General features: G+C 40.8%; 1 protein-coding gene across 1 annotated transcript; it reads right to left on the bottom strand.

Moving 5' to 3' along the window:
- Positions 1–8203: 8203 nt before the first annotated feature.
- Positions 8204–54397, bottom strand: STK38L (serine/threonine kinase 38 like). Its single transcript, XM_042835015.1, has 14 exons — positions 54299–54397; positions 27206–27350; positions 25749–25800; positions 24402–24524; positions 23750–23833; positions 20261–20384; positions 19575–19729; positions 18571–18673; positions 17756–17817; positions 16912–17029; positions 16640–16763; positions 15122–15217; positions 13975–14066; positions 8204–12322 (listed from the first exon to the last, which is right to left on the bottom strand). Exons 2-14 carry the CDS (start codon positions 27337–27339, stop codon positions 12195–12197), a joined length of 1395 nt encoding a protein of 464 aa, XP_042690949.1. The 5' UTR covers positions 27340–27350; positions 54299–54397; the 3' UTR covers positions 8204–12194.
- Between the last annotated feature and the right edge of the window lie 11634 nt (positions 54398–66031).

Raw genomic sequence — 66031 nt, 5'->3', positions numbered from 1 at the left:
TAGAACCGGTCCTGCTGTGCTGCCCCTCTCATTAGCGGTGATATTGCCTCTGCTTGCTCAGTTCCAGCTCTAAGTGTGGTAGAACAAGCTCCTTACCCGAGCCACAAGACTACTCTGTACAGTAGAAACGTTCTTGGCTAAAAGTGAAAAAAATATATATGGCTCAATACACACACAAAAAAAGACCATCTTGGTTTCAATAATAGCAAAAGCGTTGTTTTCATAGGTATTTTTCATAATCGATTGCATTATGCTCAAGGAAAATAAGTATAAATGAATGCTAGTTATCTGTCCTGGTCAGAAGTTGCAAGCATGCCAAGGAGTAAGACAAACCTGTGAGTACTAATAATATTGCTTTTGCAGAAGTAAATTGCTTGAAGGGTAGTTTCCTGAACTTCTATTTTCTTCAAACAAAATAGTCACATGCAGCCAAACAATGAGTCTAGATCTGCAGCAACAGTGCAGAGGGACTCTCATGGTAGTAAATACTTCACCACTCATGGTAAAACTACAGGTTGTTTGGTTATTTATCAAATCACAGGAGACTGTTCACTGCTGACTTGCTTAAAATGTATGTATTTTTCAAAATAAGAAATGGTGAAGCCTTACAAATATTCTTATTAAAGCTTGGCATACCTGGCTAGACAAAAACACACATATGTACAACAGCTCCTTCTATGTTTGTTTTATCTGTGCAGGAAAGTTGACATTTTATCTTGGCGAAGCCAGTACCTTGAAACAGAAGTCTCATCAGATCTTTGCTTCTCTGCTTCCCTCATCCCATCCAAAACAGCAGATCAGTACTTACTTGCATTGTGTATAAACATGTTTGCCAAAATACTTTCAAAAATTTGAGAAAGAAGATCCTCACAGTGTTGTGAGCTAAGTACATTTGACCACACCTATGAATTTAATGCGACGTGATTGAAGATTACTAATTTTCATAGGTAATGATAAAGCTGGTTAAAAACAAATAAACAACAAAACAAACAAAAGAAAAACCACCAGAAAACAAACATATTTTTAATTTATTGTTTTCTGAGATTTATGCATAATTTAGTGGTCTAAACTCCAAACTATGATCTTGACAAGTACTTGGTTACAATCCTGAGCTCTGTCCTATCCTTTGCAGTCTGAAGATCCCAAGATACTTTAGATGCTATGGTGGCTACTCTGAAAGTAATTCCTCCTGTTTTATAATGTTTGCCCAGAATATCAGAGGCAGATGTTTGGTGGTATGGCAGTTAGGGTTGAACCTTCTCACTAATATTCCGTTACATTTTGTTGCTGCACTCATAGCTAAGCCCAAGGTGTGTTACAAATGAGTTTTCTTCTGCCTTGGTCTCCTGAAGCTCTTAGGTTCCAAGTTCATCAATATCTGACTTGTATCTGCAGGCTGTCATGTCAAAGAGTATACAATTACACAACTGTGATTCTGACAGAAATCATCCAGCCCAAACAGCGTGATGCTTACCAGCTTACTGGCTGATGTCAACTTCTGCAGGAGATATCATTCTGCAGGAGATACCATATGTAATCCAGTGTGAAGTTAGGATGGGATAACTGGTCAGCATTTTCTGGCATAATAGCGGCCAGGAAAAAAGTTTATTTTTGCTGTAATCATACTCCTACTAAACAGGCTGGCCTTCATGCCTCTGTATTGCATGTGCATCTTGTACAAGTTGCTCTGTAACAAGATCTGCTGTCATTTGGCTTTACTACTCTAGGTGTCTGCACAATATGCTTGCTAGATGAGGCGTGTGGAAGAGCAGAGAGGGTGAACTGCTCTAACAGAATATGCTTACCTGGCTGGGGAGCAGTGGCTTCCAGCTGGGGATGTTGATGAGCAAATGCAATTGCACTACTAGGACATTCTCCATGTATGCTTTTGCCTAAGGTATTTTTCTCCCCTTTAAGTAGTACGTAATCCTGCAGTCACTATTGCAGTGCTGTATATATTCCCCCATGCTGGTTCAGTTGGTTTTACAGAATTTGGACCAGAGAAAGCAATTACAAACCTATTCTATCCTACATGAAAGAAAAGGCAGTGGAAAGAGCTAAAAGACAGGAGTTAGTAATACAATGCCGTCATCTTTCAGAAAATCAGTACAATTTATTCACATATTTATTCAATATACAACTGATACTGGGGAAAAAAAAAAATCCAAGGATTTGTTCACAGGAAGCTTGAATTTCATGTGTGGCACCGCCAAAATACTTTTGCCCCCTATTTGAAGCTAGGAGCTTCTTCTTCTGGGTTTGCATCATTGATGGACAGCAAAATGTTAAGATTTCAGAAGAGTGAGTCAACCGCATTGACTGAAAATGCTTCACAGGGAATGGAAAACGGCCAGTGCTACAAAGCAAAATGAGATAAAGATTTAAATGGTTCCAGAAAAGTGTTCGTTAGGCTATTAAAAACAAACTCTCTCCATAGGGGAACATTCAATGAGGACATCCAGAATGCATTACACTGTTGTTGTTGTATTTAAGTGACTCACTAGAAACAGAGCGAATGTATCTTATTTGCATGTTATTTAGTGTTTTTAGTGCAAGAGTAGAAATACTTGTAATTTAATGAATGCAGACTTTTTTCTTTTTTCTTTTTTTTTCAGTTTATGATATATCTGGGCCAGAAGATCAGAAAAATCCTTCAGCAATATTTCTGCCTGTCATGCTTTCATAGTACCTTTACAACCTGTGTATTTCCCCTTCTTGGTCAATGTCTGATTTCCTAGCGCTCAGAAAGCTTTTATAAACGTAATACACTGCCAATTAAGCATTACTGATTTTAAACATCATTTCTTAGATTGTTTCTTATTCAGAGGTGCTGGGTGGGCTTCTCATTGCATATTTCATACGTTTCATACATGACAGTAACTGATGTTTTTAGCAGATAGCCTGGAGTCTTGCCAGAGTAGGATCCAAGTTTACGTAAGGTCACACTTCATACATTTGCCCCTTTTTAGGTGAGCAGTCTCCCTTGAGTAGCTTCTAGCTATACAATAGAGAACAGAATGCTTTATGTAAGCAACAGATAACCTCTTTTTTTCCAAACAACTTATACAACGACTTGCTGGGGGGGTTGGGGGGGTTAATATAACAATCAAACTGTTAAATAATAGCCTGTGACAGAGCACTGAGGGAGCAGCTAAAGAGAGGTGTCTGCAGTATCCTTCCTTTAGAGAGGTGTCTGCAGTATCCTTCCTTTTTCATGTTCTGTAAATGGTTAATAGCATCTGATGAAGCATAATGTGTCTTTAGGATGTGAAGAGCATCCATCAAATCAACATTTCTCTGAGATACCATCCCAAAGAGCTGATTTCTTGGTGGATTTGTTGGGGCTAACCTTGTCCCATGCACACTGCTCTTAGGAGACCTGTTTCAGAGACAAGATGGAAAAAAATACTCTTTTGAGGGACCACCAATAGCTGGGCCATGTAGTACCATGGTGATTTAGAATGCTGCACATAAAAGATTATTAGGTGAAAGCTACCTAGTTAACATTTTTTTCCCTCAGAATTTAAAACCAATACATTGAAATTGCTCAGCACACCTTTAAATACAATCACAGATTTTTCATACACTTCTCTTCTGGAGCTTGGGTGTTCATGGTTTCCTCTTAGACCAGAGTACTCTGTGGCTCAGAGTAATGTAAAGAGCAATGCTCGAGTCCTGAAACAAGCAATTTTTTAGAGCATTTGTGAAGAGGATAACTAATTAGAAGAATAAGAATTAAAACTATTTAAAAACAGTATCTTTTCTAGTCTGTGGTTTATGCTTGGTAGTGATTGGTGGTCTTGGAGGTCATTGGGTTACTTTTTAAGGCATCACAAACAATCTGTTGATTTTGCTATACAGTCTATGCATTAGTAAAATGTGCCGTCGTGTTAAAGAAAAGTTCTTCCCCACATCAGGGGAGACTTTTGCTTCAAAAATTCTGTAAGTGGCATAGTCACACTGTAATCAGCCTATTTAAGAAAACATATTTTAAAATGCCCTTTAAGTTATTTCCACTCGGTAACTGTTACAAAAGCCCTTCAGAGAAGCAAAAATGCAGCACAAAAGAATGCAAGCTGTGCTAACACAGTACAGTGAGTGAAGTGTAAGATTTATGGTATGCAGTGTGTCAGATTAGATTGTGATAGTGATATATTCTGGCTTTAAAGATCTGTAAATCCCTGACAAATTCCTTGCATGAAGAAACAAGATTCACTTGAGAACAGCTTCCAGCTATTGTGCTCTCTTGTAATCTAAGCATTGGAGCAAGTAGAATGATCAATTTATTTTGAGGTTCCCTAGCGAAATTAAATCAAGTCAAACAGATGAGCATTTTCAAAAGTGACTGTGTTATTTCGGAGTCCTGTCTGGCAAGGTTTGTACAATGTAATATACTTGCTTGTAAATCTCTTGCCTAGAAGTCTCTCAACCTGATGGCACCACTTTCAATTTAAAGACAAAATAAACTTCACATCTTAAGGAATCTTTTCATTCGTGGCAGAAGTTGGTGTTTTTGGAACATCTAGTAAGAACCTGATGTCTAGTGTATCTGAAAAACAGTATTACTGTTACAAATCTCTATAAAAGGACAAATAAAGCTGCTTAGGGAGCCCATTGAAAACAAAATTAAAATGTGCCCATAGTGTACAAGTGGCAGCCCCAATCCAGTTCTGGTTCAATAGGATCCCTGAGTTCCAGCAGTGTTTTTGCTATGGCTAGAAGAAATAAAATCCAGCCGTGAGAGCAGCATATGGCTTGTGTATCAATCAGTCTTTGAGCATTTGAGCTGCATCATCTCATCCATCTTTGCCTATAGAGAAGGTTCGGATGATTTATCACAGCACTGTCTGAAAGTCATCTCCTTGGTTAAAGCAGGTTTGTCATCTGTGGTACAGATTCCTGGGCTCTTCTAGAGTTAACAGCCTTTTTGGGTCTGGAACACAAGTCTTATGAGGAATGGCTGAAGGAACTGGGATTGTTTAGTCTGGAGAAGAGGAGGCTTAGGGGAGACCTTATTGTTCTCTACAACTGGTAAGAGAGCAATGCAAATAATTGAAAATGCAAGCCCCCTTAAATCTGGGCAACTAAGAGAGAATTAACTGAAAGCAGAGCTTGTCGACTGTTGAATGCTGTTGGCCCTGTTTGTCCAGTGTTACTGAGCTGAAGTATCTGGCTGAATGGAACACATCCATCATTCACTGACTGATCTTGACAAAGCAAGGAGTTGTGCTGAACTGTGCTTCCTAAGACGTGCACAGCCAGTGCTTGGGCTCAGCCTAGGTCAAATCCAACAGTGATCCACTCTGCTTTCTCAGGAAAATGCTTTTAAAGAGATTGTACATTTTGTGAAGCTTCCTTGAGGCATCAGATTAATACTGCTTATCAAACAACATAGGTAATATTTTCTTCTTTAATTATGGAAGTACCATGCAAGTCTCTCAAGTTTGTGTTTGAGCCAAAAGGCATCTTCTTGATATACTGGTTTTCAACAGATTGAAATCTATACAGAGCAAAATCTTTTTGTCTCTTTTCTAAAGCATGGCATCAGCAAACAGCTTGCTTTTGAAACCATACTTATCCCCTGATTTCTCTGTGCTTCAGATAGGGATCTTTTGCTGACATCAGTGGGAACTGGTTAGGAGCTCAAAGGCAGCCTACTGGACTGAAAACCTTGAGACGCGTTGTCTAGTTTAATGGTGACTCACTCTGACCTGACCAAACAGTCATGGGGTGTTTTATCTGATCCTTTATTATTATAAAGACCAGCACAGGGAAATCAGCACCCAAGATGAGCAGAGCCACTGCAGCCTTTGGGTAAGGCACTGGAGAAGTTGTGTTCATACTGCTGTCACCTTTTCAGCCCTTGGCTTTGCAGGTGGCCACATGTGTGTGGCTGCTCCATGAGGGGGGAGAGGGGGCCAAGGCAGCAGCAAGGCACCTGCCTCCCCTTTGAGCTCTATGAGTCTCAGCTCCTACATCCATAAAGGGATGCAGATTGTGCCTAAATCCCTGGAAAGAAACAACGTATTAGGCACTCTTGGTGTGTATGCAACACTTGCTGTCCGTAATTGCTGTTTCTTTTTCCCAAACATGGATACAGAGGCGGTGGTTACACCCTGCGTTTACACAACAGCCTCAACATTATAGCTCATCTGCGACGAGTTCCCCTTTCAACATCATCTGGTTTCAGGGGAGGTGCAGAAGCAATGGCAAAGATTTGGTCTTTGCCAGAAGGAAGGCAGGGAAGGTGGTGTGGAGAAGAAAGGGCTGCTACCAGTGGAAGGAGGGCTACCTGGGGACAATGCAGATGCCGCACACATGTCCCTGCAGGAGAACAAAGCCGCAGCAGATGGTGGTTAACTAGAAACAGATTAAAGCAGCTGATAAAGAAAGGAGACGGGCTTCCAGAGTTGCTTGCAATCAGAGACAAGCTGTCCCTAGGTGAGCTCTGACTCAACTGTGAAACGAGAAACCTGGATTAATTTCCCTGAGCACGAGAAATTTCAAACCTATGTACCCCATTTCCCTGGAAAACAGCAACCTCTGTGCTATCAGCTCATCTGGAGAAGTGATGGGAGGAGGAGGTAGTGGCGAGATGAATATAGATTCAATTGCCCTCACAGTAACTGCAGTAGTGTTCTGTGCAACAAAGCATACAAATCCCAGGGCCAAGAGCAGTAGCAGCAAGTAGGAGGCAATGGGGCTGTTTTGCTTCATGTTGGAGGTACTCAGTTCCAGCATTGGGTCCTGTGTACCAGGCCCTGCTCTGTGGAATAGTTCTCCACTTGGGACAGTCACTAAAACTACAGTAACTGGAGATAATAACTATATTTTTAAAAAATTCTGAAGACAAAATGAGAGGAAAAAAAATACCAGGCTAAAAGCACAAGGGAGGAGAAAATTAAACTGGTAATTTAGAATATAATGAATTCTTTAAAATCTACTTAGACTTCAGGCCCATTACCACTGACAAAGACTGTGCTCATTCTATTAAGTTAATGTGCCCTTCTCCAGCACTGAACTGCCTCAGTAGCTGATGGAGCAGGTATCTCTCAGACATAAGCTCTTTAAACAGACTCGTTCTTAGCAGAGCCCACCACAACTGACAGTTACAGTGCATTGGCATGCACATTTCAAACCATCTTCCATTTGTGAAATTCAGGTATTGGATATACACCTTAGAACCTCTGAGATAACCAAAGGTTACATCCAGAATAAATAAAAAAAAAAGCCTTAAATAAGTACATTAAGCACTGCCTGACTAGTGAATCCTTTTTAATCCAGAGCTGGTAACCACTGCTGCCATCACACCCCACAGCAACACAAACTGTCAGGATATTCCTACTTTCTCTCTTCATAGGAAGGTTGTCAGAAAGACATTTTATTGTCTAAATCATAAATGTTTTGCTCACAAGGCACACTGTATTCAAGATGAAGTGAAATATGAACATCAGATATTTGCAGTATTGTTTTGTAAACGCTATATAGTATTTTCTTAAGTAGTTAATTTTGGAAGTGTTTTTGCACATGCTAAGGCATAGCCTTTTAATTTGTTATTGAAGTGCTGTATTTTTCAGAAATAGTGGATTTGGTAATGCAAGAAGAGAAAGAATGCAGCCTCAGTGCAAGATAACAGTTAATACAAGAAGACTGTAATCCCATTAAACAGAATTTGTAAGATTCTGTTTGAATTACATTAACTTGGTGAGAGCAGCATTCTTCAAGTGGAGGGCACTCAATGGAGGGCTGCAGAGAAGGCCACTCATCAGGTGTCAGCTCCAATTTGCTTTCAGCTGCTCAGCCCCGTAAGTGTTTTACGTGATCGTGTCACAACAGCACGTGCTGTCATTGCTCTAAACTCAGGAAGGAATTGGGAGCAGTAGGACGAGAATGTTTCTGTAGTACAACTGTCTGTGGAAGCCTTTCTTGGCTAAATTACAGTCCTTAGGGAAGGAGATAAGAAGCCTCTAGGGAAGAACAATAACCTTTTTAGAAGCAGCTTCGTGTGGCTGCAGTTGGTAGAAGTCGAGTACTTTTTGCTGCTCGAACATCTGACTGAGAATGGTGACATGGGGTTTTTGTGGGAAAATCCAGTGGGATTCAAGATGAGAATACACAAAGCAGTGTCTCCACTCCTTAAGAAGTCTCCTGTTCTGGAAGAGAAACAATTCCAGCACTTTTGTAAAAAAATAAAAACTGCAACTCTACAAAAAGAATGCTACTTTTATTTTCAAATGCTGTAAAAAGCCTCATATAAATTTTTATAATGCTTCTATGTAACTTTCCCAACCACAACTAATGAAATAGTCTAGGAAAAATATAGCAGTTGCCATTTTGACTCCAAGAACAAGCTGCTGTAATATATCAACATTAAAATGACAAAGTACAGTATGTTACAATGCTTGTAATTGCTCGTGTTATTGAAAAAGTGAGAGCACTTCCTAAGCATTACAGTATAACTGGGCTAAACAGCAGTATTCCCTACTTGCTGCCGCAGAGGAAAGTCACCTCGTTACAAGGAGCCAACACAACGCCCTTGTACTGCTTATGCCCATTCCTCTTGGTAGAGTGGAGAGCTTTCAGCAAGCCCCTTTGCACTTAGGTGAATTCACCCACATCATGCTGTTATTCCATACTGTATCCCACGACTCAGGTGTTTGACAATTGACCTATAAAAATAACACTTACATAACTCTCCAGCAAGGCAAATTTAACAGTGCAAATGCAGTATCAACAATATTTGATTTGTGAATGCTGGCAATGTTTTTTAAAAACTCCTTTTGTACGTGAAACAACCGGCGCTGCCGTTCTGTACCCAAGGCCGCGCTCACGCCGATTGGAGATGGAACATAGCGCAAAAGCTCAGCTGTGTTTTCCGATCCAAACTTCCTCCTCTGTTTTGGCGTATTCAGATCCAGAACTTGGATTCAGGCCCACTACTTCCACTGACGCACTCGAGTTTTCCCTGCTGCAATCTCCCCAGCAAACCTCTGACAACAATTTGCATACAGAAATCCACATTTAAACAAAGTTAACAACGCTCGCTTCCAGAAAATAAATTTTGACATGGTTGCAATCATCAAGCCATTTCAGGATCTTTGGTACTCCAAGAATACAAAAAATAAATGGCACAGTGACAAACATCACCAAAGGAAGAAAATAAAAACAACCATCCAAACAAACAAGACAGAAAGAACAAAGCAAGAGATATGTCGCACTTCCATTTTTTGAAAGCCAGTGTAAATTAACCTTCTGTTCTCTTCAATCTATTACAGTGTCACAGTTTTATCTTTAAAAAAATTCTATATTCCTAAAAGCAGTAGTTAATATTTTGTTTAACTCGATTTATTGATTAAAATAACGCTATGTATTCAAAAAAATAAATTCAACTACCACGATACAGGAGTTTATGCTAAATAGGCTGCAGGCTTTTTCCCGGAGGATGTAACTCCTATGTGAGCACTGATATGATTAACCATCCTCCATTTTAAATGCTTATTATCTTTAGTGTTACAAGGATTGAGCTTTTTCCCAAGTTTGTAAACCAGTGAATATGTACAGATAGTTGTATCATAGATAGCTTTAAATTATATGTGTATTTATTTGCCCTCCCTCAAACCTGCACAGGAAAATAAAAATCACCAGTATTACTGAGCATTTGTAGTTCCCATGAAATTTATCTTGTCTTAGCAAGCTCAAGCAAAGGCTTCTTTTTATGTTATGCAAATAGGGTAACTGTGGTCTTTTGAAATGCAGTGCTCACAGGAATTCCACTTCTGGTGCCTAGTGCCCCACGCATGAGGCTGAAAATGAAAATGGAGAAAAATTCTCATTGGAATAGCAGTATCCTTTGGGGCCAAGTCTGTGCCTTGTATATGTTCCGCCCAAGATCCTCTTGGTAGAACAGATCAAATGTCAGACAAATGATTTCCTTTTCTGAGATGCCTCAGAAGCTACAAGAGCACTGGCAGAAAGGCATCCCAAAGTACAGAGGTGGGTTTAAGCGAGCTGCTGATTTTGGACAGCCTCTGAATGGATTCAAGTTGACTCTCACTACCTTAACATGGCTAAGAACAACACTGCAGAATTCCAGAAGGATCTTGTCCCAGTAGCAGTAAAGTGATGTTAATTATTCTAAGTTTTGGGAAGCAAAGAAATGGGAGATGGCTAAAATTGAACATTTAGACAAAGTTTAGCTTAGCCATAACATAACACAATACTTTGCAAATTGGGTGGACTTTAACACACTGTTCCTCTTCCATGAACTGCAGACTAAATTTTTTTGTAGAAAATCAGCATAAGTGAAAATGCCTGACAGAAGATAAAATATCAGAGTACAGATCACTGAAGCCCTTGAAGAATATTAACTGTTGGAATGGGGAAGAGTACACACAGGTCAGTAAGCCACTGATGCACAGAAACCTTTCTTGCAAATTGAATTTTATGCAACAGATAAGCACTACACAGTAAGATTTTGAAGCATACAAATAATTTGGAACAGCTGACACCTTGGTGCCAAACAGCAATAAATATTTCTGTGATAGCTTTATAAATAGTCACTTCCATTTTGCTGTGAATGTCAGTCTGCTGGAGTCCTCCCTACCATATGCCAAAACATCCTGTGCTTCATTCTGATGGGCGTTGTGAGGCCTCCAGAGTGCTTTACATTGCATCCAGGGGAAGAATGCAGCAATAGTGACTCTGCTTGTTCAATCACTGGTCAATTGTTTATCGCTGTAAGCCTTTTGTAACCAGAAAATGACATCAAAGATCTCTACTGTATTGAGACAGATTAGAAGCACTACAGATAATATGCCAGTATAGGCAGAGATGTAAAATTTGCCAGCAATTAGATACCAGCAAGCTGTTAAAGGAATGCTGTTTGGCTCTGAATGATGTCTAAGTAGATGAGCAAAATCTCAGCCAGCACCCAGGAGGCTCTGCTTCCATTTCCTTGACTCATCTCTGCTGTCAGTTTGTCACCAGCTTGCAGACTGAGAGTAATGGTAGTATATGCGCCACCTGATTCAGTCATGGTTGGTTATGTTTTCTGGTAACTGGGCTTCAAACCCAGCTGATCCCTTGCAACCTCATGGTTCACTTTAGGGAGAGACACGAGAAGACAACAGAGCCTACAGGACAGAGAGTCCAACGAGGCACTCCACTTCCTCTGACTTGGCAAAGGCTGCTACAGGTATTCCAGAAAGAGAAGGGTACAGCAATATCCCTTCTGCCTGGAACTTCTTATGGAGATGAAAAAGAAAAAGCAGCAATTTCATCACAGGGTAAGTTTTCTCAGACAGAAAAGGATGTTTAAATTCTCAGCAGCAAAAAGATGACCTGTCTCAAAAATGAGGCAAGAACACAATCCTGGAAATGGCTGCCATTTCAGAACTTGATGTCTGAAAAAAGTTCGTTAGGAGTTTTTATTGTTGTTTCTTTTTCTCTTGAATTTGCCAACACATACAATCATCATAAACAGTAACATCATTTTCAATAACAGGGCCCACCAACTATCATTTCAAGCAGATCAAAGGGGCCGTCTCCCTGCCCACATCCCACAGAACAAGGGATGATCTGATCATGAAACCCTCCAGCAGGGAGGAGGATTGACACTGGAGAGTGTACCAGTAGGCCCCACAGGACACTGCTATTTAAAATACGCCACACTCATGGGACAACTGCAAATCACAAACTGGAATAACCTTAGAGCCACTGCTCAGAGAATTGTGAAAACGTGGGCAATGGTTTTTTATACTGCATACCTAAAACCCACCAGGTGAGCAGTGTAACAACAACGCTGCATAAAATGATATGTTTTACTCCTGGGTGGATTAAATGGGTTACAGTACAAGCAAAGCCACAGTACAGAGGCATAATTAATTGTTATACACACATAGGCAGTGCAGTTACAAAGGGATGTATGGTTCCTTTTATTCCAGTACCTTTGTATAATAAAGTTAACAAAAATATTCAAATATTTAAAAAAAAAAAAAAAAAAAGAGCCAGCTGGCACTGCCAACTAATTCCTGTAGTAGTAGTAGTAGTAGTCTTAGAAATCCTAATCCTGTAGAATTTCCTTGTGAAACTGATGCGCACCAGAGTCAATATATTGATAACTAATGCCAAGCAGGTCTGGTGATGCAGCTACCTGAGGTTTGTAATTTTTGTTTTTTGTGGGTTTGTGTTTAGTTTCACAACTTCCCAGCTTTCATGTAGGTAGGGATCGAGCCACGCTGAGTGAGCCCTTCAAACCTCTTGTAGGTATAATTGAGGAAAACCCAGTCTTTGGATTTGTAGTCAGGTTCCGTTGTGTTTGGCACTAGAATTCAGACACAAAAATAAAAACAAAACAAAATTAAGAAGTGTTGCTTCCAAGAAGTCATAGAATGGCTTGAGTTGGAAGGAACCTTAAGGATCACCAAGCTCCAAACCTCCTGCCACAGTGTTGCCACCCCCTAAACCAGGCTGCCCAGGGCCCCATCCAACTTGGCCTTGAACACCTCCAGTGATGAGCATCCACAACCTCTCCAGGCAACCTGCTCCAGCACCTCACCTCACTTTCAGTGAAAACCTTCCCTTGACAAGTAATCTAAATCTCCCCTCCTTTAGTTGAAAACCATTTCCCCTTGTCCTATTACTATCTACCTGTGTAAAAAGTTGATTTCCCTTCTGTTTACAATCTCCCTTTAAATACTGGAAAGTTGTAACAAGAAAGAGAGCCTGCCAAGCACAGCAGTTCTTGCAGGAGAAGCAAGGCGGCTTCATCAACAGGCTTCCCTGTGCAGACCAAATGCAGGTATACACATAGTGTTATCCCCCCTGGAAACATAAGAAAAAAAACGTATCCAAATTCTCCTGAAAGAACAATGCACATGGAGCACATGTTCCTATTTTAGGACGTCTGCCCTGCTTACAGCTCCTACAAGGTTCAGCCAGCAGGCGATCTGGTCACGTTCTGTCTATGAACAGCACACACAGCTGGTGTGCTGATCACTGGCATTCACTGCAGTGGGCTCCTATATTAAGCGCTCAGATTGCTGCTCTTGGAGTTCTACAACAGCATGTTCAGCATGGGTGCCAAAAACGCTGATACTCAAGTGAGCATTTGGGCATCTGGATCCACAGGAACGTTTTCAGTAACACAATGTGCCTGAGATGCCAAAACCAATACAAATATACTTTGCATTACCTAAATATGGACTTCAGTAGCTAACAGGAACTGGAGATCAACCGTTTTTGCATTGAAAAGACAAATTTCTATGCCATTAAATAAAAGCCATCTCAGAAAAAAATAGCCTTTGATAATTCTTAAGAATGTTAGCACATCTGCACCTATTTGACAGAAATTAACCATTGTTATATATCTGTCTATCTTTAACCTATTAATAATTATTGAAAACAGTAGGAACTAGAGAACTAGGCACGTCAGCCAATCAGGCCTTTCATATATAACAATTTTCTACTACTCCACAATAGAAATTAACAATTAAAAAAATACCTAAAAGATCTGTAGAGCCACTCAGGCTTATACATCATTATGTTAAGTAATCATCTGCCTGAATTTCTTTGCCAAAAAATACGTTTGCCTTTATGTTTGGCATAAAATTAAGAAAAAAAAAAAGTTGAAGTAAAAAAAATCTGTACTGATCTGCTCTTGGTCAGACTTTGTTTATATCACATGGTTGACAACTGTACAGTTTTCAATGCTCACTATATATGCAAACCATTTACTAATAAATGTTGTTAAAATAAATGTCTTGTTAAACTCTTTTTTTTTTCCCCCAAAATTTTAAGGAAGTAGAAGCTATGACACATCATAGGTTAACATCTATTTTTGAAAGAAAATCTCTAGACCAAGCCTGTATATTGGTTAGGTTATCAGAAAAATGAACGTTAAGAAGAACAAATGAACCCAAGGAGTATTCTGGCATGCTGTAGACAGAAGTTTGGAATTTACAATGGTAGCCTCACCTGGCTGTAAAATATCAGATTCAGGAAATTCATCGAAGTTGGATGTATCGTCAATACTTTTGATTTCTATTGGAATTGCAGCTGGTCTTTCCCTGTAAGCAAACAAATGGCAGAATAGTGAACGTTAGGAAAAATATGCAAAGTTCCACCTTCGTTTAATTTAGATTTTTACAGTTGCAACATCCTTTCAATTTAAAAAGCAAAGGTTCCATTGAGTCCTTGAAAGATGCCTATTTTCTGACATCACAAGAAGGTTTCCTGGTTTCCTAGCATCAGCACGCTCTTGGCAAATGTGAGGAAAACACGCTTTTCCATTAGCTGAAACTGCATTCCACCCTCATGTGCCATGCAGCTATCGGTGTGATCTTTGATGTCACCAAGAACCACGGTGGTTACCTTCGTTCCATGGACCCAGCCTACCCAGCTGAGCAGGATTTTACTTGCATTTGAAGCCATTAGACACGTTGCTTTACAATTCCATGGAACTCATCCAAATATCTTTCAGCTGTAGCTCTTACTTCTGATGCCAGCATCTCAGATCCAAAATGAGTTGACTGACACGCTGCTGCTTTATTAGCTTGACACTCAGAACTCTTAAGGTAGCTTTTAAAGCTACTGAAATGATCTACCCCACAAAAACATTAACACTGGAAAACGGCACTGTGGGAGAGTTATTAATTTATAAGTGTAAACTTATTATAGCCATAATTATTACAATTACCCTTACATCCACTTCTGGGTGGAATGAGGAAACTTTTTTTTGCCAGATTGCCAAATGTGACTTGAACAAATACGTCACTGCTTTTGCTGCTTATTAATGTCTCCCACACTGAAAAGATAAATGAAGCTTTCCACACCAGAGGAAATGAGAAGAGCTGGACAACCACATTCTTACTGTATGGATTGTCATGCACAAAAACACAGCATTACTGGAAGAGCCATCCCAGGAAATCTGGGCATTTCTGAGGCTGCTCGCAACAGTAAAAATCTGATGAGATCTATGAATGCCAGCACAGCCTAAAAACCTTGAGCGTCAGTAGGTGCAGTTCAAAATGAGAGAGAATTTGCTATCATAGTGCATGAAATTCCTGCTGTCATGACTTCTATGTTTTCTATAAAAGGTGTGTATATATATACACATGTGTACCTGATATGCCCCCAGTCCACTCCTTCAAAAAACGGATGACTTTTAATTTCCTCCACTCCATTACTACCAATTCTGTTCTCTGAATCGGTACAAAACCTGAAAAAGTAGAAAAAAATAAAGAGAACATTACAATAAAAGCTGACTGTTGCAAAAGAAAATAAAAGCATCATGGTATCAAGGAGTCTTAGCAAACTGCTTAAAACTGTTGCATCTCCTGGTTAATGTAAAAGCAACCCATTGCCTCTAGGACAAACTTTGCAGTAACAGTCAGATTAGTCTCAAGCTTCATCAGATCTTATTTGGTTTGGTTTTATCTCTATCAATACAGGAATTTTGCTTTGTCTAAAACTTAATTTAAGCTCAAAAAACCTCTGTCTAATGCATCCAAGATGTACTGAACAAAGTATACATTGAGGTCTCTGGTGCCACACCTACTGTTTTGACCTTGTTGTAGTAAATTGCCCATTAACTAAAGATGTTTTTAAATTCAGCTTTGCATAGCTTCTTGAAATTGTGTGATTTTACACTTCATTAGCTCCTTCCACATAAAGAAAAAAAAAGCCTAAATGTAAATAGTCTTGGCATAACTAAATCCAGAAGCCAGTCTGCTAACAGATAGGCTTCCTATAATATCTCAAACTGTCCTGAATACAGCCAGAGAACAAGGGAGAAATCCCCAGCAGTAATACTCTGTGCTCTTCATAGCATAGAACTCAGGATGCTGACAGCATCAAGGAGCAGTTAAACAAAAACAACAGAGAAACAGATACAAAAAACATAATAAAATTGTTACATACAAAGTTATGAATAAAGATTAGCAATAATTAAATAATTTGAACTATGCTAGCATCAGCAACTGGATTAAGAATAACTATTGGCTGTATATGTTATGTTAGTTACATGCAATTGGAGCACTGTTTGGACTAATAACAAATTCTAGTTCTTGGCTCTACCTACAAAAGTGCATTCCTCTTTTTGCCAGTAATAAAACTGTGTAAGCTTGTATTATTTTATTTGAAAAAATAAAATAAACCAAGGCCATAAAGCATCTGCCCCTCCAAATCTGCCAGGTCTAGAACATTTCTGCCTGACCTTAATGACACTTCAAAACCTCTCCCAGAAATTCAGCACAAGCTGCACGGATGAAAACCTAGCATTTTGGAAAGCAACAAGTCGATTCAAAACATTCAGAAATTTCTTTCAGTGCCTTCAGTGTTGGTGAGTGGCTGTTTTTCTTAGTCCCTGAGAAGACAAAAATATTGTTTGATAATCACTATTTTTTTTCCCCCAGCTCTGTTTCTCCTGATACAGTGGTGCAAATCAAGATTGTTGTACCGTATTCCTTCATGTTACCCAAACGGCAAAAAGGAAAACACTGAAAAAATCCGTCAAGAAAGGTGACAGAGAAGAAACCAACTTTCCCTCCAAGCTACAGCTTCCTTTGTACAGGACAAAATTAACCTAATGGAAGATGATTAGGTGTGGGTGAATGGTCAGAAGTGAGCTCTTGATACTGACCTTAGAATTAAATCCTTTGCTTTCTCTGAAATGGGCACCTCTGGAGGAAATACCAAAGTTTCTTTCCAGTTCATAACTTTCCTGTAAGTTTCTTGTGGTGTTTCTGAGCAGAAAGGTGGATACCCTGCCAAAATGGGACATTAAAAAAAACAAACCAAAATAAACAGGCTCCACACACCTGCATTGCAATGGGAGATCAGATTGGGTGAACTGATGGACCCGGTCACCTCTGAACCCTCTGAATGATTCTTAGGTTGTGTTCTTTAACTTACCTATTAGCATTTCATACATAATCACTCCCAAAGACCACCAGTCACATAGTTTGTTGTACCCAGTCTGCATAAATACTTCTGGTGCAATGTAATCTGGGGTTCCAACAGTAGAATATGCCTGGAAGACAGAATAAACTGTTAAATAAATGAATGCTATATTTTTGCACTTTGCAAAAATCTCTTCCTGCAGATTCACATATAGCATCTTACTATGTGTGTGACAAGAGCGCTGAATTTGGCAATTCAAGATATGTACAGTCCCAAGAGCATTATTCTACATGAGTAAGCACAGATGCAGAGTTATTGTTGAACCTTGGAAGTAAATGGAAGTCATCCTTCTGAATATGAAGAAAAATAAGAGTTCCAAAACTTGAAAACGGAGGTTTTTGAGACTTTTGCAAACTGCTGTTCTGTAAAAATCACAAGGATAGCTGAAACTCTGAAAATCCCATGGCTGAGAGATGCTTCAGTCTGATTTAATTAATTCTGGAATGCCCTTTATTACCTGGCCATCCCCTGTACTGTAAACACAATTTGCACCACTCCAGTGTACCACTCTCCACTGCCTTTCTGTAACATTGCCTGAAACAGTCACAGCTCTGGAAACAAGCACATGAACCAATCCAGCTGGTGCTCATCCTACTCTTTGCTGGTCTACAACCTGAACCACTAGAGCACCTTGATTTAAACAGAATTTTGAGAGCTTGAAGAGAGCTATGTCTATAAGAGATGAAGGCTTTCCAGATTTAAAAAACATGAAACAGTAGAGCCTGTTTATTATTTATTGTTTATTGTTTTCTATAACTAGTTTAAAAGAAAAATATCATGATTTTTATGAACTTACCAGCTGTCGCCTGTTTTTCTTCCATGTTTCTGCTTTTCTCTTTGAGTTCATATTCTGAAATGCTAGTTCAGAAAACAGATATTAGATATTAAATGCATTTGTAAAGTAAAAGACCGATAGCAGTTCATATTTGAAAACGGACTATTTTCTATCTTTAGAATGCTTTTTTCTAGAATTAAAACTTCATTGTCACTGGAGACAGGAAAAGAACCACAAATAACTATCACCCAATTTGTGGCTGAAAACCACGTGAAAAGGACACGTGAACAGAAATTCTACATTAGCATTTGCTAAGAATTTTACAGACTGATCTGAGATCAGCCACCCTTATTGCTGCAGTTGGTAGAGTGCATTAAGATATGGTAACAGAAACTGGCCATGTTTTGTCAACAACATTTTGTAGACAACAAGAGAGAATCCAAGAAGTACTGCCAAAGCATTTTATGATTGTTGTCATGGCAAACAGATGAACACTTCACTCTTCTAAGGTTTGATGTGACTGCTGCTGACCTCAGTAAGCCAGCACACGAAACCCATGTCCAGTCTGAGAATTCAGATTGCATTACAATACAGATATGTTACTTTATGCCCATATGCATTTATACACAAATGTACAAAAACATACTAGCACTGCAGAAAGCATAATTTCTTATCTATGAAATGCTTCCATATCCTGGGAAACATGCATTTCCAGACTTCCAACTCCATGCTATCAGCATGACTAATCACACTTAACACAGCAGAAATAAAAGATGATGTGGTATAGCTGCAGCCCAAAATCATTTAAATGTTCACCTGGGACACCTTATACTTACAGAAGTCACTTGGTGGGTTGTGTGTAAGGTTCCTGTAGAACTCAGTTCTGTGAGCTTTTTTTAAACCCGTGCATAGCCCAAAATCAGAGAGTTTTACATGACCCTAAAAAACACCAAAGATGATTAAAAAAATAATTTAGAATAATTATATTAATTATTTATAATTGTTTTTTTCTCAAAACAAAAACAAAAATAACAAGCTGTTTTCTTAACTGCACTTGCCTTCTTCTTAAGCAATGAACAATGGACTTATACAGCACAAACTTAATCCAGGACAAACAGTGAAACAGTGACTGAATCTTGATGTACTGTGAGAGTGTTTTCTCTAAAAAGGGTATCGCTCCCGAGAATGAGAATGATATCATCTGCAACAGCCAAGGACAGCTACTTTGCCTGGCTTTGTTTTGAACCAAGTTCTACTGAGACTGGGAAAGCTTCCAAGATACAATTCTGCTTTTTTATTTTGATGGCAATCTGGTTTTAAGCAGGTTGCCAGAGATCAACTCTGGATAATCTCTAGACCCATGTGCAATGCTTAGTGGAACCATTTCATGGCTCACTACAGTCAGCCAAGCAGACAGACTGGTCCTGCTTGGGAGTGGATAATAAAACAAATGAGACAACTGCAGGAACTGAACTGATTATTTAGTGCTGTCTGAATGTTTCATGCTTTCATTCTTCTTGAAGCAACTAAGTAGATCAGTTTTCTATGTACATGAATATGAGCATCTGGACACCCTAGGTGGATCTCCTAAGAGGCTTACCGAATACAAAAACAATCAATCAGCCAATCAAACAAAACCAACACAAGGATAGCTTTGCTTTGCTTAGGTATATTAGAATTCAAGAAGAGGAAAAACACAGTGGCCATATTCTGCCATTACAGTGGCTAGCTTAGATCAGGTATGGCACTACTGGCACCCAGTGATCAGCACTGCTGCACGTGGCATTATCTGCAGACTGAGATGTTTAAAGCAGAGGCAGTCTGCATGCACGTTACATGCCTTGGCATCCAGCAAAAGGTTATCTGGTTTAATATCTCTGTGGATGAATCCCAGCTGGTGAATAGCATCTATGGCCAACACAGTTTCAGAAATGTAGAACTGCGTCTCCTCTTCTGATAAGGTGTCTTTCTTCATTAACAAGGTCATCATGTCACCTAATCAAAGGATAGAAAACAGTGTATGAATGAGGCTGATTCTACGTGAAACCCACTAGATTCCAAATTTAATCTCGTAACCAGCCTCATAGCTACTAATTATAAAACTGTTAATGCAAGGACCTACAAACTCAACATACTTTTTCAGTAAACTGGAAGTAGAATTGTTGCAAATCCTAAATAGGAATTTTAATGGATAGCCCGGAAAGATACAGCAAATTTTAACGCATAATACACATATAGCACAAAAATTGTTTGAACAAGAGTTATTTTTTACTGTTTCTAGCTTTGCCAGTAAAAAGCAGAACGTATGATTAGAATTATTATTCAATCCAAGCCTATCTGACATCTTGTAACTCTTTCCCTTTCCCCACAGATCAGCAAAGGTTACACTACTGGGACCCTGTTTAGAACAGCATTAAAATTCACATCATCTCAAGTGACAGCATGCTTGTTTCTATATTTTTAGAAAGCTCACAACAAAAGATAAGGAAGTCTTTATATCACTTTTCAACACAACACATAGCTTACCTCCAGGTAAAAACTCCATGATCAAGTAAAGGTTTCTTTTATCCTGAAAACTGTAAAACATTTTCACTACCCATGCTCCATCTGCTTCAACCAATATATCTCTTTCTGCTCGGATATGGGCCACCTGGAATTAAAAAACAAACTTTAATAAAAGAATAATTTAAATATTTAAACACCAAATGCCATACTATGCATATTCCTAGTCATAGAATCATAGAATGGCTTGGGTTGGAAGGGACCTCAGGGATCATCAAGTCCACTACTACACATTTTCATTATCTTCAAAAAAATCAGTTATTTTTCATACTTTTTCTACTCCCATTTTTCATAGTTTTTGCTAGATTCTAGGAAGTCCTTGCAAAATATCAGCTTTCCATAACTTCTCAGAAGTAATCTCTGGAAATACAACACATGGCTTGTTAAGCATTCTGTTTGTTGGGTAGAACTGCAAAAGCTGATAGAAAACTGCTATTCCATTTTTATTATATCCTATAGCATTCATAATAATAACAATAACAACAACAACAACAACAATTTTTAAAAAAGCTCCACAACGATCAGCTCTGCAAAACAGTAGCTCTACTGCTAGCACAGTTAAAAATTCAGTGTGCAACTCAGTGTGCAAATACTGGTAAAACTATTGGAAAAAAAAACCAAACATTTTGCATTAAAGAATGCAAGAGCTAGCAGATAAAATAGAAGATGCTTAATGATTCCTGTCAGAAGGTACCAGTTTTCTCCTATACGTATACAAATAAAAGGTAAATAACTGTTTCTACACAGATAGCTCACTGTTTACACTCAGCAAAGTAAGCCTACAAAATCCCTTTGCAACAGTGATAAGAATGGCTAAACTAATTACTTCTTGTAAAACCTCCTATCTCCATTGCTGTGAAAGAAACATTTGACATAAAGAGAACTATTATGCAGCTCCCAAACCCACACATTACTAATTGTGTTTGAACTGCTTTTCAAATGGTACCCAGAGACTGCTCCTATCTGTGCACATGGTGAAGCTTACTCCAAGCGCAAGTGCCTCGGCCAAGGGGAAAAGGGCTGTGATGAGTCTTGGTCCATAGAGATGACCTTAAGTAGCAGTGAGAGCTGAATGGCCACTACTGAAGAAGGGCTTGGGCTCTTTTAGCTGGGGGAAAAATGGAAGAGAAGATGGAGCCATTCCTTCAAGTGACATATACAAAGCTGGCCCAGCACTGGTACAGCCACCACTGCTGCTGTGGCACATCCTGGGCAAGTGACTGGGAATGACTGACCATACTTGGGACATTTCAGTCCCAGCTGGGCATTGGACAAACGCTGAGAGCTGCTGCCCCACGAGTTCCCTGGAAACTAATGGTAATGAAGACCACAGAAGGGCGTATGCATTACTAACGTGTACCCTCAGGGCAGAGAAAATTGAAAAACATATATATGGAAGGATATTTATTGACATAACAGACAAAATTTTATATTTCATATAACAGCAAACAACTTCTGGAAAGAAAATAAGTACTATGTGCCACTATCCCAGCATCAAGAAATATTTCCAATAAGCACCAAACAAAGTTTTCTGCATCTCTTTCTCAGTTTGAACATCTTTCTGATGCATCTTTTTCACAGGGCACTGGGTTCCCTCTCAGTAGTAGACACTCAAATCCAATTTATCTAGTCATATCTATTGCTTAGTCTCACATATATACATATATATATATACAGATAGCTCACTGTTTACACTCAGCAAAGTAAGCTATATATACCAATGCATATATATATATATATGTATATGTATGTATAATGTATATATATATATATTTCCACCCAGCATTCTTCCATTTCCAAAGGTAGCTACAAACTGTAAGATTAAAAACTTGCATAAAAAGCAGCCAGAAAAATGTCCAAGTGCCACCACTTTTGAAAGTTGTATTTGCATCCTGTGATACGTCCCACTGAACAAACCTGGCAATGGAAGTTACAGCAGGTAAATACTCCCCAGAGGAGCTTGCAGCTCCAGCCTAAAAGCAGTGGCTGAGCTGAGCCTCTTTGCCACATCAGGTTATGAAATGGGGGCAAGGCTTCAGCCAGCGGGGCACACACATCCTGCCTCTGGGACACACAATACTGCTTTCGTTTCCTACTTTTAAAGCTCAGGGTTCCAAGACAAAAACCCTGTATTATGATAAAAAGTAAGTAGAGGTACTAATACCAGTACAGGAGAATATAGAACACGAACATGGGTTTTGGATAGGTAAGTGTATGGGAACTGCTGAGTCACGGCCTGAACCTCTGATTGATCACCTGAGGTGAGCCATGAGTCAGCCAGAGGAGCACAGGTGGAGGCAATTCACCTGTGCTGCCGGAAGGGGTGGAACCTGGCTGCACCCCTCCTAGACCTATTGAAGAGCTGGCTACCAGTGGGGAAGGATCTCTTCTGGAGGTTGCCTCCTCTGGTGTTTTGTAGGTGAGCCCAGCATAAGGGTAAGCCTTCCATTTGTTCTCTTTTGTTATCATTGTCCACTTTGCCTAACTCTCTTGATTATATTGTGATTGTAACATCTTGATATCCATTGATTATACAGTAAGGAAGAGTCACGGAATGGCTTAGGTTGGAAGGAACCATAAAGATCGTATGATTCCAATCCCTCTGCGGTGGGCAGGGCTGCCATCCAGCAGCTCAGGGCCCTATCCAACCTGTCCTTGAACTCCTCCAGGGACTGGGCACCCACAGCTTCTCTGGGCAGCCTGTATCACTGCCTCACACCACCCTCTGAATAAAGAATTTCCTCCTCATTCTCTTTCGCCCTGTCACTACACTCCCTGATGAATATAGTCCTGTCCCAGCTTTCCCCATAGGCTCACTTGAGGTACTGAAAGGTCACACTGAGGTCTTCCTGGAGCTTTCTCTTCTCAAGGCTAAATAACCACAGCCTTCTCCAGCTACACTTTTGTTTGAGACATCTACACTTGATTTTTTTTCTTTGTGGCGCTAAAGAGCTTGCTGTGTCCTATTGGGGAATTTACAATGAATTTCTGATTAGAAAGCAAAAGCAAATAAACAAAAATCCAACTAAAAAGCAAAACAAAAGAAAAACAAAGCCAAATAATGAATAACACGACACCTGCTGGTATCTAACCACCAAAAGAAAACATCATGCATTCTCAGTTTTTACTTCGGCTTTTCAAGAAGTATTTTCTTTGAGATGTAATTTTACAGATTAAGGTCTACAGGGCATGCATTGGTAAAGGAAAAGACTAGAAGAAAAAAACACCATCTTGATCACTGTTCCAAGCAGTTGTAAATAAAACATTTTCAAAATGATGTTGCATGACCTTATTTCTTAACTACTACTCTATACTCACATAGCAACTCCATAAATGCCTTGGGCTGCAGTTCGATTATGGGGGCCATAGAATTGGAAAATATGACCAAATACAACTCTGGAAATTTTCTAGGCCATGTAACTTTGAAATCTAGGGGACTTATACAACACAAACCTGTTCTTTCTCCAGCATATCTGCTTTTCTTAGTATCTTCATTGCATAAATATGACCTGTATCCTTCTTCTGAACAAGACGTACCTTTAATGAGAAAAACAACCCAATCAGTCTCACCTAGCCCCATACAAAATATAGAAGGCTCTAAACTGGAGGGGGGGGGGGGGGGGAGGGCACAGAAAGTTTCTTCTCTTAGATATTGAAAAACATATGGATAAAGGAGTATTTCCACATCATGTACAAAGCCAACACAAATGATGAACAGATAGTTGAAGCAATTGTTGTTAACAGGCACACAGGAGTCCAGGTAGCTGTGAGATTGTGTATGCTACAATTCAGGAACAGGAACAACCATCACGTAATGCAGGGCAGGATTTTTATGGAGTGGAGCTGTATTACAGCAAATCCTCCATTTCAGGGGGGCTGCACAAACACCATCAGCTGGGGCTAACATGAAGCTGTGAGAAACTAAGACCCTTTCCACAGGCCTTGATAAATCCATGCTCATAGTTCACTACTGGTCTCACTACACATGCACAATTATTCCAACAGCTGTTCTCCTGCAACAAAACTTTTTGTTCTACAGTTAAAATCTTTCCTTTTAATTTTCAATCCAATTTTAATATCCCGTTCAAGGGAGAGAGTCACAAACCTCCCCAAATGCTCCTCTTCCTATTACTTTCAAAGATTCAAAGTCATCCAAGCCGAGTCTTGTTCTCTTCAGTCGCAGAAATTCTGTTTCTTTGCGAGCATGCTGTGACCTGCGCAGTTTTTTCTGAGAAAGTACATACATGAGAATTCAAATCATCTTACAGAAAGCCCAGATAGATAGTCACTCTTCCTGTGAAGCACTGTCTCTCATTAGGGGTACAGGGAAAATCTTTCTGAATTTCTTCAAAGTGTGACGCACAAACACAGTCATTCATAGAGGGGTCTCAGGCCTACATCTCGTTTTATTTTTGGTTGTTATTTGGATATAGAGAAGCAGGGATAAAAATCAATGAAAAAAAATCATACTGGTTTAAAGTCCATCAGTTCAAACGCCAAAGTCACCAGCTAAGGCAAGGACTCTGTTTTTGAGCAGCATAAAACAGTAAAAGGTAAAACCTGCACCTCAGCAGACACAGCAATGACAGGCAACAAGGAACCTAGGCAGGCAGCAGAAATCCAACTTACGCTATCCTATAACAAAAACCATTTATTTTACTGCAGAAAAATACTTGCATTTGAAAGAATGATCTATCTCAGTCCTGCCATATTTTTTGTCCCATAAAAACAAAGGGATTCACCTTGAGAAAAGATGAATGCCAGCCTATGCTCCCAAAGATGCCAAGATCTCAGAGGCTGTTAATGTGACTCAAAAAGCAGGCCTGACAGATTTTGTATAATGACAGTGTCACTAGAAACCACAAGATGGCATCAGACATCCACATTAGCCTTCCTCTCTTTCCAGAAGTTACATCAACCCCACAAACTTGAGAAATGACCAGAAATGACTAAGATGCTGTCACTATTTATTCCACTATCTATTCCGGATGCAGTACAGGCAGAAATGAAATGGTCAACCTCAGAAAAGTACGCAGACATGCCCATATTCAAACGTAACAAGGAAGCACCTGTTTTATTGTTTAAATCAAGGGGAAAAAAAACAGTTCCGCATTTTGCTTTCTACCCAGTTCTTCCACTGCATCTCATCCTTTCCTTATCTGTACATCAAATTACATGTCTCACAGTTTTAAACTTTGTAAAAAATGTCATGTTATAACCTTGCTGTGGTCATATATTTCATAGTGATTAAAGCAGCATGAAGAGCACCTTAGCTATTCAAAGCCTTGTATTCAAGCATATGCACAGCTTTCTTTGTTATTTACAAAAGCAGCACTCACAATATAAACTTCATGTGACGCCAGCTAATGTTTCCATAAACTCAAACACCAACTTTTAGAAATGCGAACAAAAAGCAAAGCAATCTCTTCAAAGGTTACTCAAGTAGTATTACCTCCTCATCTGCTAGGCCTTCTTCATCCATAGCTACTTCTAGCTTCTTCTGCCTGCAGAGAGGAAAAACAAGACATTTATTTATTTTTAATAAAAAAAAAAAAACCAAACACCCCATACCATAGCACTACAGACTACTTAGTTGAGATACCAAAGCATTTGCTTCAAACAGAAGTATGAAAACTTATTGCCAACTCCACACATTTACTCACTTGTAAGTATGTTGAAAACATATAAGCAAATTTAAGCCCATTCTTATGTGCTCGCAAAATTCCCCTCCTCCCAGCACCCTGCCTGGATTAGGGCTCCTGGGCTCCGCAAATGGTGCATGGCCATGCTGGGTGGTACCAAGTGTACAACAAAGCCTGGGGCAACCCACAGGTGGGGGTGACAGCACACATGGCAAGGGAGCCAGCATGTCTCCTGGAGCTCTCTTTGCTCATCCCAAGATGCCTCTGTATAGCCTTCAAGATGCGGTTTCATGAAGTTGGTCGCCCACTGGTAGCACGTGCGAGTTTCAACACTGGGTGCCAGGCTGCTCCTGCCTTATCTGCGTTAAGTGCAGCAGGATCCCCTAAATTAAAGGCCCTCTGCAGACAGTCTATCTGTCTAACTAGAGGCAACCCAATTGCATGGGATAATGACTAAATGTGATGAAGTGGGAAACCCTGCTGCTTAACTGAAAGCCCCTCAATTAAAAACATATTAGCAAGAGAATGATAATTTCACATGGTGACGACAAATTGAAACACAACATTCATTATAATCAAGTGTTTAGTGCTTTGACACTTAATTCAAGCAGCACTTCACCACAGTGGATGCTGAACTGTGCAGCAATAAGAGGAGCTAAAGCAGGGATGACTAATGTGCTCCCTTCCACAGAGCACCAGTCAGTGCCACACAGCAGAAATGTAGAAGTAGGTGTTACGTTATCCCTAAAACTCTTTCTTCCCATCCATTTCCTCCTTTTCTACTTCCACATGTTCCTTTCTGCAGACTTCACGAGTCTTGGCAGGGGCTCAGTGCTGCAGAGCATGAATAGACACCACAAGCCACTGTCTTACACAGAAACAAGTAACTAAGCATCAGCAGCTCTGCAGCATCTGCCTCTGTAGGGTTTATTCCCTGTGGCACACATGAAGGAATCAAAGGTTGCCAAAACCACAGGCACAATTGGAAACCCCACATGAGCTGCAAAGTGAGACCACGTGCCTACTGGTTTCTACAAAGTAGTAATAATTAGAGGTGGTGGTAAATCATATGAGAATTTGAAGAGTGGAGGTCTTCAGTCATTTGGGGACTCCTTGGTGCAATGGCAGGAGATGTTCACAGACGATCATTTCCTCGCTACCAACCATGAAAAACTCCTGAGACCTGCTCTGTTCACAGAGCTGAAGGTGCCCCACCACCAACATCCAGCCGAGAAGTGCCGGGGAGCAGTGAAAGCAGAGTGGGTACCTGGTTTCCCTCTCCTCATGCTGGATAATCAGGTTGCTATAGAAGTTCTCCAGTGTGAGCTTGGCCACCGTCACTCTCTCGCGGGTGTGGTTGCTCATGGGAAAGGATGTTGTGGTCCCTGCAGTCATCGCCATGGTAACACACACTGAAACAAGAGCACGGCAATCATTACGCACTTGGAAAAACAGACACATGCACACCTCTTTTCCACCATCCATCTCCAAATTCTTAGATGCTATAGATTTCAAGGAAAAGCACTTTTCTTTATATGTAAGAAAACACATTAAAAAAAAAAAAAAAAAAAGCATTGTAAAAGTATTTTCAGCTAGCAAGACTCACTACTCACTCTCTAAAACAAATAACTTGTTGGCAAAACAAAGGGTGAATCATAGCAAAGAGCTATGCAGGCTCTGGGCAGCTCATCCAGCCACAAATTAGGAAGATGTCTGTCCAGTAGGCTCAAGCACAGTCCAGGGGACGAAAAGGCCCCTGGAGATAAAATGAAAAAGTAAATGAAGAAAACCCCTAACCCTATCCAGAGGGGAGGTGAAGAATATAAAATAACCAATTTATATCTTAGAATATCTTAGCAGCTCACAAAACTGTATTGTCAGAGCCACATGTACACACGTCTTGAACACCTCCAGGGACAGCGACTCCACCAGCTCCATGGGCAGCCTGTTCCAATGCATCAGCACTCTTTCAGAGAAGAAACTCTACCAAATATCCAGCCTGAACCTCCCCTGGTGCAACTGAAGACCATTACCTCTCATCCTACTGTTTTTACTTAGGAGAAGAGACCAAACCCCACCTTATCATAGCCTCCTTTCAGGGAGTTGTAAAAAGCAACAAGGTCTCCCCTGAGCCTCCTCTTCTGCAGACTAGAGTCCACGTTCCCTCAGCCATTCCTTATAAGACTTGTGCTCCAGATCCCTCACCAGCTTCACTGCCATTCCTTGGGCATGGTGCAAGGACTCATCCTATTTTAAATGGAAAACTTATGTTTCCTGTTCTATTTTTGAAGCAACAGCCAGCCATGGAGAACAGAACCCTTTCCCCACCAGCAGTGCATTAAGTAGCCAGCATTTCAGCTTAACTCCTGTGCCATGCTGACAACCCAACAGGAGGTTCCTGCAGGTCCCATGCTTTACAGAATTCCCCATGTATGGGCTCTGCAACTCTGGGTGAACTCTTGGAAGAGCAGACTTGAAACACAGCTGCAAATACATAACCTCTGGAGATAAAGCTCTTCTTGCTTAAGGCACCTGGCTCCTAAACCTTTAAAAAGTGGTAAGAGAGGAAAAAAGAAAATGTAAAGCTCTTGAAGACAGCAGCCTTTCCATCTGAAATCTGAGGAGCTAAATTGTGCCAGAACAACCCTTGTAATATTGGACAAAGCATCCTCGGGCAATCGCAAGCTCCTTGCAGGTGACCTAGGTTAAAAACAATGCAGCTTGTCCTAGGAGGATCGGTGCCTCACCTGGCTTTGGGCTGATGCACACAAGGAGAGTTGCTGTCCCACTGCAAGGGCAGTCACAATTACCTCAGCCCAGTGTTGGTTTGATCAAGATAAGGTGGCTTTTTCTGTTTGTTTTTTTTTTTTTTATGGAAAACTGCACAGAAGTAAATGCTCTTCCTTTTAGTTGTTTATGTAACCTTTCTATTTTACCAGAGGATATTGAGGAAGATAAATCCTAAATTAGGTTTATGATCTTCAGGAAGAGCTTAATACCTTTTAAGGTGAAAGAATTCGAATTTTAGTTTCATATGAGAAATAGATTTGCATCTTTCCATCACACAAGAACAGTTTAATTCTGCCATGCTTTTCTGATTTGTTTTGGATTTGACAGCTACTGTGAAGCCAGCATTTAAACTTGTGGATTTTTAATTGAATTTGGTATGACAATAAGATACTTGTTGTCATACATGCAGCTGTTGTGTCACACATAAAGGCTTTTTATAACATTAGACGGGCATTATTTTAGCCGGGTATTTGAGTGTGAGAGACTTCAGAGTTTGGAGAATGAAAATGTATCTCTACATAAACACACAAAGAGGTTTCAGGAGCATTACAACTGTTTATGGCGACACAGATCTTTCTTTTTTTAATCACTCTTTTGTCCCCTGCAGTTTTCTACTAAAGAAAGACAAGAGCTGTCAGCTGTCAGTAATCTTTACTAGAAATTCAGGGGTTACATTTTCCACATGAGCACATACCCCATACTGGACACTATTTCAGAAGTTAGAGAACTGGGCAGTAGCCTTCTCTCCCTCTTCCTTGATGGGTGGGGAAAGATAAACAGAAAGCAGGTATTCGAGAGCAGAACCAGCAGCAGGTAGATAACATCCAATCCAATCAAACACAACAACTGCTGAACACACGCTGGCATCTGTGTGTGCCCAAAAAGCAATCTGATAAAGCAAAATCTCACCTCCTGATTGCTTTAGAGCGCCCGGGTTAGCGTAGCATCAACCCAAGCTTGGAACAGATTAACCTTCCTTAAGGTAAAGCAGGACCTGTCACCAGCAGGCAACAGGCTATTTACCACTTGCGTGGCTTCTATTCCTAGCAGGATAAAATAACTCTGCAATTTCATTTCCTGTTAATTTGTTTTCCCCACGCTCCTATACTCACAAATGCAGACGTTACCAAATAGCAAACCTAAGTCACTTGATTTTATTAAGCCTGTAAAAAGGAGATAACAATTCTGGCACTAGCACACCATGCTATATATAGCAGGGCTGAACTCGACTGTGGTCGTAGAGCAGGAAAACGTAGAAGAGAGCCCAACCAGTAACTTAACTCAGAGAAAGCTATTTAACAGATCAGGACCTCATATTGAGCTCAGTATCACATCACGCTACATGCCCACCAGAGCAGAAGGGCTGCATGAGAAAGAACCTAGTAGACTTTTGCTCACGTTGCAGTTGGTGCCTGTACCCAAGTGGCCACCAGTTTGCTCCAACACTGTGGGGAAAAAAAGCTTTGTAAAAGTAGAAAGCTCTTGAGCTCTCCAGGTTCCCCAAACTAAATGGAAAGGAGTGCAGAGGTGGTGGGAGATCCAAGGTACTCTGCAAAATCCAATGTCAGCTCAGCAGAGAAAATCTGTTCATCCTTTTTCCTCCTACCTCTCTACTTTCACTAACAAACCCCAAAACAAAGTAATCAAAATCCCTAAATATGGGCTTTATATAACAGAGGATACCTGAGGGGATAGAAGCAGAAAGCAGCAGCTTCAAAATGGAACCTTTTACTGACCTCACCAGATTAATGGCAACACTTTGAAAAGGTGCCATCCATAGTTCTTGGAAATACCCTCAAAAAACATGACTAATTCACCCAAGTTCATGCTATCTGCATAATGGCAGCATTCTCCTCCTGCTGCATTACCAGCATCGCAGTAGACTCCCTGCACCATGAGAAGGTCACATTAACCACCCTGCATTTGGCTGAAGCTCTTCTGGCTGAAGACTTTTCTTTCCAAAGGGCCTGTTACTTTGGAAAAAAATGACACACCACAAGCTCTGGATGAAAGAATGTCAAAAAAAAACCCTGTAATGGGTGGGAGACAGTGCGTAGTCCCTGGGACAAGGCTCCTGAGCTGCCAAAAGCAGAGGAACCGTTCAAACTCATAGCCTCCAGATGGGATAGCTTCCATCTATCGTGGCAGCTCTATGTCAAAGCCTTAATGGATTCTTCTAGCAATGCCTCCACTGTTGAAAATTCCATGCCCAGCTCTTGCTACACTACTGGTGGCTCAAAACTCACGATCCTACCAGGATACTTCTTGGCAGCTCCCACAGCCCATCATTAGTGGTTTCATATTAGACTTGTAGATTAAGGTTCTGGTTAATTAAAGCAAAACAATGGAAGCAACTAATTCCACTTAAAAGCCCAGAAAAGAAAAAATGGAAGAAACTGAGCACCTGCAGAGCTAGTCTCCCCAAAAAGAAACACTTGGCCCTTCACTGGGGTCACCTTCTAATCAGGAAGGACAAGAATACAAAGTCCAAGTTTCTTGCACGTAGCCTCTAGCTTTCTCAGCTCCAGGGAAGGCATAAAGGTATCACCTGCCAGGAAGGAAGCACATGCATTATCACCCTTGGTAATTTCAGAGGCTATTTTTACTTATCCAGACGTGTTACAAGATGTCAAGAAATGCACTTTATTACCTTATGCCATACTTCCCATCCTGCAAAAATGTAGCAGAAGGACAGGGATGTGGAGTAGACAGCAAAACCTTATCACTTTTACATCACCAAATATTGGAACTGTAGTGATTGTGAACAGGCAAACGTCTCACTGAGAAAGTTTTCCCTCCCTCCAACAATACAAAAATCCACCATTTCAGGTCCATCTGACACTTTTCTGACCTTTCACATACACATTTTTAGCAAAGAATACGTGACAGCATGCTACAAGCAGAGAAAACTACAGCCAAATGTTTCATGAAACCATGCAAGTCCCAGAGTAAGCTTACTCTGGGCTCATTACTAAATGCATATTTAAGTTAAGGAGCAAAAGCCACAATTCTTTCAGAGAAAAAAGCAAGCTTTCCTCCACATGACAGAACTGTGGTGCCTTCCTCATGCTTCTGGATCTCTGACATCAATTTTAAACATAAAGCTACATATACGTAAGCAGACAGTGAACATCAATCCTTCCTCTGAAAATGACTATGTCACTCCATGGTAAGGCCAATAGTTGTTTTCATTTATATACTCGAGCATACATGCCTAAACCCTAGCAACTATGGAGGCAGTTCCCTACTGCAGTAGGAGTGAAACTGCAAAATTTATGAAAGTTTCCATTTACAATGTAGTTTTGGCTCTTTAGTGGAAGCCTCTGGTAAGGAAAATGCTGAAATATATTTCTGCTTTTCAAAAGACCTAATTTTCTTAGCAAAATGCGTTTCATCATTCAACTTCCTCTTGAAACAAAGCAGACAAATGGCATTTTCAAGAATCAGAAACTTAAAGAGAAAGGAGAGATCCACTTTTGGTGTCAGACCTGTTCCAAAGTAAATGCATACAGCACAATACACTGGTTACCTTTAGAAATGCCAGAGATCAACACTGCATGTAGCACTGGAGCTCTTCTGGGTGAGAAGGCAGAGTACGCTTATTAATGCTGTGTGGCTCCGGACAGATAACACAGCAAGGCAACCAGTAAAACCGGGCACAAAAAGCAGTGGTGACCAGGATTGCATCTAAAGAATAAAGTGCCATATGGGAAAGGACATAGATACAGCAAGGCTGGATGTCTTAGCACCAGCCCTGCTGCCTCCAAATTGTTTGGATTCCCTTAAAAAGAGAGACGGGATATATATATATATAGATATAGATATATATATATAGATATATAGATATATATATATACACATGCATATAAGAAAAACAAGCCACCACACACAAATAACTGCATGATTCACACCAAAAAGCAGCGGGCAGGGACAGATAAATAGAATAAGCAACCAAAGGCTCATCAGGATGGAGTGGTGTGACAGCAGCAAGAGGAAGAGCAGCAGCTGGAGCAGAGCTGCCTAGGCTCTGTGGGCAGCTTGAAACACACAGCTGGGCACATGGAGAGCTGATATGTGAATGTGCAGGAGAGGCGGAGGTGCTGTGGAATAGCTGGCAGCTCCAGAGACGAAACAGAAGAAGAACATGGTCATAGTAGGCTACCAGCCTCAAAGGCAAATGACTTTCTGTGCAGCCATTTCTACTAGCACAAATTTGGCACTTGTGTTGTGCATGCTTTCACCATCCAGTTGTTCAGACTGAGTCACTTCCCAAAGAGGTTCCCTGCCTTCTTTTTCTGTAACCCATTTCAAATCCACTTTCAAGGCTTTTGACAAACCTCCAGGAGCACACAAAACACTACAGAATACTGCATTGTCAGGATAGCAAGAAAAACCTGATCATTCTCACCTATATTAGTTATGGGCCAGTATTTTTCAACTGTCTTAATACTTACTTTATTACTAAACACAGATTCTCACGTACAAAACAGAGCCTTGTCCAAAGACTCTTATTTACTTATTTTTTATTGGCAGAAATGAACTTTAATTTGGTATGTTTTAATGTCATGTTCTCATTCTCATGTACACCCAGACGATGCTAGTTCCACTACTGCCATTGCTGAAGCTCACAGTTATCAGACCAGAATGTTTGTCACACACTGTTCTATGATATGTCTCAGAAAGAAAAATAAATACTGCGTTTCTAAATAATTCACGTTTTCAGTAGTATCACCATTTACAAATTCCTATTTTATTTAATACACTACCTGAAGGAAGAAACATTCCCTGCCAAACACAACAAAACAGATCCTTCACACACAGATTTTTCTTCTTCTGCGTTATTGCCCAAACCAGATCTTTCTGATATCTGCTTTTGGTGCAGTCTCCTTATGAGAAATTCAAAGCTGCAACAAGCTGTCACTAACATGCTAGTGTCTCATTTATCACACTTACATACTTCGTTGCCTTTCATTTGTTATTCATTCCCCAACGTGAGTTATGTTCTCATAAGTTTTGCTCCTTTAAAGTTAGAGAATGAACTACAGTTGTTCTATTTAAAGCAGCACCAAGAAACAGAGTAAAATTAGCCCTGTCGGCACAGGCTCTGCTATTTAAAAGCAAGAGATGTTGGAATGTTTTAGCCATTTTAAGTCATTCTTGCTTTCCCCTGGAAGGCCCACACGAGCCACCCGTTATGGACAGAGCTAAAAGCAGGAGCCTGGACCGGCTCCAGCTCCCACACCGAAAGGAGAAAAGGCTGCCCAGGCCTGACCTCATGGCCGTGAGAAAGCTGTGAGGAGATGTTCACACTGATGCACAACACGGGGCTGTCCTGCAGCAGGCACTGCCCTTTGGGAACGATGGTACTGGGAAAGCCCAGGGGAAGGTCTGGGATGACCCCAAAGTGTAAAGAAGGGGTTCTGGGGAGGCAAAACGCCCTTCAAATCACCATCAGCAAAAGCCACAGTTGTATGTATACTCTAAGCTGGCACAAGCTGACGCTGGTTCTGAAAGAAGCTGTCCTGCTTTCCATCCAGTCATCTGCTTGTTTCTCTGCCACTCAATGCCTTGTGCCAGCATGAGAAGCTGTGCAACCCAGATAGAGCAACTACAATGGGCAAAAACCTCTTCCTTTAAGGTGTTCTAGGGAGGCCAGTCTGCTTGTATTGGTCACAAAGAGAACAAAGGGAGCAAGAGTTCAGCAACTGGGCCTCGTCTCTTCTATTTGGCTCACAGAAATTAATTGTAAATCGTCACAACACACCCGCAGTAATAATAAGGAAATATTTCCTAATAAGGAATAAAAATTGAATATTGGAGTTGTTCTGCACTCCAGGATTTCCTGCCATTCAAGGAGGGCAGCAGCAGGCTCCCAAAGCACCAGGCCGAGATTCAGCCCCGCTCTGCTTCCAGCAAGTGGAAATGCCTTTCCCTCACAGGAAGCAATACAGGGTGGGTAAAACTGTGCATGGATGTGCATAGGTAGGTCCATGTGTGACACCTGTAGATGACTGTCTACATAAGCTCTGAATAAACATAAATGCACACTTAAAACAGTTACTTCTAACTTTTGCTTTCACTAACAGTAGGAGAACAGCTATTAAAGATCACTAATAACAAATCACTTCCATTTCAGCTGCACGTTACTCAACTTTTAAGGACACATTTACTTTATCAATTGCTCTGTCCTGCTATCCTGCAGTTAGCAGCACAATTTGGAGACATCCTGTGCTTAAAGCATTCACTTAGCATTGAACAACTTGCAGGGGCATACAATAAAAACAAAACAAAAAAAAAAACAAAAAACCAAGAGCTGAGCTCATTCAAATAACTCATTTTATTGTATTTGCAGAAAGATTTTTTCAGACAACCCAATCACTTGGGTTTCAATACCGGTTAAAATTATTATGTGGGTGGCTGTAAGATAGACAAACACAAAGATCCCATTAATTTCATGTAGAGGGGGGGAAAATAAAGAAGCTGTTTGTCAGCCCAGTCAAGAAGGCTGATGGGCAGTGCTAGTGCTGAGAACAGAGAGAGTAGACAGGAGCTCATAAACAAGATGGAGAATGACTTTTTACATAGTCTGACAGTCATATGACAAGGAGGAATGGTTATAAACTAAAAGAGGAGAAATTCAGATTAGTCATTAGGAGGAAGTTTTATACTCAGAGGGCAGTGAGGCCCTGGCACAGGCTGCCCAAAGAAGCTGCGGATGCCCCATCTGTGGCTCAAGGTCAGGTTGGATGGGGCTCAGGGCCCCAAGCACAGCACAGAACCAGAACTGACTTGACTGGGTTTTAACAGCCCCTTCCAACCCAAGCCATTCTGAGACTTTACCCACATGCTGTGATGTCTTTCAGGCAGTGCTCTGAATGGAGGCCAGTTTCATCAGCACCTGGAGGGCTCAAAGCATAACATGTGATGGGCAATCTCAACTAGCAGCCCCACACAGCCCAGGGGTCTACTTAAAGTGATGTATTTCCCTTTACTGGCAAAAAGAGAAGAGTAGCTTGCTGAAAAGCTAACAATGCTCTAACAATGCTGTGCAGTGAAATGACATTTCAAAGTCTGCTTTAGCTTACTTCCATCTTTCTTTTCTTTTGACCTTCCCTAAGTTTCACGGCCATGCAAATCATTGTCCTCTTAAAGGAGCTTCCTGGTTTTAGATGCTTCTATCTCCTGAAGTAAATGCATTCATATGCACCTAAGCATTTTCTCAGCTTTTAGTTGGCACTTCTATCCAGATGGATTCAAGAAAACACTGTTTTAAGATCTGCTAAATCAACTCGCACATAGAAGCCCAAGTGCAAGACTTTGCTGCAATGTTTTGGATCATTAAATAACTGTGGTCAGAGCCAGATCAACATTTCAGAGGTCACTGAACAAAAACTTTGTTTCCTCCTTTGTTAGTTCTGTTTTTTTCCAAATAAAATTATACTTGGGCGTAACAAAAGACATGTCCCACTTCAAAGTTCAGATAGCTGTCTGAAAGTATGATCTAATCACAGACAATATTTCCAAGTCTGACTCTTTCATAGAAAAGAACAGGAGGAGTTTCTAACGAGTCAACTGCATAAAGTTTTCTTGAAATTGTAATACATTTTTAGCTTTGAAACAAGAAAACCAACTCTTTAATTTCAGGGAAAAGACTTTCCATTTTCTAAGGAGCCTTGGGAGAGAGAAACAGGGACTTCACCTTTGAGAACTTGGAGGGATTTTTATACTGACAAAATATAGGTAAGATAAAGGGCACTGAGTTTATTTTCTTTTTTGTTTGGTGTATGTTCAAAACTCTGACTTTCACAGGGCTCTTTTTGAGTCACATCAGTCAAATTAAATATAGTAATTAGACATGATTAGCCTAAGCCAGCAAAGAAGCTGGCTGCTAAATGAGATGCAGAACATCAATGACTGGTGATGGCCTGCACAATGCCTGCAGCCAGGATTAATGAGCACAACAGATCCCTCTGGCCTTCAAAGCCACAAAAGCAGGTAACGAATCTTGTTAGTACATGCCATGCTGGAGAGCAGATGTTTGCCCATTTGAATCCCACTGCAACAGTTAATTTCCCTAACTGTGGTTTTTGGAGAAGGAGAAAGCTGTCAGCACATAAAGCAGATGATCGTGATGAGGCCCAGTGATGAGGCCCAGGATACAGAAAAAGATGTGAATAGTCTTCCTGTATCCAACTCGTTAAGCAACCTAGACTGCTACCTGAAAGGCCTCTCTATTTGCTACTCCATTGGTGTCCACTCATCACACGCAGCTCTGAACAGGTACAGACTGAACAGTTCAGACTTCCCAACTGCCTCCTTACCTCCATCCTCCTTGCCCCCTTCCTGCAGCCCATTGCTTAATGCCACAGCTGCTCATCTCCTCTAGGGCTGAGGTGTATCCAGGAGTGCTTTGTTACAGATGTGTACATACACATAACCCCTCCTATCGCCTACATACACACATACGCCCTTCCAAGAAGATAAGGGATAGGAATAAAGAAAAAATAAAAATGAAAAGAGGATTTGTAGCTAGGTGAAAGACTATGAGGCTTGTGATAAGCATTAGATTCTGTGGAAGGTCATTCTCCTGTCATGGACTGGAAAAGCTCATTCAAAGTGGGTGGTATTTTCCATTAATTTAATCTCAGAGATTTGATTCGATTACCCTGTTTCTTAGTTAAAGGACAAGAGAAGCAAAAACAGGCTGTGAGGAAAAACTCAGGCCATATCCAGCTGCAAGAAAAAGTGAAAAGGAGAAGGGTTAAAGATATATGCTTATTTGCCTAAGATTATAAAAGATACGGAGGCTTTGGCGTATCTATGATAAAGTTAAACATGCTACAATAGGCAAATTGAGAGATTTAAAAACTTAAAAGCTCAGAGAACACGATTTTCTCTTGAAAAACAATGTTTTCAAGATTAAATTGATTATGACAAGAATAAGAGAGCAAAGCAACAAACTTTCTAGGAGCAAGCCCTTCCTATCAATAACACCTTCAGGAAGGTCTTGCAACATGTGCTGAGGGCTAAGCATGCTCTCAACAGCTGAGAAAAGGAGCAAGACTTACCAGGAACACTTCATGCAACATAGCTTGCTTAAGATGCAAAGGTGTAGGCTTTACAGGAAGGCAGAAAAAAAAACCCAACACCTGAGTTCCGGCAGAACAGCTCTCAGTGTTGCTTTTCAACATTCATGTCTCTACTGCCCCTACAAGGCAAATAATTATGAAGTCATTATGACTTCATCCTACAAGCAGAAGTGAGGACAAGTGGACTTACCTGCAGGAAGTCTAAATGGAAATACCAGTTCAGTACCAACATTGTAAAGATGGAGATCAATGGAGAGACAAATACAGACATCTTTCAGGCAGCTGATGTCAATTGCTTGACAAGTTGGATACAACCAGCTATTTCCCATAAATAGTAGCCAAGACAGAAAACCCAAATAAGCTGTAGGAAGAATGAGATCATTTCTACTTTTGAAATATTTAACATGAGTATTTCTTAGTGGAATGAGTTCTGGGCACAAGGCACTTGAACAGAAAGGACAGAAATCACTGCCAAGCTGTTTCCAGAACTGTCAATGCAGGTATCCGAATTGCTTCTTGGAGAGGAAAGGACAGTGGGCCTTGCTTTGTCTCTCCCTCTACTTTTTTATTGATGCTTCTCCTCCTGGCCATGCACTCCTACTATTTTCTGACACTGCAGCAGTCTGCAGTGACGCAGCCAAAAGGTGAGTCAGACAAATGCAGCTGTCTGACAAAGCTAAGGTACCAGTCATCTCCACGTTCTGGAAAAAGGAGACCACTCCTTCCTAAAACCAGGGAGCTGCAAGTCCCAGTTCCAAATACACAACTGAAACAACTGGGGAGTGATGGAGCACACGGATCAAGGAGGAATGGCTCTGCCTCCTTGGCAAGCACCAAGATTTGGAACCCATTCAAGCAAGACTTGGGTACACTTGCTTTGATGGGAAGGCAGGATTATTTTTTTCCCCAGTGGCCAGGCACATCAGATGAGCTGTGAGTTCTATGTCACACTCTGACAACTGGTAAACAAGTATTAAGTCTCACCAATGAGACACAATCTTCTTGTGCTAGCTTTTGCTGGCTTCATTTAGAAGAGGGCTAATGGAAGGGACAGCTCTGCATTGAAAAACTCTCACGTCCCCTTTAATTCAAGCTGCATCAGTACACAACACGATCATTTGAGTATGATGAAAATGGTTATGGTGAGGCATATCATGATGAACAACTGAACACCTATCCCCCAAGTGATGTCTCAGAGGCTGTACTCTTAACAAATAACCCTACCTATATTCACAAAGATCAAGAAAGATTTGCAGTATGTCTGCTTTAGCTTGCACCAAAAGCCATACCAGGTCTCCTCACGGATGCCACTTGGATCTGGCGGCATGTCAAACGCCAGTGTGGACAGGCAAGTTCAAATAGCAGTATTAACATGGATCACAGGTCTGTGCCATGCAGTAGACAGAAACATCCGTTGTGTTTTAATTTGAATGATTTTCTGACCACCCAAAGAATGCTAAGAGCAAAGCCCAATGCCTGATTCACAGTAAAACAAGGGAATATCCACCTTGAGATCCTCTCTAATTTCTCACTCATCCTGCTGTACTCAGCAGCTCTACAACCAGAGTTACCAGCTGTGGCATTACTAACACAGCCCTAGCAGTGACTTGAGCTGGTCAGATCTTTCCACAAAATAAAAACACCTTAAAATCGTGGCAGTTAGCAGTGATGCAAGTGTTTAAATATTTTGAGAGTTCTGCTTCCATTTGTAGATGATATATATGGAGGAAGAACGGTTGTATGGTTACTATAGCACAGGAAGCTGCATTAAATAACAGATAATCTAGATTCTGTTTTGTTTCTCAAAAGCAAAACCAAATCCTGCAGAAAAACAAAAGGAAAAAGTCTACTTAGAGTGTATCTCAGTTATCCTACAAGAGAGCAGATATACTACTCAGATACCTTGCAGATCACATCAGGAGGCTTAATGAGTTCATACACACAAAGAACCAGGGCTCTAGGGAGGAAAGAAGCTGAAGGAATATTGAAAACCTATTTATTGAAGGATTCATTTCAGCTGGCCTCAAACCTTTAATGCCCCTTGTCATTACACTTCTCTGAGCTGCTCACCTCATCAGACAGGAGAGTTAACTTCTGCAGCTGACTGTAGAAGGGGCAGTGATCTGTGTATCGTGGTTGGGAGGGTGTATGGCAAGCAAGCAAGGCAGATGTTTTTCTGTGCTCCAAGGACAGGGCTCAAGTCTCATTCTGATTTCAGAAAATACATGGGGAAAGGAAATTGAGAGAGGACAATACTAATAGACCATAAGTTGCCAAGATTCATGATTGCATTTCCAAGCTGGGCTACACTCACCCTTGGCTTAATGTTACAGTTGTGAATCCAACTGAAAGCGTTCATTTGAATGAGTCCCCAGTCCATGTTTACACATTCTGCTGTTCACATGCAAATAACATTAATCAACTGTCTTTTAAAGACAGACAAATGCACAATATTTGGGAAGTTCTACCAGTTTCTTGGTAAAGCACCAGGAAAACATAATATAAGGGATGTAGTTTGTCACACTGGTTTCATACAGGGGAAGGCAGAGGGCCTCTTGACTTCATGAATAATTAGAAAGTAGATGCTCTGCTATATTCTCTTCACTTCATCTGAAAATATAAAAGGCATTAAAAAAACGAGTGTAGTAATGTGGCATTGGTACAAAACCAAAATAATTTAAATCTGTGATTCCTCAGATGATTAATTAATGCTTCAATTGAGTCTTAATACATATTTTACCTGCAGCTATGTACAAAAATATAAAATCAAATAAAGTTCCTTACTTTAGAAGCACCCCGGCACTCCGAAAAGGTCTGAGCAAAACCCAGCACTTTCTATTCCACAGATCATTCCTCAGCTGATACTGAGCTTACCTAGGGCATATATAAATAATAAAAATTTCATTACTGTCCCCAGGTCTAAGATGATAATACTGGGATGGAAATAGGATCTGGAGGCTAGTCTGGTTTTTTTGATTGTTTTTTCTTAATCTCCTTGAGTAAAATCTTATGAAATAAATCAATAATAAAATCAACTATAGAAATTTCAGCAAATCCTGATAGCACAAGGCAACTGCAGGGCTGGCAGTCTCCAGAAGGGAAGGGGCCCTTCCATTCTTGCCCAAAGCTGCAAAGGCCTCTCAGGATTGCTACCAAGCCTCGAGCTGCCTTCCTTTCCCTCAAGAAATTTCTCCTTCTAATAATACCAGAATGCATCTTCCAATGAATCAGAACTGCAAGCTTTATTCTGTTCCCAAAGCGACATAGTTGCCTCCCAGCCTTCAAGCAAATTATGTTTCACTCCTTTATATCATTTTCTATCAAATTCCTGAGGTACTTTGCAAAACTAAGAAATAAAAGCACATCATCTTGTAAAGCAAGTCATCAAAAGCATCGCCACTGATTATGAAGGAAAATAATTGAAATCAGGCTCAATGCTGGGAGGACTTCGAGATGTAAGAGCAAGGACAAACTTATCCAGAGAATCCTGCCTTGTAACAGTACCTACAGCAGACTGGGGAACAGATTCCTTCCTACTCCAACCACTTATAGTAGTATTAATAACAATGTTAATGTATCCAAGATAAGCTTTAGGCTTACAAAGCACTCCGCACACGTAGCTTACAAAATATCAGGGCAATATCAATCCGATTTTAAAAATGAGACAAAAATCAGAGTAGCCAAAAAAACCCCAACATCTTATATCTAAGTTCAGTATTCCTCAACACTCATCTCAATCATTCTCTTGTCTGATGTATGCACAAGTATTACTGCCTACAATTCCTTCTGCTTTTCACATCTACACACAGTCATCAATTTTGCAGGATCATTAAGGTTGGAAAGATCACTAAGATCTTCTACAAATACCACAAATCTTTCAGTGCTCTAAGCAAAGAAGCAAACATCACAACAAGATAATCTTTAGACCTAAAGAACAAAACAAAAAGAAAAAAATACCACGACCAAGTCCACTGCACTACAGCAGAATCTCAAGTACAAAGTGCAGCTTATATAACCTAAAGAATGAGCTGAGAAATGAAATCATTGCATCAGTCCTGACTCTTGTCTTCCGTTTAATGTTACAGTCAGATCAGGTCAGCACTGGGGAAAGGCGAGAGGTTTCTCTGGCAAGCCTTCACACAGGTACGTGCTTGTAAAATACTATCTGTGCACTTAAGAAAAATGTTTCATGGAACTGTTTTTAAACAAATACTAAATGGCATAATGAACTATTGGAAAAACTGGAGCTACACAAGGAAATGGGAGAAAAAAAACCCAAAACAACAAGAATAAAGCTCAGATGACCTGAGCTCTGGGCTTTTCAGAGACCTGCCTGTTTATGCTTGTGCTTACACTGCTCCCCGGCACTTCTGCAGCTGTGATTGAGGAAGCATATTCTTATGCTCCTCTGGAAAAAAATATATACACACATACAATCCAACTACACTGCTGGCAAAAACAGAAGTCCGTGAGTTCACACGTTTTTGCGTGTACCTGCATTTTACCAAGGTGAGGGCAGTGGATTTTACTATTGAAATTTCATCTGCCATAGGAAACCACTCAGAAGTCACACTGACACAGCAGTCAGGAGCAGCTACAGGCAACCAGGCCTGCACAACTGCAGGGTCACAGGGGACTTGCTTGCTGCCATCTTCTCCTGAAACACAAGCCAGCCTTTCTTCTGTTGCAGTGGCACGGTGCTAAAAAGTCACCCTTGTGAGGTAGAAGCAAACATCTCCTAAGGCCCTTTCTGAAAGGGCTTCCTCACTCCTGTTGACTACAGAAGAAGGTTCAGATGACTAACTGCCTTGCATATGCAGCTTCTAAACATTCAAATAAGGACAGATGAATCCTGTCTGGCAGCTGATATAATTCCAGCCCTCAGCACGATGAGCATACCTGGAATTCATCTTCAGATTTAGCAGTTTGCTTCTCCTGATCTTCTCAAAAACCCATAACTGTTGGCCAAGTCAATAGTACGCTTCTTAAACACTTCTTGAAACTGAACAGCAGTCCTATGGCATCGATTTAACTTCCAGTTAAATATGTTTTAAGCGCCAAATAAAGTCAACAAATTTGCTGGCATCCCTGCCCAGCAGAGAACTGGGAAACTGTCTTTAACATTGGTACATCCAGATCCCAAAAACCTTCAGAGAATTGGAATTTGACTGAGGTTTGAGCATCTTGTCATTTCTACATCCTTTAACTGTGGGCATCTTACAGACAGTAGAAACATCTTCCACAAAGAAAGAAAGAAAGAAAGATTTGAAGCTCTCTACATAGCATTCGCTAAAAATACCTCTTTGGAGACATCCTTTGCCAAGTAAGTGCCAAAAGAACAAAGGCTGAATTTTAATGTTGAAATATTTGTAATGTGCATTTGTTATGTTTGTTGTGAAACGTGGCTGGCAGTTGGAGATGGCGTCTTTCAGCTCAATAGCCTGGTCCAAGCACTAACTGGAAGCAGCTCTTTGGTGGCTTATGTAAAATGAGTCAATGGATCTCCATCCAGCCCTCAATAAATTAGGAACCACAAAAGCATCTGCAATAGTCACTTCCTTTGTTGATACCATTTGAAAGGCCAAGGACTGAATAAGGTGGGAAAAAATGAACTATCCTCCCTCAAAATAGCATGTTTCTTCAAAACATGGGTTGTTTTTACCAAGCATTTTTTGTGGAAGTATCCCAGTGCCTTTTATAGAAGCACATTGCTTAGTTGAGATTATGTAAAAAAAAAAAAAAAAAAAAAAATAGGTTGCTCTAAAAGTAATGCCTCCTATTTGTTTTCCCAGAAACAACAACAGATACAAAGAGGACTACAACACTATCTGATAGACCAGATTCTCAGGGACAAAACACTATTTTTTATCATAGTTATCACCATTAGCTGATTTACATGGATGAGCTGATTGAAGTGTCCTAATTTTATGGTGTGACAGCTGTGCATGGCCATACAGAACATGGCTTGTTCTTCACATCACTGCATCACTGCTGAAATGCAGCACACACCAGCTCACTAGGCGCACATCCACTGTTTGGTCCCCATAAGTGTTCAGAAAGCATGAACAAGTGTCAGTGGGTGCCATTTTTTTCCTGCATGGAGGAGTTTAATGGCACACTTTTGTTTCCTATGCTCTTCCACGTTAGATGCCATTTTGTCAGACTGCCCCTCTGCTGTCAACTGTCACACAGCAACACAATGTAGTGAGATAATGGCAGGAAGGTTCAGCCTCTACTGCCATACCACCAACAGCCACCTCTGCTATCACAGGTCAACGTCATAAAATAGGAGGCATTATTTTCAGAGCAGCCCTCATGCATGTCATCCCACACTTTCTCAGTAGGAAAAAACAAGACCTGCTGACTTTCAACATGCCACAGCTAAGCAAAAGGAAGGCCAGTCAACAGGATCATTCTCTTCTCACATGCTATCTGCACGTCTGCTTTCCAGAGCCAGTAACAGCTTAACAGTACAGTATTTTTCCTTAAGGAAGTTTAGCATACAAATATAGACTCTCTTTGAGCAAACCGCTCCATTCCAAGGATATGTATCATCATGAATTTTGGCCTAGTCTCTTGCCAAAAAAGAGGCATGAAGCAAGTACCTGAAACTTGGAACACTAAGAAAAAAATAACAGCATCTTAAATTTCTAAAAAGAGTCATTTTGAAAGGATACAAAATAGTATAGGATCAAATGCTCAGATCAAACTTAATTTCACATAATAAAACCCCCTCAAAACCATCAAAAATTTCAGCATATTAACCTTCCTGGAATTCAGAGCAGCTGTTTTGAGAAGAAAAAAAAAAAAAAAAAAAAAGAGAAACCAAAAAACCAACACCTATTCAGTGGTATTAACTAATCTGAACTCTGTTACATTTAAATGACACAATTGAACATAAACACAGTTAGTATTAGGGAGGGAACTGGTGCTGCTTCACAAATTTAGGAATGCCAGCTGAACGAAAAGAATGCATTTCATTCAGAAAAGATGAAAGCCTTCTGAATTTTGGTGCTTCATAAACAGCTGCTGAACCAACTGAACGATGCCTGTGAAGCATGCAGGGTCAAACGTGGCCAGAACCTCAAAGAGCACAGGCTCTTTCAGTGTTGAAAAAAGGACTTACAAAGAGACCTTGGTACATTCCTGTATTCTTTCTCTGCCTGGCACTTCAAAAAACTCCCCCAGTACCTAGAACAGAGACTGGATTATCCTTTGTCAGTCTTCTCTCTTGAAATAGAGAATTGTGCCATATTTTCCCATATCCAATATGGGAAATGATTTTTGCCTGACATCAATAAGAGAGGGCTGCCGCTGCTTAGAAGCAGCATTAAGATATCATAGAAAGCCAAGAATTGAAAAGAAATTTGTGTTTATTGATGCATTTGTCACTAGCAAACATTGATTTAGACACCACTAATCTGGAAAGCCATTAGAATGCATTTAGTGCAGTCCTTGTGAGAAGCAGAGATAGCCAATTTTTACTTCTGTTAGAATTCCTGTCCTCTTTGTCAAGCACAAGCTATGTCCTGATCTAGGCAAAGAAAAGAAATAAAAAAAAGAAAGCATAAGCAGGTACAGCACTTGACACAACACCAGCAATATACCCCCTGTTTTGCTCGCTGGATGTCCATATATGACAGGAGTCTACTCGTGTAAGTGACATCATCTTGTAAATCCAATGCTTTGTTGACTAGATGATCACCACCCTTGAATAGAAGGAAGCTGCACCCTAAGCATATATTCAGATGTTCCAGACAGAAGTCTGGCATTCCAGTTAAGACAAACGTGGGATTTACTCTGCACTGGTCTTTACTGTGGTTTATTTGCAATATCTGGAGAAGATTTACTTGAGAATTCAAAAGGGGATGGGTGGACCTTAACGTCTTTGCGGCAAAATGCAGCCTTGCCTTGGCAGCCAAGAGAGGGAGAGGAAGCACTTAGATTCCAAAAGGACAGAAGCAAATCTCATCAAGCAATTACAATCTTCAGCTGCACACAGCACACATTCATTGCTGCTGTCATATGGCCTTAGGTAAGTTTCCATTCTTGGTACATATGGAGTCACTGATCATTCAAGATGAACAACTGCTTTAAAGCATTTTGGCAAAAGGACCAAGACAAGACATTTGGTTGAGTTTCTCAGACTGAGAAAATTACAGTCAAACGGAAATACAAAAGACACTGTCAAGTAAGACTACCCTCAAAAATGCGCTTCTACATTAAAAATAAATACAGAGAACACTAACAGGTTTCAGTCATTTTTAAAAAGAGAAAATAGTGTAATGGAAACTGTTGCATGAGTTCTTCTCTTGCAGCCTTGACTCCTCCACACAGGCTCAGCCCACACCTGGGGGGGGGGGGGGGGCAAAATCTGAGACTGAGATAGGATGGTAAAACATTAAACTATCTTTCTCCATTTTGGTCTGATAAAGAGGGTGGGAGGAGGTTAGCTAAAAGTACTTATCTTTATCAGAGTAAAACCATTTCCATTCCAATCACCTTATGATTACTTTTTTTTTTTTTTTTTTTTTTACCTTATTCTTTCAATGCTTTCAAATACAAACATCTACAATATGCATTAAAATGGATGTGCACCTACTTAGTTTTTATTTTTTTCTTAGAACTGTTTTGATTGCAAATATTTTACAAAGCAGTCTCTTATTCTTCTTACTTAAACAGATAACGTGCAAGTATTTCTTCACTATATCCTTATCATGTCCAGAGTCTTGCATCTTACCAGAGAGTGAAAGTCAAGGCAGCAGTTACTTTGCCAGGCTCCAAGGAACCACTATGAAAAGGTATTCGGCAAAGCAGCCTCACTGCTGGCAGCAGTTGAAGTCAGTGATGTAGGTCACGTATGTTAAGACATGGTATATTCTCTCATCACTGGTCTGGATCATCTGTTTTTCCCAAACACAGAAATTAATTTGTTGGGTTTTTTTCCCCTATTTTCCCCCTTGCTGACATATAATCATCATAGATGCCACTGTGCAAAAGTAAAGAATTAACATTAATATGGTGCCCCGTGTTATTAAATAGGGCTCAGTGAGGGCTCAATGGCGCCCAAGTGGAGCCTAAAACTCTGTGGAGTCATGAGTGAACAACAGATGATGCTTTCAACACAGACTTGGAGCAAGCAGCTCTGTGCTAGCAGAGAATGTGCAGGTTGCACCCAGATACCTTCTGAAAAATTAAGTGCAGCTTCATCAGGTCATCCTACAGTATTATCTGCACTGCTGATATTGACAGAGGGAATTGCAATTAGAGCAGTACTACATTCAGTTGATCTGAATGTCCAGTCTGTGACTTGCAGCACCGTCAGGGGGGATTGAATATATCAGTACAGTACTCATTTCCACTCCTCATCGTGACACAGCCCAGAGCAGTAAAGTCTTGGAAGATAAAGAGGAATTATCACTGCAGGCATCTTTGATGTAAGCTCACTTGCATGTAAATTACATCCCAGGTGTACTAATCAGCCCTCTGGAAACACAGATCTACATGCTCATACTGATTAGCCGGTAAATACATTAAAATCCTCACCTGGACAGCTCCTTTCTTTTCACATTACCTGCATGCCAATACAGCTGAAAGCCAAATTTTAATTCCACAGCTTCATTCTTCTGTAACACTAGCTTTCTTAAACAGCCTCAAACTTAGAAAAGTTTTGTGTTTCCTTGTGCACCTGGAGCTAACAGTGACTTCACTGTTTTCCTTCCTGTGGAAGGGATGGACTGCTAACTACTGAGAATGAACTTGTCAAGAAACAGTGCACGCTACAACTTTGGAAAGAAGCAAAAAGAAAACTTCCAGCACCTGTGAAGGCTTGCCAGCAAAGCTTGAACATCTAAAGCAGTACACTTTTCTCTTCTCTCTCCAACTTTATCATTGGCTCATGAAAAAAAAGAAAAGAAAGAAAGAAAGAAAGAGAAGGCTTAAAAGGAGAAGGAAGGGATCTTCTTCACTAATTTCCCTGCATCTTCTAATCCAAACTTGCTGATTTTGTGTTTCCATATCTTTCTCTCTCCCCTCAATCAAGTTACCCTTTTATGTTTTGAGATAAACTATTTGTAACTATAATGCCACCATTTGCCCTTAAGAACTTTCATTAAAGTACATGTTCTACAGGAGTATAAGGACAAAAGACAATGCAGAACCTCTCAAGTTCATACTATCTACCAGATAATTATACTTACCACTATTCATTGTAGAATCATAGAATGGCCTGGGTTGAAAAGCACCTCAATGATTATCCAGTTTCAGCCCCCCTGCTATGTGCAGGGTCGCCAATCACCAGTCCAGGCTTCCCAGAGCCGCATCCAGCCTGGCCTTGAATGCCTCCAAGGATGGGGCATCCACAGCCTCCTTGGGCAACCTGTTCCACTGTGTCACCACCCACTGGGTGAAAAACTTCCTCCTAATATCTCAGTTAAACCTTTCCTGTCTCAGTTTAAAGCCATTCCCCCCTTGTCCTATCACTATCCACCCATGTAAAGAGTCATTCGCCTTCCTATACCATAACTGATATTTCTAAACTGCAGTCCACATTTACCATCAGCAGCATGTGGGTGGTCAGTGGGACAAGAAATCAGGGTTTTGTTGTTGGTTTTTTTTTTCTCTTTCCCTTACATCAAAGACACAATGGCCTCAGAGCAGAATGTGGGCTCCCACCAGACTGCTGCTCACTGAACTTGAGAACCACAGCCTCAACTTCTGTTGCTGTGTAACCGCACCATGACTTGCACAGCTCAACCACAGCAACAGCCATAGCCATCAGATTCATCTGAAGAATACCATGGGGACCTTCAGTTGGCTTCAGTTTCACACACATCTCTTCTAAACAGATCCTAAAGGTCAATCATATTCATGTTTTACACTACATACACATTTTTATTTAGTCCACGATCATTTCCCTGTTGTCTCATCACTACATCTGTTTGATGTAACAGTCATGTTCTGCACTCTGCGCTTTTCAAATACTTCAAAGAAATAGTACTTTTCCACTCCATAGATTTTTTTGTTCATCTTTCTGTTTTTCTCTGACTTCAGACTCAGTTTCTATCAGGAATAATTCAAAGCATAAACAATTTATGGGATGTAATTCCAAGTGTTCTTGAAATAATTATCTTTAATAAAGTAAAATTAATAATAATTACTTTAAAGTTTTTAATTGCTGCTTCTACAACCAAGCAGTGAAGTCACCAAATCCAGCACACATATATTATATAATATATTATACGGCTCATTTATTTTATATGAACTCCCCCTCCCTGTTAAATGAGAAGATAAACAGGCAGAAACAGCGTAAGACTCTCCATAGAAAAATGAACCAGAAGAGAACCCACCTAAAGCATTTCAATACAAAATGGTCATCTATCTTCCTTGCTCATGACGTACCTAAGAGTTGCACTCATGAAGAATTGTTATAATAAACCTCGCATCTCTGCCACTAGTAATAATGTGATGCAATGATTAACTGAACCTGTTAAGACTGGGGCAGGACTGAACTCTAAGACTTTACCAGAAGCCGTATTTACAATATATTCAAGTTTTACTTCCTTCCATAAATTCAAATATTTCCTACTCCATATTTAAAGAATAAAAACCTTCCTGTCTTTCCTATAAGGTTTGCAGAAACTAAGATCCAGGCTGTAACTTCAATAAATGAAGCAAATAACTTATTTTAAACCGTAAGCAGATGGCAAAATTCAGCAAGAAAATTTTTCTTTAGCACAACAGAAGTGAAATATGGCAAGTTGGTCATGAAGAATATCAGCCTGCTGACCCAGTATACTTCATGGTTGCATTGGACTAACCAAGCACAAACAAATCCAATGAAATCCAGCCACAAAGATGTGCATTAATCCCACCAGCAGTGTTAAAACACTCCTTTCTTTTAGCTAATGCTGGAAGTCAGAATTCACTGGGATGCCCCTCAAGAGATACCTCATTACAAGCCTCACCGTAAGGACATCTTACTTCGAAACTAATTCTCACTAACTATGTTTGCTACTGTTAACCAAGTGCCGAGTACTCCACTAAACAGGAACGCTCTTCAACAGTTGACTGCTACATGTTTGCAACAGCCACCTCTTCCATTGCTGTAAGATCGCCCAGCATCCCACAGAGAAGCTCTAAAGCAGAACAAAATTCCCTTACTGTTCCAGATGTTAGGACTCATGAAATTATAATTTTAATCACTGTTAAACACTGACTTTGTTCTCTGGATTCAATTTATGTACTTTGTAAAAACAGGTACTCCCATTAAATTTGTACCTTGTGGTTGAATTTGTTCTCCTTTCCTGCTCTGCCAGATGCTAAATACCACAAAACAGAAGAATCGCCTTATTTTTAACTTCAAGAAACAACAGCTGCCTTAAAACAATACAGTACAATGCTTTTATCTGTGGAGTTACTAATGTAAACTGTCCCCTCCACATAGGGCTCAGCATGCTAAAAATCAGTGACATTTTAACTGGAACAATCCTTTCACCATCAGGCTGATATTTGGCTGGTGTTCCAGTCACCTCCCCTGTAAGGCACCAGTGAGAGGAAAGGGCAGGGACCACATTATGCAACCATCCCTTGTTAAATAAAATAATAATAAAACAAATTTTGAGAAATGCCTGTGATAAACTTTTTTTTCCCCCATCACAGAAAGCAACACAGAAGAAACCTGATGCTATTGAACTACTATTTTTACCTGGCTAACTTGGCAAACGTGGATTTCCAAAAGGAAAGATTTTTTTCAGCTCCTATGTGAAGAAGGAAACAGCCACATCTGAGGGCAGCTCCCACCTCCTTCACATTTTGGCTTGGATCTAGTCAGTTAGCCAGGGATAGCTCTTCACTGGGAAATTAAGTGGAGATACAAGGCCGTGTCTGTGTCCTGTCAGCTTCTCCTGTGCCTCCAGTTGTGATACATGGAAATCTAGGTGGTTCATCATAAATTCAGCTCCAAACAATAGTGAAGTACTTCTGGGGCAAGGTAATCTGCATGCTGGCTAGCTGGTAGAAAAAAAAAAAAATCTCTTCTGTAGACAACAAAATATCTTTTGGAATTCAACTGCCCATTCAGCTATGAGCAAGTTCATCCCTTACTAGTGTGCTCATAACAACAAGGCTTTCTACCAGGAGAAGCTGTAGCTGCTTTGTCATCAAGAGCAGGTGTGTCAAGCCTCTCACAATGTTAGATTCAGCTCTATACATCCTGGGAAGGAAAAAAAAAAAGAAAAAGTAGAAAATGATTTTTGGGAATGTCTTCTTTATCCAGTAATCCCCACTAAGAGCGTGCACTGATTATTAGTAGTGCCAGCAAATGCTAAGCTTGCATATGTGGCAGAAGCAATCTACCTTGGCAATGAACCCTTTTCTTACAGAGCAGACTTGAGAGTTTCAAAAGACAGCAGTCAGGCAAGATGAGGACATCCCTGTTCTCACTGGCATTCCCAGCACAAACATATGTTGTTCATCTGTTGCACTGCGGACAGGGAGACAGTACCCAAACCTGGCATACCCAGAAGAGCACATCTAAGCACATTCAGCTCCCCGCTTGTGCCAAGACATCTTTCTTTTGCTTGTTCCTCATGCCTTCCTTCACAGTTAAGTTTTAGGGTACTTGCTCATACCATAACTCAACCTGTTTGTACCAAACTATTACTTAATATCACCTGTTCTTTGATACTGAAAGGTGAATAGTTGTCTCTGGTTTTACTTCCTCAGGAGATTTTATGAGGGTGAACAGTGATGGAACAAGAGACAGGGGAGGTTTAGCTGAGATATTAGGAAGGACGGTGAAGCACTGGAACAGGTTGCCCAAGGAGGCTGTGGATGCCCCATCCCTGGAGGCATTCAAGGCCAGGCTGGATGTGGCTCTGGGCAGCCTGGTCTGCTGGTTGGCGACCCTGCACATAGCAGGGGGGTTGGAACTAGATGATCTTTATATAGTCCTTTTCAACCCAAGCCATTCCATGATTCTATGATTTTTGCTGTGATTTATGAAATCCCACTGGCTACCATTTTACATCAGCCACTGTTTCCTTTTACTAGTAAAAATATAGAAGACAACTAACCCTCTGACAATCACAATCTCACATACGCAATCTCCTAATTATTACACTGAAGTTCTAGGTATTTGCTTTTGCAATCATACTCTACTTGGTTACAATTTACACTAAACTGCATTTCACCTAAAAAACTGTAAGTCTGTTTGTTGATATATCAGCCATATACATCACCACTCAAGCCAGAATGCAAAAATTAAGCAACAAAATCACAAAGAAACCAGAAAATCAGATAACTGATGCATAGATTATCATTTCCCCAATTTGGTGTTTTATTTCCTTTCTTTTTTTTTTTTTTTTTTAAACCTGTACACAAAGTATTAGGTGAAATGTTAATGCAAGCTTCACAAAATGACCCCATTTCACAAGTAAAAGACAGGCAATTCTCATAGTAAGTACTATCTCAATGATCTTCATGCTGATCAAATTACCCATGACAAGGAAAGTAAGTTCTTCCCAATAAATTAATTTGCCCTATTAGTCCCTGTTTTGGTTTCACTGTTGTCAAAAAAACCCCAAACTGTTCTGTTGTTTCCTTATGAAGACACAGGAGCAGCAACACTGCCAAAAGTTGCTCTGTAGTGTCAGACTGCAGAGCTGCAGAACTTTTTGTACCAATCAAACAACCCAGCCTACTCTCATGCTTTTGGGAAGGACTACCTGTTTATCCTTCCAGAAAGGATCCCTCACCTTGCACACACTTTACCATAACTGATTCACACTATGCACAAAGTAACTCCTCCCTGAATTCACACCCCGCAGGATGAGAATTAGTTACGCTCATTGTTTATACAGCAAAACGAAGTGCTTGAGATTGTTATTTCATCGCTGGACTTAGAAAAATCCCGTATCAACCTACCCCAGGAATTAAGACTCAGTTACTTTCCAAACCCACACGTTCATGCTATGGCAATGTAATCACTACTGCTGGCCTGTCTGCCCTAAGTGCAGCTATATGTTGAAATGAGCTGGGAACAACAGAAGATTACATGATTATGTGGACAATACTATGCTTGATTTATGTCGGCAGTCATTATTTAAGACACATAAAGCCTCTTTCTGGGGGACTAAGAGCAAACCATTTGTCATATAGTATTAGCTTAGTCTTTGTGCTGATGAATACCGTATTCAGAGAAGCAATTCCTTCCATTGTAATTTACATGCCTACCCTGCAGCTCTTCTGACAATACAAATATCAAAGTTTATCAATTGACTACATTTCAGCCAATCCCCTGCTCCATCCTGCTGGTGGCAGAGGATTTTTATTAGAATAAACGGGGATAGAGTGAAAATTGAGTTTAGAGGGGGAAGAAGAGGTTTAAAAACACTACCAACCCAAGGCCTGCTCAGGGACAGTAGGCAGACAGTGCTTCTTAAACAGTGACTAAGCTCCTTGTGGTCACCAAAGCACTCAAGAGAGACCCTGAGCCACAGAAGGTAGTTGGAGTGATAAAAAAGAAAAGGAAAATAAAGTTACCCAGCATTCAATTACATCAGTTACACTAGGGACAGTGACGGCAAGAGCTCTCCACTTCGAGCAACTTCAGAAAACTCATCAAACACTGAATGAGTGTGTACGGTGCAGGCCAACACCAGTGGTCCTCGGAGCAAGCTTCACTGTCCTACAGCAACTCAGAGCCAAACAATACGAGCGGTACCCCAACAGTTATCCGAGGACAAACGCGTTCTGCCTTTCTTCCAAGCCAGCCTCCAGCACTGATGCTCATCCAGGGGCTGCACCAAGGCTCTTTATCCGCTCTGGATTTTGCAACAGGAAATCGGGCACCCTGCAGCAGCGGGGCACCCTGTTAGCAGCACGTGAGCTCTGTTATCCTAACCCAAAACACCGATAAAAACAAGCAAACAAACCAGAAGAGAGCAGCAGGGGACACCTCACGCTTTTCCGCGCTTAACTTTTACCTAAGTCACGGCAGAGCAGGCGTCGGACGAGCCAAAACACCCAATCACAGGCCCCATTCAAAACTCCTACAGCTCAGGTAGAGGTTACGGAACCGGCTGGTGGATTCATTCACGGAGAGAGCAAAACTACTAGGGGTTTGTTATTATCGCTCGCTAAGCGTCCCTTTCTTTATCCGCCCGCTGCTAACGAGGGCAAGGCACTCTCCCGCCCCGAAGCGGCTGCCTGCCGCCGGTACGCCCGCAGCCCCCGCGGCCCGGCCCCACGCCGCCGGTTCCGAGGGCGGCAGCCGGCACGGAGCCACCTCCGCCTCCTCCGCCGGCGGAGCCGTCCTCCCTCCGGCGTTACGGTGATGGCTGCCTCGCGGCGGGGGGAGGAAGCGGGAGATTTCCAGCCGTCACTGACAGGGTCTCACCTCCCTCCGCTCCGCGGAGAGGCGGCTCCCCAGGGCCGAGCGGAGAGGAGTCCTGAGTCGCGGGGCTGCCCGCCGCACTCACCTCCGCGCACTGCTCGCTTGCTCGCCGACTCCTCGCTAGCCGCCCGCCGCCGGCGCTGTGCGGGCACAGCCCCCTCCTCCGCGCTAATGGCAAGAGGAGGAGGGCGGCGGGAGGGCCTCGGCGGGGGGATGGATGTTTACTCGGCGGTTCTCGCGAGAGCCCGGCGCCGCCGAACCGAGCCGCGATTGGTCGCGGCCCCGGGGCCCCCGCACTGCCGCGGGCAGGTGCGCCGCGACCGGGCGGCCGGCGGGTTTGCGCCCTCAGCCCGCTCCTATCAATGGTCCGTCGTTGCAGCGGGGCGCGGCTGCCCGGTTCCTGCCCCCGGCTCCTCGCTTCGGGCTGCGCTCCCGTGAGGCGGCGCAGAGTTCTCCCGAGGATGAACGTGAGGAAATGGGAGCGTTAGCAGAGCGCTGGTCACCTTGTGGGGCAGTGCTGTAGCACGGAGGACTACAGAATTGGCTGGAGATGCAGTATGCAAACTGGCCGTTCTTGTTTGCTTCAGTCCTACCCCCAAGGAGTGAGGACAGGGATGTCACTACAGCTGAAACTTCATTAAGCCCTGCTTTGGGTTTATGCCTAGCGAGTAGTAAAAGGGAGAAGCGGCAGCACTCGTGAGGATAAAACTATTACCCTGTGCTGCAGGTGGCTTATAAAAACAGCTGTGTGGAAGGCAAATCTCAGCTCAGCTAAGAATGTCGGTCAAAACGCAGCTTCTCTCACAGTGTGGATGCTAGTCATGTCCCAGTGTCAACGTTTGAGAATAGCTGCACGTAAAGTAAACTTATTTGGCAACCACGTTTAATTTATTTCATCTTGTTAGTCTTTAAATAGAGGCAGCAGGGCTTTAGCTCTGTGCTCTAAAGCAGACTGCTTGCCCAGACACCTCAGGAGCATGGTCCTGTGAGTGGATCTGCACGTTCCCTTTGCCTTCAGGCTGAGCCAGGAAACTCACCACGGGCCCTACCTGAGCTCAATTTCCAGAAGCATTCAATTTGGTGGGTTTGAAATAACAGAAGCCTAAAATTATCACATTTTAATTTGGATGTGATGCAGGAATGCTTTCTGGAGGGACTGCCCGTTGTGATAGCCAGGCTCCACTCCTACATTTGGAGATCATGGCAGTGAAATTATGCGCTCCTGTTTGCCATGTCACAGGGTTGAAAGCATAGACATAGGGCCCAGAAAAAGAATTAGCAAGAGTGGAAATAACACTATCTATTAGCATAAGGGAATTGAAATAAACTAGTTACAGACCTAGAAAACCTGTGCTTGTCTAAAACACTCTTCCCAGAGCAAAAGTCTTTACAAATTTTTGTAAATAAGAGGTGACAGAACTACCACCAGAAGGAATGGGGATCAATTTCAAGTGGGAATCTTAGTGTTTGGGAGTTTTGATATCAGTATCTCACTACTGCCTACTCCCTTCTTCAAAAGCAGTTGGAGGGGAGCAGTGGAAGGGAGGGACGGACTGATGCAAGGTCAAACCCAGAGACAATAAGGAGCAGCTGTGAAATGAAAGTGGAATGAATATTCACAGGGTGACGTTACAGTTCCTGACTTGATGCTGCTGCTCCTCCTGCGGGTCCTGCCAGCACAGCAGATGGCAGACACTGAGGGACTGTTGTGCCAGTGGAAAATTACTGAGTTTTGCTGGTCCTGCATATGAGTGTGTGAGGGGGAAAGTAGGGTGAGCTTCCATTTGTTCGAATATTTTCAGGAAAGGAAAATAAATGGTTCCTAGAACCATTGAAATTACTGGCATGTAAAAACAGGTCAGTTATTTTAGCCGAGTGATAGATGTCTGTTTACAAAGTTAGTTTTCCTTGTTAACTTTCCTCATAAGTCAGCGTTGTGTGTTTTCCTAAGTAGCAGAGCAATTAAAATGAGAAGGAGCATTGTAACAATAGCACTCCTTGTTACTTGAGACTGATGGAAAAACAAAGTATTTCATGCGTCTATTTTTACCTACCTGTGAAAATATTTGTGTTAGTGGATTTTCCATTGCAAAGCAGACAAGGTTTATTTTCATTTTCTCATTATTTTTTTACACAGCTATCCACATGGAAGTTTCTTTCACTTGCAATGGAACTTGCATCTCCGTTGTGGCTGAAGTCGAGTACCTAACTTGAATACAGTTAGGCATACCCAAAGCCCTTGAGGGTCTGCACACTTAAAGAAAGCGACAGCCAAATGCTCATCATGAGGTGAACTATGGCAGAACCACCATGCAAATAACTGTGCATTTCTTCCCCACATGAATGGGGCAGAGTTAACAGAAATACAGAAAGTTTTCACTGAAACTGTGATGCAACCTAGCAGTTATAAACAACAGTGCTTGCTCAATAACTTATGTTTGTGTATGTTTGTGAAGTTAGCCTTTTATTTAGAGGTACAAGAACCTACTCACTATGTGGAAGAATATCTCTAAAAGTTGCCAGGAGGTGGATTTAGTAGGCATTTTGAAACAAAATCTTTCTTCTAACTGTGTATTTCTGCATGCTGTGTGATGTCCCAGTCCTGCATGCCACAACAAGCACTGTGAGATTCTGTGCCCTCTGCTCAGCTGATTCTGGCTGCAGGATGAAGGTACACCCCGGTGTGCAGCAATTAAAGCCAAACACAAAAGCTTAAATGCTGCTTGTCAAATTCTACTGAATCTCTGAAGCTTTAACCCCTCCACCTCTCACCCCACACTAAAAATAGAAATAAAAATAAAAATCTAGGGAAGCTCTGTAACAAAACAGTATAATGCTCTCATTATTGTAATTCAAAAGAGGGATATCATATTTGTGAATGGACTTTTGTTTGAGATTTGACATATATTGCTGTCTTCTGCAGTCGATTGGTGTAACAAATACCAGTTGCTATATCAGTCATGCTGCAGATGTCTCTTGGAAGGAAAGTTTATCTTTTTCTTCACTACGAAAAATCCTTCTCAGCATCAGGAACACATTTAATTTACATTTAGTTTGCAAATAGCTGATCAATACAACATTTAGGAATCAATTATGATTTTCCTTTCTTGCTTTCTTACTATTTTTTCTGTGCAATAGAAACTGGCTGTATTTCTTCAAAAGAAGCGAAAAAATACTAAAGATTTTGAGACTGATCAAGAAATAATGCTTTACTAGGTAACCATAATGCAGATCATGCAGAAACATTCAGACAGATTTTCTGGTGTCTGTAATATTCTTTTTAGCTACTTTTGATAGTTTTTAATAGTTGTTTGATCTGAAGAAGAGGAGGCTCAGGGGAGACCTTAATGCTGTCTTCAACTACCTGAAGTGAGGTTGTGGTGAGGTGGGTGTCAGCCTCTTCTCCCTTGTAACTAGTGATAGGACTAGAGGAAAAGCTTTCAAATTGCACTAGGGGAGGTTCAGGTTGGATATTAAGAAAAATTTCTTCTCTGAAAGAGTGGTCAGGCACTGGTCAGGAATGGGCTGCCCAGGGAGGTGGGGGAGTCACTGCCCCTGGAAGTGTTCAGAAAGTATTTAGATGTGGTACTAAGGGATGTGGCTTAAGAAATATTGGGGAAAATATTGGTGTTAGGTGGATAGTTGGACTGGATGGTCTTTAAGGTCTTTCCCAACCTTGTTGACTCTATGATTCTATCTTCTCTGAAACAATTCCTTATCTAGTATGTTATGGGAAAGTGGAGAGACCAGCATTTCACTATTCATGGTGTGGGTGAATTTACACAGAGGCAACAATTTCTTGCTTTCCATCTTAATTTGAAGGCAGAATACACTCTTTGCTATGTCTGTTAAAACTAGTAACACACGTCATGTTTTTAGTGAAATACTTTTCAGAGGTGTTTGTGACAATCCAGCTCTGTTCAATACAGCCAACTACAGGATGTTGCTGTCTCCATTCACATTCTTAGAAAACTCTAATTTCTACTTCCCTGAAAGCCCAGATAATTTTCTTTGCATTAATAACATCTATGTCACTGAGAAACTATTTATGTTTCCACACGTGTAGTCTAAGGAACAAAACAATTCATTGAGCTGAACAAAATCAAGGAAATCACTGTAGTCCCTTGCAGACTGTCAGTTTGTCTCCTGACTGTCTGAATGAATGACAACTATTCTTTCAAAAACAGTATTTTGCCAATTTTTCATGTTGTTTATATGATTTATGTGCTATGTAACTATTAATATTTTTTTAGCATAGACTTCTGGCTTGGCTTTGACTTTGTATGTGCTACCTTCTAGCACAGAGGTACCAAATTTCCCATCAAGAGTTAAATATATGACAGACTTGATTGGCTTTGTAAGCAATTAAAATATTTATGACCAAGTTCACTTCAACAAAGTCATCTCTTAAAATGTTTTTTTTCTAGATGGTCTCTGCAGAAAAGCCTTGTGGATTTGCTACAGACATATTTAATACATGACCTTTTTCCATAAACAAATACTGAAGTCTGGCACAAAAAAGTTACTAACTAATAATTACAATTCTTAATTATTAAAGAAGCTCGATGTTCTTCCTCACTTAGCATGGTCAGCATTGTCCTTTCTTTAGAGAAAAGTGAAGTTGACAGTTTTTTGTATCTGACCCTTGAATATAAAATATTATGTTTAACAAAAATACCCCTATTCTTCAGATACTTTATTCTTAGTTAATATAGTTGGTCTTTTCTTACATTGTTCTGGAAATTAGCATATGCTTTTTCTGCTTTGATAAGACTTTACGTAGAATCTTTTCTCATGATCCTGGTACATGGAAGACCACTTGTGTACTGCAAGCTTACCTTATGGTCTGTTTTCTTACTTAACCTTTGTTTTCTGCTTGTTTTTGCTATATAGCTGTCTAGATCAGCTCTTGTGTTTGACGTAAAGCTCTTAAAATAAGTTGAGAAAAAACTGGAACAAGATGTAAATGAAATGATGCAACTTGCTGTAACATTCTGTTCCCTGCTTTCCAACCCTAGTGTGTCTATTTTAGGGACTGATGGTGAAGTCTCTAGACTTGCAGGAGCTATCTCAACACAGGATTCTGGAGCAGCCCACAGAGGGGAGATTCTTGCTCCTAAAGGATGGCTGTCACTAGAGCATAGTGTAGCTGTCATAGGAGAATGAAGGACAACAAAACAGACACAGACGGCATGGAGACTGACATGACTGGAATTGAACAAGCCTTCCTTTTACTGTAACTTGAAACATCACACTTCATGTCACTGCAAATTCTGAACAGCCCAAAAATCTGAAGTCATCTCTTCCCTCCCAAACAATGGCAAAACTGTGAGTCAGAAAAAGAAGAAGGAGAGAATGGTGATGAAATCTTGAGGTTTGATCAAGTGCTTTAATTATCTAACTTCCTCTGCCTCCTTCCCCAACACTCTACACGGAATAATTGAAAGCCTGAAAACTCCATCCTAAATACACACTCTGAGATGCAATCCTTTCCCCTCCCTGTTCCATAAGTCCCTTGGCAGTACCTGATTTTGACTGCATATTGTTAGTAGATTTCCCCCTGTATTCCTTCCTGTTTGATAACATGGGAAGTTTTCTCCAAGTTTGTGACAGCAATCTGGTCCTCTCTTGAGTGAAGTTGCCTCCCAGCCAGCATTGAAGTTGAGGGTTCCCAAATTAACTGCTAACTCCTATGAGCGTTGCAGTAATAATTTTCAACATTTGCTGAGGAGAGAAATTGATCAACCGCTGCATGGGTAGGTAAAGCCCATAAGAAATTGAGACAATCACCCTGTGAAGGAATAGGATAGTTTTCTTGGTGTCCCACCTGTGTTGCTGGCAGATCTTGCTAACAATGCTGCTGTCTTCCCAATTGAGCTTCTCAGCACAGAGATTTGATTAGACATCCTTTTACAGTACATTTGTAGTACAAAATATATAATCATATTGCCATTTCCTTTCCTTTTTTACTACTTTTGTTTGTGTGTGTGAGAGAGATTTTCGTTCATTGTCCTTTTTCTGTCAAAGCAATTGAGAACTTAAATTATATAATTAACCTTTTCACTTTTTATATACCACAAACCCATGCTAAAATAAAATGATCTAAGCACAATCTTCATCTGCAGGAGAGAAGAAAAAAACAAACAAAATAGTTAAAAATTTAATGCAGGCTCACACTTGCTTAAATTGCTTATGAGAGAGGGCAGAGAAAAGAAAACAATTCAGTTCAATTCCAGTTATCTTGCGGGCTTAGATCTTTAAGTGAAAACAATCCAATTAATTGTCACAGCATGAAGAAAAGTACTGGGTCTGATAAAGACAAGGCAGAACACTAAAGAAAAAATTATGGTCTTACTATAAACCAACAAAAGATCTCATAGTTTCCATGCACTTATTACAGAGCCTTCTTTGCCTTTTTTTCTGAATAACTACGGTGTCAGGGAGAGATAGAGCAGCCCAGGCACATTCAGCAGGACCAGACCATCTAACGTTTTATGTCTGTGACTGTCTTCACAACTGATGGAATTTTTCTGGAGTCCTTATGAGTTTAAAGCTCTGTACAGAGGCTGCTGCAATGATAACGGAGAGAATAATTAAGCCTGCAGTGCTTGAGTCTGCTAAGGAGAAAGGCCATGGGGAGCCCAATGAAGAAAAGCATTTTAAGGAAGCATCAGACATTGGATCTCCAGAACTCACCTCCCCAGTCCACAGTCAAGGATTAGCCACGTTTTTCAAAAGTGATTGTAATTCAGAAAACATGGGCAATAAACTGCCAGCAGGGTGTCAGTAAATGTGGAACTGCCAAAGTAATTTCCTAGTCTCTCCAAAGGGAGCAGAATGTTAATCAGTGTACTTATTTTTCTCCTTCCGCTGTAATTAGTCATGCATGCCCACAACTTGACTACCTGAATTCACTCAAAAGTCTTGAAAAAAAATGGTGCACTTGGAAGGATTACTGACAAAAAGAGTAGGCTTGGAAAGATGACCAAAGGTCAAATAACTAGCCTAGGTTTCTGACGGTCCAATAAAGCAAGCAGCTTGGTAATAGGGAGTGCATGCAAAAAGAGTAAGCATGGATGAAAATGCTCTTGGATTTCTAATGATTTTAACTAATATCTCTTGTCTCTCTGGAACACTAGTATTTCTTAGTAAAAACAATAGTTCCAGGGCTGTTTCCAGAAAGACTGCATACATTAGAGTTATTTCTCTAGCTGGCAGTTTTTCATCAGTGGAAATAACTAAGAAATCCAAGTCTTTCGAGGATCCTGTCCATTTTTTTTTTTTTTTTTTTTTTTTTTTTTCCATATAGTGGCTGTGACATGACCCAGAGAGCTACTCAAAACTCAAAATCAGGACTGAAGCCTTTATTTCTGCACTGTAAGTATTATATGCTAGGAACACATTGTGGCAGTATATGCAGAAAGGAAAGGCACGAGAAAAGCAAACACCAACCAAATTGTTCAGAGAACCTAGAAAAACGGACCCTACACCATGGAAGAAATTCAGACATGTATAACAATGAGCCATTATGTTTTCCTCCTCTAAATGGCAAAGATCAGATGCAGGGCTGTTGTGGATACCTCCAATCCCAGTTACATCGTTTGCTTTACTTTATATTCCCCTTTTGCCCTCCCATTCCATCCCTCCCAGATAAGCAGCCCATGCTGGTTAACTGCTGTCCCGTCAGCCTTCATGTGATTGCCATGCTGTTGTTATCACGATACTATTTCTAGTGCTTATGATCTGGCTGCATTGCTAATTCCTATGGAAGTCATAATTTCCATTTTGTCAGAACCCCTCTTCAATTACTTGCGTACGTTTCTCATTTCTGCCATTTTTCATGTTATTGTCTTGTTAGTGTAGCCAGAGGTCAGGAATAGCCAGCTGCACATGCATTACTCCCTCTTTGCTATCTCTAACTCCCTGTAGTTTTTCATGTAGCTCTCCAGCTTATGAATGACTTTCCGCATATTTCAGCAGTTCATATCAGCTAATAAATAAAGTCAGAGCACTTCACTCACAACATTAGCCAAGACTCTGATTTCTATGCTGTGGGAACTGGACCGTTCACTGGAATTGTATTTCCTGGTTGAAGACAAACTTGTGAGATGTTTTTGTTAGTGGCCTTTCCCATTTGGCATTCTAATTGTCTGCTATGGAGAACTGAGCAGAAATAAAGATACACACTCAAAGGTGCTTGTTTTTTTGTCTGTTTTTGGTTGTTGTTGTTTTTTTTTTTTTGAGGTTTCTTTGTCTGAACCTGACCTACTCAATCTTCTACCACCCCAAGCCTGAGCCAAAGCCTACTGCCACCAGTTCTGGATAGCTGTGCAAGCAGATGTGGAGATGTTTCCTCATCATGTTCTGTTCCCTGTCCCAGGTCCTGCTCTTGCTTAGAAGTGAACATACATCTTTTAGTCTTTCAAAACTGATAGGAGACTCAACCTCCCCCAATTTCTTTCACTCATTGAGGTCTTCTCAATCTTACCTGCTAGAGAAAAACACACAAGATTGCTAAGATTTAGAAACACTTATGTCTTTATGTGGAAATGCAGAGACTGTTTCCTGGCTCCCAGCATTAACTGGAGAGGGGAAGAGGAGGGTGGAGGGATGGTTTCATGGTGGAGAGGTGGGGAAAACTTTGTATGATGGTGAGTGACAGTCTACAGTTCAGATTGGAGGTTACAGGGAAATCAGTCAACTTCTCAGGCTGATTTTGGGTGTAACCTCCCGTGATTCAGAACATAATGGAGATCGGTGAATTGGCAGAGTGCTGTTAGGACCTCAGGATGTCCTCATAGCAACTTGGGCTGCTCTATTTCAGTGCCAATTCATGGGAGCCAGAGCAGTGTGCGCTCAGGTAGAGGTGCCAGTGGGGCATGGGCTGTATTGCTGGCTAAATGGCTTATCTGTGAAACTCATCCTCAGTGCAGAGAGAGTGTTTCTGTTCACAGAGGTGTACAATGGTTTGGTAAAGCTGAAACCCAAAACTGTGACTCTCCACTTTCACTGTAGCGCAAGTTTCATCACAAGAGATTCTAATCAGAGTGCACTGCTTCTCTCTCTGCTCTCTGGGAGGCTCTACCTTTTTTTATCAAAATAGATGTTAAAAGAAGTCTTTACAGTCCCCTAGAAAATCTTTACTTCCCCTTCACTCAAGAAAAAAAGTCTGTTTCAAGCAGTTTTTATTCTACTACTGTCCTGGCTTGTCAGACTAAGCCGCGCCAGCAGTTTTAGCCAAAATAATCACTATATTTGTGCTTTGTTCATCTCTCTCTCTCCCTCCCTCTTTTTTAAATATCCATTCTTCATCTGATTTCAAGTTTACATGCTCTATTTTAAGCATGAAGTTTTTATTTTACTGGGTTCTTATTTTACATGAATAGAGCCAATCTTGTCAAAGAACAAACTATCCTTACCTGACAAGTAATTGCAGTCTAGTGCAGGATTTCAGTATTATTTCTGATTAGATGAAAGAAAGATAAAAATCTACTTCTGTTTCCAGTAATAGTCACATTTCACTAGCTGAACTTTGAAAAATATAATGATGCAGTAAAACTAAATCCAAGAAGGCAGAGTTTATGACACTGTGCTATTATGCTGCCAACAAACTAGTCTGAACTGAACAGAACTGCAAAAGGAAACTTCAGAGCTCTCTCAACAAGAAGACATTCAAGCAATAATCCTTGAAAAGCCCATTGGTATAACATCACTTCATCTGGTCCAGTGATTTTGGCCTGTTTACAGATGGAATTTTCTGATTTTGTTTTAACAGTCCTAATATCCTCCCTTTGTCACTCAAATACCATTCAGTGCCATATTCAAGCCAGAGCAAGTAGTTTATTGTGCCATTTCATTACAAAATGCTGATAAATTTCCTATTACACACCCATTCTGTAGCTGTATGTCCACTCTGGCAATGGATATACCCTGTGAAGCAGACAGGTACAAGCACAGGGAAGAAGGGGCAAATAGTCTGAGATCTACAAGATCAGCATGCAGAACATAAAACCCATCAGCTACAACCAGGCTGGATTCCCAGGAAGTGGGTGGCTGCATGGGTACATTGGCATGGAGCAGCTGGCAAATTTCTCTTGCTTTTGTCTGTAATAATGATCTTCCTAGGTATGCAGTGACATCAGTGAGGCAATCAGAAATAAAAGCAACAAAGGTGTATTATAAGCTGCACAAGGCTACACCCATGTGTTTGTGAAATTTTCATCACAGCTTTCCAAATGTGACACCCCTGAACTGGTTTTGAGGAAAGGATGTAATTAGAGAGAGAGTCTCTGAAACGTGAAACCAATTTACAAGAGCTCGAGCAGCTACATTATCTAAAACTGGCACTCAGTGCAATTTCTTAAGCTTTCTTAAAAAGCATTCAGAAACACTTCTCATTTCTGGGAAAAAAAAAAAAAAAAAGAAAAAAAAAGTCTTTTTCAGGTAATGCATTAAGAGAAGCAGGAAAAATCCAAGTCATCTCCAGTGAAGGAATGTGGCATTGCTTACCTATTTACAGCTTACAGCTGGAGTTCAGTCCAGGTTACTCTGTACTCTTACAACTACTGGTTACTTCTGTCTTCCTATTCCTGTCCACTTGTACACTTCGTGCAGAGCCCATGACTTCTGTGCACACATGAACTTAGGGCTTTCATGCTGGTGCTGAAGGCAGCCTCTGCACCACTCACACATTCTATTTTCTTTCTTGTTTATGTATTTTATCACCGTGATATCTATTCTTCAAAGTTATTATTTAGAGAGGGAAGGACGCTGTCTATGCCTTTCATGTCTTTTTTCCGTGTGTGTTCTAGTGATGATATTTTAATTAAAAAACAGGGAGGAAACTATGTTGTAAAGAAAGTCATGATTAGAACTTCCATAAAAAGTGATGGAAAGAGCAAGACAAGTTGCAGGTCTTGTTGGACTAAGACACTTGGAATTAAAGGAAATTAGAAATGCAATAAGTTGTTGGTGATTTTTACTTTCTAAAAGGTTGTGTAATGGAAGCTTAAAGCAAATCTGGTCATGCAAGCCTATGCTGATCGACAGGGTAATGTTTAATCAAAGTTATTTCTTTTTCGTATTGTGTCCTAAATATAGGGCAAAACATTAACAATGTGTTGAATCATTTGAAAAGCCTTGTCTCTGTATGTCAGGTGCTTAGGAGATTAGTTAGGTAGAGAAGATATTCACCTTGTTACTACCATTTAGCTCAATACTTAGGTAGAAATCAAACCATAATACATGAGGGCTGCATCTAAGAATTCCTGCTTTTACTGGGGAACTGATGACTTGAACACTCAGTATCACTGCTGTTGTCTGAAGGGAAAGATCTGCTAGAGAAGTATGACTCCTCTCTTAGGAATGGGTTTTCTTCCCTAACTGGCACTGGGAACAAGCAGAAGAAATCTGTAGATTTAGCTAGTTTTAGAAGGAAAGTAAAGGAAGCAGGTCATGGAGCAGTGGGCGTCCTGCAGCAACAACTGACAGAATGAGGAAGGCAACTCAGTAACAAATATTACTGACCACTTTTTCATTAGTCATTCCCTCCCCCACTTCCGTCTGCTTGAAGATGACACAATGTAGGTACTATCTCCAATTAACCATTATTCACAGAACTGCAGATGAAAAGATCCTTCCAGATTTTGAAGGTAAATTTTCCCTTTCCTGAGAAGCTTAAAGTTGAGGATGAATGCTAGGTGGAGGAGACTAAGAGCAGGGAATTTACATTGTACTGGATGCCAGTCCTGTGAACACCCTCACAATAAGAGCCACTTAAAATATACCCGATGTTGGCAAGAAGCATGACCAGCACTAA

The sequence above is a fragment of the Centrocercus urophasianus genome, unplaced genomic scaffold (assembly GCF_019232065.1).
Source record: "Centrocercus urophasianus isolate 14NV4802_14NV808 unplaced genomic scaffold, USGS_Curo_1.0 seq_5, whole genome shotgun sequence".
NCBI classification, from domain to species: domain Eukaryota; kingdom Metazoa; phylum Chordata; class Aves; order Galliformes; family Phasianidae; genus Centrocercus; species Centrocercus urophasianus.
Note: the sequence above shows the minus strand (reverse complement) of the source record. Positions and strands in the feature narration are given on the sequence as shown.

Excerpts from the sequence above, each read along its gene's own strand:
- STK38L (XM_042835015.1), bottom strand. The coding sequence starts at position 27,339 with ATGGCGATGACTGCAGGGACCACAACATCCTTTCCCATGAGCAACCAC. Across the intron at positions 24,525-25,748 it reads AAGGCCTAGCAGATGAGGAG|AAAAAACTGCGCAGGTCACA; the intron begins GTAATACTACTT and ends GTACTTTCTCAG. Across the intron at positions 19,730-20,260 it reads CATGGAGTTTTTACCTGGAG|GTGACATGATGACCTTGTTA; the intron begins GTAAGCTATGTG and ends TCCTTTGATTAG.